The sequence below is a fragment of the Mustelus asterias genome, unplaced genomic scaffold (genome assembly GCF_964213995.1).
Source record: "Mustelus asterias unplaced genomic scaffold, sMusAst1.hap1.1 HAP1_SCAFFOLD_1667, whole genome shotgun sequence".
NCBI classification, from domain to species: Eukaryota; Metazoa; Chordata; class Chondrichthyes; order Carcharhiniformes; family Triakidae; genus Mustelus; species Mustelus asterias.
This window is the reverse complement of record NW_027591612.1, coordinates 1-60000: the sequence shown is the minus strand read 5'-3', so window position 1 is coordinate 60000 and position 60000 is coordinate 1. Positions and strand designations below refer to the sequence as shown.

The window sequence follows — 60000 nt, the reverse complement described above, 5'->3', positions numbered from 1 at the left end:
GAAGGGCCTGTTCCTGTGCTGTAATGGGCCGAAGGTCCTGTTCCTGTGCTGTAATGGGCCGAACGGCCTGTTCCTGTGCTGTAATGGGCTGAAGGGCCTGTTCCTGTGCTGTAATGGGCCGAAGGGCCTGTTCCTGTGCTGTAATGGGCCGAACGGCCTGTACCTCTGCTGTAATGGGCCGAAGGGCCTATTCCTGTGCTGTAATGGGCTGAAGGGCCTGTTCCTGTGCTGTAATGGGCCGAAGAGCCTGTTCCTGTGCTGTAATGGGCTGAAGGGCCTGTTCCTGTGCTTTAATGGGCCGAAGGGCCTGTCCGTGCTGTAATGGGCCGAAGGACCTGTTCCTGTGCTGTAATGGGCCGAAGAGCCTGTTCCTGTGCTGTAATGGGCCGAAGAGCCTGTTCCTGTGCTGTAATGGGCTGAAGGGCCTGTTCCTGTGCTGTAATGGGCCGAAGAGCCTGTTCCTGTGCTGTAATGGGCTGAAGGGCCTGTTCCTGTGCTGTAATGGGCTGAAGGGCCTGTTTCTGTGCTGTAATGGGCCAAAGGGCCTGTCCGTGCTGTAATGGGCCGAAGGGACTGTCCGTGCTGTAATGGGCCGAAGGGCCTGTCCATGCTGTAATGGGCCGAAGGACCTGTTCCTGTGCTGTAATGGGCCGAAGGACCTGTTCCTGTGCTGTAATGGGCCGAAGGGCCTGTTCCTGTGCTGTAATGGGCCGAAGGTCCTGTTCCTGTGCTGTAATGGGCCGAACGGCCTGTTCCTGTGCTGTAATGGGCTGAAGGGCCTGTTCCTGTGCTGTAATGGGTCGAAGGGCCTGTTCCTGTGCTGTAATGGGCCGAACGGCCTGTTCCTGTGCTGTAATGGGCCAAAGGTCCTGTTCCTGTGCTGTAATGGGCCGAACGGCCTGTTCCTGTGCTGTAATGGGCCAAAGGGCCTGTTCCTGTGCTGTAATGGGCCGAAGGGCCTGTTCCTGTGCTGTAATGGGCCGAAGAGCCTGTTCCTGTGCTGTAATGGGCCGAAGAGCCTGTTCCTGTGCTGTAATGGGCCGAAGAGCCTGTTCCTGTGCTGTAATGGGCCGAAGGGCCTGTTCCTGTGCTGTAATGGGCTGAAGGGCCTGTTCCTGTGCTGTAATGGGCCGAAGAGCCTGTTCCTGTGCTGTAATGGGCCGAAGAGCCTGTTCCTGTGCTGTAATGGGCCGAAGGGCCTGTTCCTGTGCTGTAATGGGCCGAAGAGCCTGTTCCTGTGCTGTAATGGGCTGAAGGGCCTGTTCCTGTGCTTTAATGGGCCGAAGGGCCTGTCCGTGCTGTAATGGGCCGAAGGACCTGTTCCTGTGCTGTAATGGGCCGAAGAGCCTGTTCCTGTGCTGTAATGGGCCGAAGAGCCTGTTCCTGTGCTGTAATGGGCTGAAGGGCCTGTTCCTGTGCTGTAATGGGCCGAAGAGCCTGTTCCTGTGCTGTAATGGGCTGAAGGGCCTGTTCCTGTGCTGTAATGGGCTGAAGGGCCTGTTTCTGTGCTGTAATGGGCCAAAGGGCCTGTCCGTGCTGTAATGGGCCGAAGGGCCTGTCCGTGCTGTAATGGGCCGAAGGGCCTGTCCATGCTGTAATGGGCCGAAGGACCTGTTCCTGTGCTGTAATGGGCCGAAGGACCTGTTCCTGTGCTGTAATGGGCCGAAGGGCCTGTTCCTGTGCTGTAATGGGCCGAAGGTCCTGTTCCTGTGCTGTAATGGGCCGAACGGCCTGTTCCTGTGCTGTAATGGGCTGAAGGGCCTGTTCCTGTGCTGTAATGGGCCGAAGGGCCTGTTCCTGTGCTGTAATGGGCCGAACGGCCTGTACCTCTGCTGTAATGGGCTGAAGGGCCTATTCCTGTGCTGTAATGGGCTGAAGGGCCTGTTCCTGTGCTGTAATGGGCCGAAGAGCCTGTTTCTGTGCTGTAATGGGCCGAAGGGCCTGTCCGTGCTGTAATGGGCCGAAGGGCCTGTTCCTGTGCTGTAATGGGCCGAAGGACCTGTTCCTGTGCTGTAATGGGCCGAAGGGCCTGTTCCTGTGCTGTAATGGGCCGAAGGGGCTGTTCCTGTGCTGTAATGGGCCGAAGAGCCTGTTTCTGTGCTGTAATGGGCCGAAGGGCCTGTCCGTGCTGTAATGGGCCGAAGGACCTGTTCCTGTGCTGTAATGGGCTGAAGAGCCTGTTCCTGTGCTGTAATGGGCCGAAGGGGCTGTTCCTGTGCTGTAATGGGCTGAAGAGCCTGTTCCTGTGCTGTAATGGGCTGAAGGGCCTGTTCCTGTGCTGTAATGGGCCGAAGAGCCTGTTTCTGTGCTGTAATGGGCCGAAGGGCCTGTCCGTGCTGTAATGGGCCGAAGGACCTGTTCCTGTGCTGTAATGGGCCGAAGAGCCTGTTCCTGTGCTTTAATGGGCCGAAGGGCCTGTCCGTGCTGTAATGGGCCGAAGGACCTGTTCCTGTGCTGTAATGGGCCGAAGGGCCTGTTCCTGTGCTTTAATGGGCCGAAGGGCCTGTCCCTGTGCTGTAATGGGCCGAAGGGCCTGTTCCTGTGCTGTAATGGGCCGAAGGGCCTGTTCCTGTGCTGTAATGGGCCGAAGAGCCTGTTCCTGTGCTGTAATGGGCCGAAGGGCCTGTTCCTGTGCTGTAATGGGCCGAAGAGCCTGTTCCTGTGCTGTAATGGGCTGAAGGTCCTGTTCCTGTGCTGTAATGGGCTGAAGGTCCTGTTCCTGTGCTGTAATGGGCTGAAGGGCCTGTTCCTGAGCTGTAATGGGCCGAAGGGCCTGTTCCTGTGCTGTAATGGGCCGCAGAGCCTGTTCCTGTGCTGTAATGGGCCGAAGGGCCTGTCCCTGTGCTGTAATGGGCCGAAGGGCCTGTTCCTGTGCTGTAATGGGCCGCAGAGCCTGTTCCTGTGCTGTAATGGGCCGAAGGGCCTGTTCCTGTGCTGTAATGGGCTGAAGGTCCTGTTCCTGTGCTGTAATGGGCCGAACGGCCTGTACCTCTGCTGTAATGGGCCGAAGGGCCTGTCCGTGTTGTAATGGGCCGAGGGGCCTGTCCGTGCTGTAATGGGCTGAAGGGCCTGTTCCTGTGCTGTAATGGGCCGAAGGGCCTGTTCCTGTGCTGTAATGGGCCGAACGGCCTGTACCTCTGCTGTAATGGGCTGAAGGGCCTATTCCTGTGCTGTAATGGGCTGAAGGGCCTGTTCCTGTGCTGTAATGGGCCGAAGGGCCTGTCCCTGTGCTGTAATGGGCTGAAGGGCCTATTCCTGTGCTGTAATGGGCTGAAGGGCCTGTTCCTGTGCTGTAATGGGCCGAAGAGCCTGTTCCTGTGCTGTAATGGGCCGCAGAGCCTGTTCCTGTGCTGTAATGGGCCGAAGAGCCTGTTCCTGTGCTGTAATGGGCCGAAGGGCCTGTCCGTGTTGTAATGGGCCGAAGGGCCTGTCCGTGTTGTAATGGGCCAAGGGGCCTGTTCCTGTGCTGCAGTTATAACCCTATAGTTATGCCCCCTTGTAATAGCTCCATCCACCCGAGGGAATAGTCTTTGAACGTTCACTCTATCTATCCCCTTCATCATTTTATAAACCTCTATTAAGTCTCCCCTCAGCCTCCTCCGCTCCAGAGAGAACAGCCCGAGCTCCCTCAACCTTTCCTCATAAGACCTACCCTCCAAACCAGGCAGCATCCTGGTAAATCTCCTCTGCACTCTTTCCAGCGCTTCCACATCCTTCTTATAGTGAGGTGACCAGAACTGCACACAATATTCCAAATGTGGTCTCACCAAGGTCCTGTACAGTTGCAGCATACCCCCACGGCTCTTAAACTCCAACCCCCTGTTAATAAAAGCTAACACACTATAGGCCTTCTTCACAGCTCTATCCACTTGAGTGGCAACCTTTAGAGATCTGTGGATATGAACCCCAAAATCTCTCTGTTCCTCCACAGTCTTCAGAACCCTACCTTTGACCCTGTAATCCATATTTAAATTAGTCCTACCAAAATGAATCACCTCGCATTTATCAGGGTTAAACTCCATTTGCCATTTTTCAGCCCAGCTTTGCATCCTATCTATGTCTCTTTGCAGCCTACAACAGCCCTCCACCTCATCCACTACTCCACCAATCTTGGTGTCATCAGCAAATTTACTGATCCACCCTTCAGCCCCCTCCTCTAAGTCATTAATAAAAATCACAAAGAGCAGAGGACCAAGCACTGATCCCTGTGGCACTCCGCTAGCAACCTGCCTCCAATCCGAAAATTTTCCATCCACCACCACCCTCTGCCTTCGGTCAGATAGCCAATTACCTATCCAATCGGCCAACTTTCCCTCTATCCCACACCTCCTTACTTTCATCATAAGCCGACCATGGGGGACCTTATCAAACGCCTTACTAAAATCCATGTATATGACATCAACTGCCCTACCTTCAGCAACACACTTAGTTATCTCCTCAAAAAATTCTGTCAAATTTGTGAGGCACGACTTGCCCTTCACGAATCCGTGCTGACTATCCCGGATTAATCCGCATCTTTCTCAATGGTCGTTAATCCCATCCCTAAGGACCTTTTCCATCAATTTACCAACCACCGAAGTCAGACTAACCGGTCTATAATTACCAGGGTCATTTCTATTCCCTTTCTTAAACAGAGGAACAACAGTCGCCATTCTCCAGTCCTCTGGCACCATCCCCGTGGACAGCGAGGACCCAAAGATCAAAGCCAAAGGCTCTGCAATCTCATCCCTTGCCTCCCAAGGAATCCTAGGATATATTTCATCAGGCCCAGGGGACTTATCGACCTTCAGTTTATTCAAACTGCCAAGACATCCTCCTTCCGAACATCTATTTCCTCCAGCCTATTAGCCTGTAACACCTTCTCTTCCTCAAAAACATGGCCCCTCTCCTTGGTGAACACTGAAGAAAAGTATTCATTCATCACCTCGCCTATCTCGACTGACTCCATACACAAGTTCCCACTACTGTCCTTGACCGGCCCTAACCTCACCCTGGTCATTCTTTTATTCCTCACATAAGAGTAAAAAGCCTTGGGGTTTTCCTTGATCCGACCCGCCAAGGACTTCTCATGTCCCCTCCTAGCTCTCCGAAGCCCCTTTTTCAGCTCATTCCTTGCTAACGTGTAACCCTCAATCGAGCCATCTGAACCTTGTTTCCTCATCCCTCCATAAGCTTCCCTCTTCCTTTTCACAAGACATTCCACCTCTTTTGTGAACCATGGTTCCCTCACTCAGCCATTTCCTCCCTGCCTGACAGGGACATACCTATCAAGGACACCCAGTATTTGTTCCTTGAAAAAGTTCCACTTTTCATTAGTGCCTTTCCCTGACAGTTTCTGTTCCCATCTTATGCCCCCTAATTCTTGCCTAATCGCATCATAATTACCTCTCCCCCAATTATAAACCTTGCCCTGCCGTCCGGCCCTATCCCTCTCCATTGCAACCCCCACACCTATCCATAATCTGCTTAGCAATTTCTTCCTCCACATCTCTATTACTATTTGGGGGCCAATAACAAAAGACACCGAATTGTGGTCACTATCTCCAAAGTGCTCTCCCACAACCAAATCTAACACTTGGCCCGGTTAATTTCCCAGTACCAAATCCAATTTGGCCTCACCTCTTATCGGCCTATCCACATATTGTGTCAGGAAACCCTCCTGCACACACTGCACAAAAACTGCCCCATCCAAACTATTTGACCTACAAAGGTTCCAATCAATATTTGGAAAGTTAAAGTCCCCCATGACAACTACCCTGTGACCCCCACACATATCCATAATCTGCTTAGCAATTTCTTCCCCCACATCTCTATTACTATTTGGGGGCCTATAGTAAACTCCTAACAATGTGACCGCTCCTTTCCTATTTCTAACCTCAGCCCATGTTACCTCAGTAGGCAGATCCCCCTCGAAGTGCCTTTCCGCAGCCGTTAAACTATCCTTGATTAACAATGCCACTCCTCCACTTCTTTTACCAGCTTCCCTACACTTAGTGAAACATCAATACCCCGGAACGTCCAACAACCATTCCTGTCCTTGTTCTACCCACGTCTCCGTAATGGCCACAACATCGTAGTCCCAAGTACCAATCCACGCCCCAAGTTCATCTACCTTGTTCCGGATGCTCCTTGCATTGAAGTAGACACACTTCAACCCACCTTCCTGTCTGCCGGTACACTCCTGCGACCTTGATATCCTCCTCAGTACCTCACTACACTCAACACTGGCTTCTGGACTCCGGCTCCTTTTCCCATCCCCCTGACAAATTAGTTTAAACCCCCCCGAAGAGCCGCAGCAAACTTCCCTCCCAGGATATTCTCCCTTTTCCTGCCAGATTGTGGGATGTGGGTGGAACCAGTATTTATCCAATTTCCCACACCGAGTAGCTTTTTATCCATGTCTATGGCTAGTAATTCCCGGGACAGGTTGCTCATCCGTCTCCCAGGGGGCTTCAGGCCACACCAGAGTGACTAACCAGGAGTCTCTCCCACTCCTCCAGCCAGCCCTTGGTATATTTAGAAGGATTTTACAGGTCGATATTCAGCCTGTTTGGCCACATGATGAAGGTGCCTTGCTTGGCCATCGGCTCCTGGGGTGGGAATTGAACCCACAGCCTCTGTCTCCGAGGCAGGGACACTAACCCACTAACCAGTGACCTCCCAGCGTTTATTACCTGACTGCCCTTCAACTGCTTGGACATTTTCAGAGTCAACCACGGTGACACAGTGGTTAGCGCTGCTGCCTCACAGCGCCAGGGACCCGGGTTCTATTCCCGGGGGCACGGTGACACAGTGGTTAGCGCTGCTGCCTCACAGCGCCAGGGACCCGGGTTCCATTCCCGGGGGCACGGTGACACAGTGGTTAGCGCTGCTGCCTCACAGCGCCAGGGACCCGGGTTCCATTCCCGGGGGCACGGTGACACAGTGGTTAGCGCTGCTGCCTCACAGAGCCAGGGACCCGGGTTCCATTCCCGGGGACACGGTGACACAGTGGTTAGCGCTGCTGCCCCACAGCACCAGGGACCCGGGTTCGATTCCCGGGGGCACGGTGACACAGTGGTTAGCGCTGCTGCCTCACAGCGCCAGGGACCCGGGTTCGATTCCCGGGGGCACGGTGACACAGTGGTTAGCGCTGCTGCCTCACAGCGCCAGGGACCCGGGTTCGATTCCCGGGGGCACGGTGACACAGTGGTTAGCACTGCTGCCTCACAGCGCCAGGGACCCGGGTTCGATTCCCGGGGGCACGGTGACACAGTGGTTAGCACTGCTGCCTCACAGCGCCAGGGACCCGGGTTCGATTCCCGGGGGCACGGTGACACAGTGGTTAGCGCTGCTGCCTCACAGCGCCAGGGACCCGGGTTCGATTCCCGGGGGCACGGTGACACAGTGGTTAGCACTGCTGCCTCACAGCACCAGTGGCTTGGGTTAAATTCTGGCCTTGTGTGACTGTCTGCGTGGAGTTTGCACGTTCTCCTCGTGTCTGCGTGGGTTTCCTCCGGGTGCTCCGGTTTCCTCCCACACTCCAAAGATGTGCAGGTTAGGGTGCATTGGCCATGCTAAATTCTCCCTCGGTGTACCTGAACAGGCGCCGGAGCGTGACGACTGGGGGATTTTAACAGTAACTTCATTGCAGTGTTAATGTAAGCCTATTTGTGACACTAATAAGTTAATTAAATTAAACAGACTGGATTTTGCATCAATCGACAATTGCTGTTCTCTTGTGCAGTGCGAGGTTTCGAACCCGGTACCCCAGAGCTTGACACTGGGTCTCTGAACTACTAGCCCAGTGACAGCTACACACCATTGCCTTCAGAGAGCAATGCCACGCATCCTGGAGGGCGAGGGAGGGGTCACCAGCCATTTGGATGGTCTGATGATACATCAGTAACATCCATCTCCATCGAGAGAGGATCTAACCTTCATCCCCCTTGACATTCAATGGAATTCCATCCCTGAATCCGCCACTGTCAACATCCTGGGGGTCACCATCACTGAATCCCCCCCACTATCAACATCCTGGGGGTTACCATTGACCAGAAACTGAGCTGGACCCAGCCGTATAAATACTGTGGCTCCCAGAGCAGGTCAGAGGCTGGGAATCCTGTGGAGAGTAACTCACCTCCTGACTCCCCAAAGCCTGTCCACCATCTACAAGGCACAAGTCGGGAGTGTGATGGAATACTCCCCACTCGCCTGGATGGGTGAAGCTCCAACAACACTCGAGAAGCTCAACACCATCCAGGACAAAGCAGCCCCGCTCGATCGACACGCGAACCACAAACACTCACTCCCTCCACCACCGACGCACAGTGACAGCCGTGTGTACCGTCTACAAGATCCACTGCAGCAACTCACCAAGGCTCCTTAGGCAGCACCTTCCAAACCCACCACCTCTACCATCTAGAAGGACAAGGGCAGCAGATACCTGGGAACACCCCCACCTGGAGGCTCCCCTCCGAGTCACTCACTATCCCACACACACTGACTCTCACTGGGGTACGGGTCCCACACACACTGACTCTCACTGGGGTACGGGTCCCACACACACTGACTCTCACTGGGGTACGGGTCCCACACACACTGACTCTCACTGGGATACGGGTCCCCCACACACTGACTCTCACTGGGGTACGGGTTCCACACACACTGACTCTCACTGGGGTACGGGTCCCACACACACTGACTCTCACTGGGGTACGGGTCCCACACACACTGACTCTCACTGGGGTACGGGTCCCACACACACTGACTCTCACTGGGGTACGGGTTCCACACACACTGACTCTCACTGGGGTACGGGTCCCACACACACTGACTCTCACTGGGGTACGGGTTCCACACACACTGACTCTCACTGGGGTATGGGTCCCACACACACTGACTCACACTGGGGTACGGGTTCCACACACACTGACTCTCACTGGGGTACGGGTCTCACACACACTGACTCTCACTGGGGTACAGGTCCCACACACACTGACTCTCACTGGGGTATGGGTCCCACACACACTGACTCTGGGGTACGGGTTCCACACACACTGACTCTCACTGGGGTACGGGTTCCACACACACTGACTCTCACTGGGGTACGGGTCCCACACACACTGACTCTCACTGGGGTACGGGTCCCACACACACTGACTCTCACTGGGGTACGGGTTCCACACACACTGACTCTCACTGGGGTACGGGTTCCACACACACTGACTCACACTGGGGTACGGGTTCCACACACACTGACTCTCACTGGGGTACAGGTCCCACACACACTGACTCTCACTGGGGTATGGGTCTCACACACACTGACTCTCACTGGGGTACGGGTTCCACACACACTGACTCTCACTGGGGTACGGGTTCCACACACACTGACTCTCCCTGGGGTACAGGTCCCACACACACTGACTCTCACTGGGGTATGGGTCCCACACACACTGACTCTGGGGTACGGGTTCCACACACACTGACTCTCACTGGGGTACGGGTCCCACACACACTGACTCTCACTGGGGTACGGGTTCCACACACACTGACTCTCCCTGGGGTACAGGTCCCACACACACTGACTCTCACTGGGGTATGGGTCCCACACACACTGACTCTGGGGTACGGGTTCCACACACACTGACTCTCACTGGGGTACGGGTCCCACACACACTGACTCTCACTGGGGTACGGGTTCCACACACACTGACTCTCACTGGGGTACGGGTTCCACACACACTGACTCTCACTGGGGTACGGGTCCCACACACACTGACTCTCACTGGGGTAAGGGTTCCACACACACTGACTCTCACTGGGGTACGGGTTTCACACACACTGACTCTCACTGGGGTACGGGTTCCACACACACTGACTCTCACTGGGGTACGGGTCCCACACACACTGACTCTCACTGGGGTTCGGGTTCCACACACACTGACTCTCACTGGGGTACGGGTTTCACACACACTGACTCTCACTGGGGTACGGGTCCCACACACACTGACTCTCACTGGGATACGGGTCCCACACACACTGACTCTCACTGGGGTACGGGGCCCACACACACTGACTCTCCCTGGGGTACAGGTTCCACACACACTGACTCTCACTGGGGTACGGGTCCCACACACACTGACTCTCACTGGGGTACGGGTTCCACACACACTGACTCTCACTGGGGTACGGGTTCCCACACACACTGACTCTCACTGGGGTACGGGTCCCACACACACTGACTCTCACTGGGGTACAGGTTCCACACACACTGACTCTCACTGGGGTACGGGTCCCACACACACTGACTCTCACTGGCGTACGGGTCCCACACACACTGACTCTCACTGCGGTACGGGTCCCACACACACTGACTCTCACTGGGGTACGGGTCCCACTCACACTGACTCTCACTGGGGTACGGGTTCCACACACACTGACTCTCACTGGGGTACGGGTTCCACACACACTGACTCTCACTGGGGTACGGGTTCCACACACACTGACTCTCACTGGGGTACGGGTTCCACACACACTGACTCACACTGGGGTACGGGTTCCACACACACTGACTCTCAGTGGGGTACAGGTCCCACACGCACTGACTCTCACTGGGGTATGGGTCTCACACACACTGACTCTCACTGGGGTACGGGTTCCACACACACTGACTCTCACTGGGGTACGGGTTCCACACACACTGACTCTCCCTGGGGTACAGGTCCCACACACACTGACTCTCACTGGGGTATGGGTCCCACACACACTGACTCTGGGGTACGGGTTCCACACACACTGACTCTCACTGGGGTACGGGTTCCACACACACTGACTCTCACTGGGGTACGGGTCCCACACACACTGACTCTCACTGGGGTACGGGTTCCACACACACTGACTCTCACTGGGGTACGGGTTCCACACACACTGACTCTCACTGGGGTACGGGTCCCACACACACTGACTCTCACTGGGGTAAGGGTTCCACACACACTGACTCTCACTGGGGTACGGGTTTCACACACACTGACTCTCACTGGGGTACGGGTTCCACACACACTGACTCTCACTGGGGTACGGGTCCCACACACACTGACTCTCACTGGGGTACGGGTTCCACACACACTGACTCTCACTGGGGTACGGGTTTCACACACACTGACTCTCACTGGGGTATGGGTCCCACACACACTGACTCTCACTGGGATACGGGTCTCACACACACTGACTCTCACTGGGGTACGGGTCCCACACACACTGACTCTCACTGGGGTACAGTTCCCACACACACTGACTCTCCCTGGGGTACAGGTTCCACACACACTGACTCTCACTGGGGTACGGGTCCCACACACACTGACTCTCACTGGGGTACGGGTTCCACACACACTGACTCTCACTGGGGTACAGGTTCCCACACACACTGACTCTCACTGGGATACGGGTCCCACACACACTGACTCTCACTGGGGTACAGGTTCCACACACACTGACTCTCACTGGGGTACAGGTTCCACACACACTGACTCTCACTGGGGTACGGGTCCCACACACACTGACTCTCACTGGGGTACGGGTCCCACACACACTGACTCTCACTGGGGTACGGGTTCCACACACACTGACTCTCACTGGGGTACGGGTTCCACACACACTGACTCTCACTGGGGTACGGGTCCCACACACACTGACTCTCACTCGGGTATGGGTCCCACACACACTGACTCTCACTGGGGTACGGGTCCCACACACACTGACTCTCACTGGGGTACGGGTTCCACACACACTGACTCTCCCTGGGGTACAGGTCCCACACACACTGACTCTCACTGGGGTATGGGTCCCACACACACTGACTCTGGGGTACGGGTTCCACACACACTGACTCTCACTGGGGTACGGGTCCCACACACACTGACTCTCACTGGGGTACGGGTTCCACACACACTGACTCTCACTGGGGTACGGGTTCGACACACACTGACTCTCACTGGGGTACGGGTCCCACACACACTGACTCTCACTGGGGTAAGGGTTCCACACACACTGACTCTCACTGGGGTACGGGTTTCACACACACTGACTCTCACTGGGGTACGGGTTCCACACACACTGACTCTCACTGGGGTACGGGTCCCACACACACTGACTCTCACTGGGGTTCGGGTTCCACACACACTGACTCTCACTGGGGTACGGGTTTCACACACACTGACTCTCACTGGGGTACGGGTCCCACACACACTGACTCTCACTGGGATACGGGTCCCACACACACTGACTCTCACTGGGGTACGGGGCCCACACACACTGACTCTCCCTGGGGTACAGGTTCCACACACACTGACTCTCACTGGGGTACGGGTCCCACACACACTGACTCTCACTGGGGTACGGGTTCCACACACACTGACTCTCACTGGGGTACGGGTTCCCACACACACTGACTCTCACTGGGGTACGGGTCCCACACACACTGACTCTCACTGGGGTACAGGTTCCACACACACTGACTCTCACTGGGGTACGGGTCCCACACACACTGACTCTCACTGGCGTACGGGTCCCACACACACTGACTCTCACTGCGGTACGGGTCCCACACACACTGACTCTCACTGGGGTACGGGTCCCACTCACACTGACTCTCACTGGGGTACGGGTTCCACACACACTGACTCTCACTGGGGTACGGGTTCCACACACACTGACTCTCACTGGGGTACGGGTTCCACACACACTGACTCTCACTGGGGTACGGGTTCCACACACACTGACTCACACTGGGGTACGGGTTCCACACACACTGACTCTCAGTGGGGTACAGGTCCCACACGCACTGACTCTCACTGGGGTATGGGTCTCACACACACTGACTCTCACTGGGGTACGGGTTCCACACACACTGACTCTCACTGGGGTACGGGTTCCACACACACTGACTCTCCCTGGGGTACAGGTCCCACACACACTGACTCTCACTGGGGTATGGGTCCCACACACACTGACTCTGGGGTACGGGTTCCACACACACTGACTCTCACTGGGGTACGGGTTCCACACACACTGACTCTCACTGGGGTACGGGTCCCACACACACTGACTCTCACTGGGGTACGGGTTCCACACACACTGACTCTCACTGGGGTACGGGTTCCACACACACTGACTCTCACTGGGGTACGGGTCCCACACACACTGACTCTCACTGGGGTAAGGGTTCCACACACACTGACTCTCACTGGGGTACGGGTTTCACACACACTGACTCTCACTGGGGTACGGGTTCCACACACACTGACTCTCACTGGGGTACGGGTCCCACACACACTGACTCTCACTGGGGTACGGGTTCCACACACACTGACTCTCACTGGGGTACGGGTTTCACACACACTGACTCTCACTGGGGTATGGGTCCCACACACACTGACTCTCACTGGGATACGGGTCTCACACACACTGACTCTCACTGGGGTACGGGTCCCACACACACTGACTCTCACTGGGGTACAGTTCCCACACACACTGACTCTCCCTGGGGTACAGGTTCCACACACACTGACTCTCACTGGGGTACGGGTCCCACACACACTGACTCTCACTGGGGTACGGGTTCCACACACACTGACTCTCACTGGGGTACAGGTTCCCACACACACTGACTCTCACTGGGATACGGGTCCCACACACACTGACTCTCACTGGGGTACAGGTTCCACACACACTGACTCTCACTGGGGTACAGGTTCCACACACACTGACTCTCACTGGGGTACGGGTCCCACACACACTGACTCTCACTGGGGTACGGGTCCCACACACACTGACTCTCACTGGGGTACGGGTTCCACACACACTGACTCTCACTGGGGTACGGGTTCCACACACACTGACTCTCACTGGGGTACGGGTCCCACACACACTGACTCTCACTCGGGTATGGGTCCCACACACACTGACACTCACTGGGGTACGGGTCCCACACACACTGACTCTCACTGGTCTGCAGTCAGTCCGGGTCCAGCTGGAATCCTGGTTCCAGCTATTGATTCCCACAGCAGAGTGGGGGAACAGGTTACTCCAGATTGTGAGATTGGGAGAGTCTGTGTCGGTCTTTAGGAGATGCTGTATATACAGCAGGAATCAGGTGAAACAGGTGAGTGTCACCGACTGGCTGTGGGATAGTGAAGGAGTCAGTGTGTGAGAGAGAGGGTGAGTACTCAGTCTGAGCCTCTCTGTAATCACATTCTGGGGTTTGTGAATGTATTCGTGTTTTGGAGGCTGAGTTTTTTATTTTAACTGAATGGTAAAAGGTGAGGTTTTGGATGTTCAGGTGGTCTGGTGTCTGAGTTTGATTCATATCAAATTGTGGAGATGGGAATGAGTGCACAGTGAGCTGGGGAGAGAGTTTGCTAATTGTAACTACATTCTGCATTCCCTCCTTTCCTTCTCTATGAACGGTATGCTTTGTCTGTATAGCGCACTGTCTGCTAATTCGTGTGACAAATCAAAAATCCAGGTAATACTGTGTGTGTGACATATCTCTCTGTCCCTCCATCTGACTGAGCTGTTTGACTGTCCCCCTGTGTGTGTGTCTCTCTCTGTCCCCCTGTGTGTCTCTCTCTGTCCCCCTGTGTGTCTCTCTCTGGGTGTTGTGTAGATTGGGGTCCAGTTGAACCCTGGGGCTGGGGGTGAGTGAGAGGCTGTTTGCTTTGCTGTCTCTGGGCAGGTGTGAAAGGAACATTATTGATTTTTGGAGCAGTGAGTGTGGGAAGTGTTTAAAATTGAGGTGTGAATGTGGGCCGGGGGTCAGTTGATTTCCCCCGGGGGGGTTGGGGGGCTCTGGGCAGTGTGTGTGGGTGGTTTAATTTGAAGGAATGTGGAATTTTCTGGGGTTTTGGGTGTGGTTCTCACACACCTGACTGAGTAACTAATCCACCTGTAACATCACCAACTGCATTGCCCTGGCACCTGTCCCACCACCTCCCTCTCAGCCAATCTAGGACTTTGGCAGTGACCTTGCTGTTGTAATGCAGGAAATTTGGCAGCCAATTTGTGCACAGCAAGATCCCACAAACAGTGATGTGATGATGACTCAGATCATCCAGGGTTTCTTCACTGTTGGGTTGAGGGGTAAATATTGGGAGTGGAGCAGTACCCCCCCCCACCCCCCTACCTCCCTGAGGTTACAGAGATAGAGAGGGGTGTAGGGGGCTGGAGGAGGTTACAGTGGGGAGGGGCGTAGGGGCTGGAGGAGGTTACAGAGATAGAGAGGGAGTGCAGGGGCTGGAGGAGGTTGCAGAGATAGAGAGGGAGTGCAGGGGCTGGAGGAGGTTGCAGAGATAGAGAGGGGCGTAGGGGCTGGAGGAGGTTACAGAGATGGGGAGGGGGTGCAGGGGCTGGAGGCGGTTACAGAGATGGGGAGGGGGCGTAGGGGCTGGAGGAGGTTACAGAGATAGAGAGGGGCGTAGGGGCTGGAGGAGGTTGCAGAGATAGGGAGGGGCGTAGGGCTGGAGGAGGTTACAGAGATAGCGAGGGGCGTAGGGGCTGGAGGCGGTTACAGAGATAGAGAGGGGCGTAGGGGCTGGAGGAGGTTACAGAGATGGGGAGGGGGTGCAGGGGCTGGAGGAGGTTATAGAGATGGAGAGGGGGTGTAGGGGCGGGAGGGGGTGCAGGGGCTGGAGAATGAGAGTCGCTCACCCGGGTATGGGTTGAGGTGAATGTTGTTGATGTATCTCATCCCGGTCTCTGTTGCAGTGCGACACTCTGTGTGGAAAATTGAACGGGCAAGATGGGGGAAAGCACTGCCTCACCGGCTGTCAAAGTGATCCTGATCTTCGGCAAGTTTATCCTCATGGTAGGTGTGTGAGCGTGCATGAGACGCCTCTCTCTCTCTGCTCGCCGTCTCTGTATGGTTTTATTATGCAGGGCCCTGCGGTCAGTGATAGTCCATAAGGAGCAGAATGAGGCCACTCGGCCCATCGAGTCTGCTCCGCCATTCAAACATGGCTGATATTTTTCTCATCCCCATTCTCCTGCCTTTTCCCCATAACCCTGATCCCCTTATTAATCAAGAACCTATCTATCTCTGTCTTAAAGACACTCAATGACCCGGCCTCCACAGCCTTCTGCGGCAAAGAGTTCCACAGATTCACCACTCTCTGGCTGAAGAAATTCCTCATCTCTGTTTTAAAGGATCGTCCCTTTAGCCTGAGGTTGTGCCTCTGGTTCCAGTTTTTCCTACTGGTGGAAACATCCTCTCCACGTCCACTCTATCCAGGCCTCGTCCTGACATCACTGACCTTTGAGCTGACAGGAGTTGTGTGTGTGTGTGTGCGTGTGCGTGTGTGTGTGTGCGTCTGTCACTGGGTGGGGTGCACACACCTACCTCTGGCCTGGGATGCACTGGAATGTAGTTCACCTGTTTGGAATGTCACCCAGCTGGTTCTGGCAGCCTCTGACTCCGCGCGGGATGGTCTGCCCAGCCCTGCCCAGCCCTGCCCGGTACACGCTGCTCAAACACTCTCTTTGTTTAGTGTCTGAGTGGGTGCCACTCTCCCTCCCTCTCTCTCTCTCTCGGGGTGGAGATGGCGAGCGAGCTCGGGTTACCAGCCCTCCAGGGTTTGCCCACGGCCCCTGCAGCAAGCGGAGATGCCACCCTGTCCCAGAGACATCCAGGTGTCAATAACATTGTTTATCTCACTGTCCGTGAGATATGGGAATACCCAAATTGGCCACTTGCCATCGCCCAGTTGGGGTTCGAGTCCCTTTTTCCAATGGGTGTAGAGAGGCAATGTGTTACGAGGATGTTTGACTGACTTAATGGTCATCGGAGAATCCCTACGGTGCAGAAGGAGGCCCATCAAATCTGTACCAACTCTCTGACAGATCACCTTACCCAGGCCCTAGCCCTGTAACTCCACACATTTCCCACGGCCAATCCACCTAACCTGCACAGCTTTGGACTATGGGAGGAAACCCACACAGACACGGGGAGAACGTGCAAACTCCGCACAGTGATGATAGCCCCAGGAATGAATTTAATCACAGTTGGTGACTCCACTGATAAAGAACAAAGAACAGTACAGCACAGGAAACAGGCCCTTCGGCCCTCCAAGCCTGTGCCGCTCCTTGGTCCAACTAGACCAATCGTTTGTATCCCTCCATTCCCAGGCAAATAAGATCTTGATAATGGAAATCTGGGACTGTCTCAATTGGGTTGGGCAATCTTCATGTTCAAAGTTACCGGTGAACATTTGCAGATTGAGATTTTTTTCAGGGGGGGGGTTACAGAATCACGTCGGTCCAGTAGAATTAAGATGAGCCATAATCTCATTAAAATGTGTAACAGGCTGAATGGGGCCTCCTCCTGTTCCTGTGTAACAGGCTCGAGGGGCTGAATGGCCTCCTGTTCCTGTGTAACAGGCTCGAGGGGCTGAATGGGGCCTCCTCCTGTTCCTGTGTAACAGGCTCGAGGGGCTGAATGGCCTCCTCCTGTTCCTGTGTAACAGGCTCGAGGGGCTGAATGGCCTCCTCCTGTTCCTGTGGAACAGGCTCGAGGGGCTGAATGGCCTCCTCCTGTTCCTGTGTAACAGGCTCGAGGGGCTGAATGGCCTCCTCCTGTTCCTGTGTAACAGGCTCGAGGGGCTGAATGGCCTCCTCCTGTTCCTGTGTAACAGGCTCGAGGGGCTGAATGGGGCCTCCTCCTGTTCCTGTGTAACAGGCTCGAGGGGCTGAATGGCCTCCTCCTGTTCCTGTGTAACAGGCTCAAGGGGCTGAATGGGGCCTCCTCCTGTTCCTGTGTAACAGGCTCGAGGGGCTGAATGGCCTCCTCCTGTTCCTGTGTAACAGGCTCGAGGGGCTGAATGGCCTCCTCCTGTTCCTGTGTAACAGGCTCGAGGGGCTGAATGGGGCCTCCTCCTGTTCCTGTGTAACAGGCTCGAGGGGCTGAATGGCCTCCTCCTGTTCCTGTGTAACAGGCTCGAGGGGCTGAATGGGGCCTCCTCCTGTTCCTGTGTAACAGGCTCGAGGGGCTGAATGGCCTCCTCCTGTTCCTGTGTAACAGGCTCGAGGGGCTGAATGGCCTCCTGTTCCTGTGTAACAGGCTCAAGGGGCTGAATGGGGCCTCCTCCTGTTCCTGTGTAACAGGCTCGAGGGGCTGAATGGCCTCCTCCTGTTCCTGTGTAACAGGCTCGAGGGGCTGAATGGCCTCCTCCTGTTCCTGTGGAACAGGCTCGAGGGGCTGAATGGCCTCCTCCTGTTCCTGTGTAACAGGCTCGAGGGGCTGAATGGCCTCCTCCTGTTCCTGTGTAACAGGCTCGAGGGGCTGAATGGCCTCCTCCTGTTCCTGTGTAACAGGCTCGAGGGGCTGAATGGCCTCCTCCTGTTCCTGTGTAACAGGCTCGAGGGGCTGAATGGCCTCCTCCTGTTCCTGTGTAACAGGCTCGAGGGGCTGAATGGGGCCTCCTCCTGTTCCTGTGTAACAGGCTCGAGGGGCTGAATGGTCTCCTCCTGTTCCTGTGTAACAGGCTGGAGGGGCTGAATGGTCTCCTCCTGTTCCTGTGTAACAGACTCGAGGGGCTGAATGGCCTCCTCCTGTTCCTGTGTAACAGGCTCGAGGGGCTGAATGGCCTCCTCCTGTCCCTGTGTAACAGGCTCGAGGGGCTGAATGGGGCCTCCTCCTGTTCCTGTGTAACAGGCTCGAGGGGCTGAATGGTCTCCTCCTGTTCCTGTGTAACAGGCTCGAGGGGCTGAATGGGGCCTCCTCCTGTTCCTGTGTAACAGGCTCGAGGGCTGAATGGCCTCCTCCTGTTCCTGTGTAACAGGCTCGAGGGGCTGAATGGGGCCTCCTCCTGTCCCTGTGTAACAGGCTCGAGGGGCTGAATGGGGCCTCCTCCTGTTCCTGTGTAACAGGCTCGAGGGGCTGAATGGGGCCTCCTCCTGTTCCTGTGTAACAGGCTCGAGGGGCTGAATGGGGCCTCCTCCTGTTCCTGTGTAACAGGCTCGAGGGGCTGAATGGGGCCTCCTCCTGTTCCTGTGTAACAGGCTCGAGGGGCTGAATGGGGCCTCCTCCTGTTCCTGTGTAACAGACTCGAGGGGCTGAATGGGGCCTCCTCCTGTTCCTGTGTAACAGGCTCGAGGGGCTGAATGGGGCCTCCTCCTGTTCCTGTGTAACAGGCTCGAGGGGCTGAATGGTCTCCTCCTGTTCCTGTGTAACAGGCTCGAGGGGCTGAATGGTCTCCTCCTGTTCCTGTGTAACAGGCTCGAGGGGCTGAATGGTCTCCTCCTGTTCCTGTGTAACAGGCTCGAGGGGCTGAATGGGGCCTCCTCCTGTTCCTGTGTAACAGACTCGAGGGGCTGAATGGGGCCTCCTCCTGTTCCTGTGTAACAGGCTCGAGGGGCTGAATGGCCTCCTCCTGTTCCTGTGTAACAGACTCGAGGGGCTGAATGGGGCCTCCTCCTGTTCCTGTGTAACAGACTCGAGGGGCTGAATGGCCTCCTCCTGTTCCTGTGTAACAGGCTCGAGGGGCTGAATGGGGCCTCCTCCTGTTCCTGTGTAACAGGCTCGAGGGGCTGAATGGCCTCCTCCTGTTCCTGTGTAACAGGCTCGAGGGGCTGAATGGCCTCCTCCTGTTCCTGTGTAACAGGCTCGAGGGGCTGAATGGGGCCTCCTCCTGTTCCTGTGTAACAGACTCGAGGGGCTGAATGGCCTCCTCCTGTTCCTGTGTAACAGACTCGAGGGGCTGAATGGGGCCTCCTCCTGTTCCTGTGTAACAGACTCGAGGGGCTGAATGGCCTCCTCCTGTTCCTGTGTAACAGACTCGAGGGGCTGAATGGGGCCTCCTCCTGTTCCTGTGTAACAGGCTCGAGGGGCTGAATGGGGCCTCCTCCTGTTCCTGTGTAACAGGCTCGAGGGGCTGAATGGCCTCCTCCTGTTCCTGTGTAACAGGCTCGAGGGGCTGAATGGCCTCCTCCTGTTCCTGTGTAACAGGCTCGAGGGGCTGAATGGGGCCTCCTCCTGTTCCTGTGTAACAGGCTCGAGGGGCTGAATGGCCTCCTCCTGTTCCTGTGTAACAGGCTCGAGGGGCTGAATGGCCTCCTCCTGTTCCTGTGTAACAGGCTCGAGGGGCTGAATGGCCTCCTCCTGTTCCTGTGTAACAGGCTCGAGGGGCTGAATGGGGCTTCCTCCTGTTCCTGTGTAACAGACTCGAGGGGCTGAATGGCCTCCTCCTGTTCCTGTGTAACAGACTCGAGGGGCTGAATGGGGCCTCCTCCTGTTCCTGTGTAACAGGCTCGAGGGGCTGAATGGCCTCCTCCTGTTCCTGTGTAACAGACTCGAGGGGCTGAATGGGGCCTCCTCCTGTTCCTGTGTAACAGGCTCAAGGGGCTGAATGGGGCCTCCTCCTGTTCCTGTGTAACAGACTCGAGGGGCTGAATGGCCTCCTCCTGTTCCCGTGTAACAGACTCGAGGGGCTGAATGGGGCCTCCTCCTGTTCCTGTGTAACAGGCTCGAGGGGCTGAATGGGGCCTCCTCCTGTTCCTGTGTAACAGGCTCGAGGGGCTGAATGGCCTCCTCCTGTTCCTGTGTAACAGGCTCGAGGGGCTGAATGGCCTCCTCCTGTTCCTGTGTAACAGGCTCGAGGGGCTGAATGGGGCCTCCTCCTGTTCCTGTGTAACAGACTCGAGGGGCTGAATGGCCTCCTCCTGTTCCTGTGTAACAGGCTCAAGGGGCTGAATGGGGCCTCCTCCTGTTCCTGTGTAACAGACTCGAGGGGCTGAATGGCCTCCTCCTGTTCCTGTGTAACAGACTCGAGGGGCTGAATGGGGCCTCCTCCTGTTCCTGTGTAACAGACTCGAGGGGCTGAATGGCCTCCTCCTGTTCCTGTGTAACAGACTCGAGGGGCTGAATGGGGCCTCCTCCTGTTCCTGTGTAACAGACCCGAGGGGCTGAATGGCCTCCTCCTGTTCCTGTGTAACAGGCTCAAGGGGCTGAATGGGGCCTCCTCCATTTCCTGTGTAACAGGCTCGAGGGGCTGAATGGGGCCTCCTCCTGTTCCTGTGTAACAGGCTCGAGGGGCTGAATGGCCTCCTCCTGTTCCTGTGTAACAGGCTCGAGGGGCTGAATGGGGCCTCCTCCTGTTCCTGTGTAACAGGCTCAAGGGGCTGAATGGGGCCTCCTCCTGTTCCTGTGTAACAGACTCGAGGGGCTGAATGGCCTCCTCCTGTTCCCGTGTAACAGACTCGAGGGGCTGAATGGGGCCTCCTCCTGTTCCTGTGTAACAGGCTCGAGGGGCTGAATGGGGCCTCCTCCTGTTCCTGTGTAACAGGCTCAAGGGGCTGAATGGCCTCCTCCTGTTCCTGTGTAACAGGCTCGAGGGGCTGAATGGCCTCCTCCTGTTCCTGTGTAACAGGCTCGAGGGGCTGAATGGGGCCTCCTCCTGTTCCTGTGTAACAGGCTCGAGGGGCTGAATGGCCTCCGCCTGTTCCTGTGTAACAGGCTCGAGGGGCTGAATGGGGCTTCCTCCTGTTCCTGTGTAACAGACTCGAGGGGCTGAATGGCCTCCTCCTGTTCCTGTGTAACAGACTCGAGGGGCTGAATGGGGCCTCCTCCTGTTCCTGTGTAACAGGCTCGAGGGGCTGAATGGCCTCCTCCTGTTCCTGTGTAACAGACTCGAGGGGCTGAATGGGGCCTCCTCCTGTTCCTGTGTAACAGGCTCAAGGGGCTGAATGGGGCCTCCTCCTGTTCCTGTGTAACAGGCTCGAGGGGCTGAATGGGGCCTCCTCCTGTTCCTGTGTAACAGACTCGAGGGGCTGAATGGCCTCCTCCTGTTCCTGTGTAACAGGCTCAAGGGGCTGAATGGGGCCTCCTCCTGTTCCTGTGTAACAGACTCGAGGGGCTGAATGGCCTCCTCCTGTTCCTGTGTAACAGGCTCGAGGGGCTGAATGGCCTCCTCCTGTTCCTGTGTAACAGGCTCGAGGGGCTGAATGGGGCCTCCTCCTGTTCCTGTGTAACAGACTCGAGGGGCTGAATGGCCTCCTCCTGTTCCTGTGTAACAGGCTCAAGGGGCTGAATGGGGCCTCCTCCTGTTCCTGTGTAACAGACTCGAGGGGCTGAATGGCCTCCTCCTGTTCCTGTGTAACAGACTCGAGGGGCTGAATGGGGCCTCCTCCTGTTCCTGTGTAACAGGCTCAAGGGGCTGAATGGGGCCTCCTCCTGTTCCTGTGTAACAGACTCGAGGGGCTGAATGGGGCCTCCTCCTGTTCCTGTGTAACAGGCTCAAGGGGCTGAATGGCCTCCTCCTGTTCCTGTGTAACAGACTCGAGGGGCTGAATGGCCTCCTCCTGTTCCTGTGTAACAGACTCGAGGGGCTGAATGGGGCCTCCTCCTGTTCCTGTGTAACAGGCTCGAGGGGCTGAATGGCCTCCTCCTGTTCCTGTGTAACAGACTCGAGGGGCTGAATGGGGCCTCCTCCTGTTCCTGTGTAACAGGCTCGAGGGGCTGAATGGCCTCCTCCTGTTCCTGTGTAACAGGCTCGAGGGGCTGAATGGGGCCTCCTCCTGTTCCTGTGTAACAGGCTCAAGGGGCTGAATGGGGCCTCCTCCTGTTCCTGTGTAACAGACTCGAGGGGCTGAATGGCCTCCTCCTGTTCCCGTGTAACAGACTCGAGGGGCTGAATGGGGCCTCCTCCTGTTCCTGTGTAACAGGCTCGAGGGGCTGAATGGGGCCTCCTCCTGTTCCTGTGTAACAGGCTCGAGGGGCTGAATGGCCTCCTCCTGTTCCTGTGTAACAGGCTCGAGGGGCTGAATGGCCTCCTCCTGTTCCTGTGGAACAGGCTCGAGGGGCTGAATGGCCTCCTCCTGTTCCCGTGTAACAGACTCGAGGGGCTGAATGGGGCCTCCTCCTGTTCCTGTGTAACAGGTTCGAGGGGCTGAATGGCCTCCTCCTGTTCCTGTGTAACAGGCTCGAGGGGCTGAATGGCCTCCTCCTGTTCCTGTGTAACAGGCTCGAGGGGCTGAATGGGGCCTCCTCCTGTTCCTGTGTAACAGACTCGAGGGGCTGAATGGCCTCCTCCTGTTCCTGTGTAACAGGCTCAAGGGGCTGAATGGGGCCTCCTCCTGTTCCTGTGTAACAGACTCGAGGGGCTGAATGGCCTCCTCCTGTTCCTGTGTAACAGACTCGAGGGTCTGAATGGGGCCTCCTCCTGTTCCTGTGTAACAGACTCGAGGGGCTGAATGGCCTCCTCCTGTTCCTGTGTAACAGACTCGAGGGGCTGAATGGGGCCTCCTCCTGTTCCTGTGTAACAGACTCGAGGGGCTGAATGGCCTCCTCCTGTTCCTGTGTAACAGGCTCGAGGGGCTGAATGGGGCCTCCTCCTGTTCCTGTGTAACAGGCTCGAGGGGCTGAATGGGGCCTCCTCCTGTTCCTGTGTAACAGGCTCGAGGGGCTGAATGGCCTCCTCCTGTTCCTGTGTAACAGGCTCAAGGGGCTGAATGGGGCCTCCTCCTGTTCCTGTGTAACAGGCTCAAGGGGCTGAATGGCCTCCTCCTGTTCCTGTGTAACAGACTCGAGGGGCTGAATGGCCTCCTCCTGTTCCTGTGTAACAGACTCGAGGGGCTGAATGGGGCCTCCTCCTGTTCCTGTGTAACAGGCTCGAGGGGCTGAATGGCCTCCTCCTGTTCCTGTGTAACAGACTCGAGGGGCTGAATGGGGCCTCCTCCTGTTCCTGTGTAACAGGCTCGAGGGGCTGAATGGCCTCCTCCTGTTCCTGTGTAACAGGCTCGAGGGGCTGAATGGGGCCTCCTCCTGTTCCTGTGTAACAGGCTCGAGGGGCTGAATGGCCTCCTCCTGTTCCTGTGTAACAGGCTCGAGGGGCTGAATGGGGCTTCCTCCTGTTCCTGTGTAACAGACTCGAGGGGCTGAATGGCCTCCTCCTGTTCCTGTGTAACAGACTCGAGGGGCTGAATGGGGCCTCCTCCTGTTCCTGTGTAACAGGCTCGAGGGGCTGAATGGCCTCCTCCTGTTCCTGTGTAACAGGCTCGAGGGGCTGAATGGGGCTTCCTCCTGTTCCTGTGTAACAGACTCGAGGGGCTGAATGGCCTCCTCCTGTTCCTGTGTAACAGGCTCGAGGGGCTGAATGGGGCCTCCTCCTGTTCCTGTGTAACAGGCTCGAGGGGCTGAATGGGGCCTCCTCCTGTTCCTGTGTAACAGGCTCGAGGGGCTGAATGGCCTCCTCCTGTTCCTGTGTAACAGGCTCAAGGGGCTGAATGGGGCCTCCTCCTGTTCCTGTGTAACAGGCTCAAGGGGCTGAATGGCCTCCTCCTGTTCCTGTGTAACAGACTCGAGGGGCTGAATGGCCTCCTCCTGTTCCTGTGTAACAGACTCGAGGGGCTGAATGGGGCCTCCTCCTGTTCCTGTGTAACAGGCTCGAGGGGCTGAATGGCCTCCTCCTGTTCCTGTGTAACAGACTCGAGGGGCTGAATGGGGCCTCCTCCTGTTCCTGTGTAACAGGCTCGAGGGGCTGAATGGCCTCCTCCTGTTCCTGTGTAACAGGCTCGAGGGGCTGAATGGGGCCTCCTCCTGTTCCTGTGTAACAGGCTCAAGGGGCTGAATGGGGCCTCCTCCTGTTCCTGTGTAACAGACTCGAGGGGCTGAATGGCCTCCTCCTGTTCCCGTGTAACAGACTCGAGGGGCTGAATGGGGCCTCCTCCTGTTCCTGTGTAACAGGCTCGAGGGGCTGAATGGGGCCTCCTCCTGTTCCTGTGTAACAGGCTCGAGGGGCTGAATGGCCTCCTCCTGTTCCTGTGTAACAGGCTCGAGGGGCTGAATGGCCTCCTGTTCCTGTGTAACAGGCTCGAGGGGCTGAATGGGGCCTCCTCCTGTTCCTGTGTAACAGGCTCGAGGGGCTGAATGGCCTCCTCCTGTTCCTGTGTAACAGGCTCGAGGGGCTGAATGGCCTCCTCCTGTTCCTGTGGAACAGGCTCGAGGGGCTGAATGGCCTCCTCCTGTTCCCGTGTAACAGACTCGAGGGGCTGAATGGGGCCTCCTCCTGTTCCTGTGTAACAGGTTCGAGGGGCTGAATGGCCTCCTCCTGTTCCTGTGTAACAGGCTCGAGGGGCTGAATGGCCTCCTCCTGTTCCTGTGTAACAGACTCGAGGGGCTGAATGGGCCTCCTCCTGTTCCTGTGGTACACAGGCTCAAGGGCTGAATGGGGCCTCCTCCTGTTCCTTTGTAACAGACTCGAGGGGCTGAATGGCCTCCTCCTGTTCCTGTGTAAACAGTACTCGAGGGGCTGTATGGGGCCCATCCTCCTGTTTCCTGTTGTAAACAGAACTCGCGGGGCTTCCTCCTGTTCCTGTGTAACAGACTCGAGGGGCTGAATGGCCTCCTCCTGTTCCTGTGTAACAGACTCGAGGGGCTGAATGGGGCCTCCTCCTGTTCCTGTGTAACAGACTCGAGGGGCTGAATGGCCTCCTCCTGTTCCTGTGTAACAGGCTCAAGGGGCTGAATGGGGCCTCCTCCTGTTCCTGTGTAACAGGCTCGAGGGGCTGAATGGGGCCTCCTCCTGTTCCTGTGTAACAGGCTCAAGGGGCTGAATGGGGCCTCCTCCTGTTCCTGTGTAACAGACTCGAGGGGCTGAATGGCCTCCTCCTGTTCCCGTGTAACAGACTCGAGGGGCTGAATGGGGCCTCCTCCTGTTCCTGTGTAACAGGCTCGAGGGGCTGAATGGGCCTCCTCCTGTTCCTGTGTAACAGGCTCGAGGGGCTGAATGGCCTCCTCCTGTTCCTGTGTAACAGGCTCGAGGGGCTGAATGGGGCCTCCTCCTGTTCCTGTGTAACAGGCTCGAGGGGCTGAATGGCCTCCTCCTGTTCCTGTGTAACAGGCTCGAGGGGCTGAATGGGGCTTCCTCCTGTTCCTGTGTAACAGACTCGAGGGGCTGAATGGCCTCCTCCTGTTCCTGTGTAACAGACTCGAGGGGCTGAATGGGCCTCCTCCTGTTCCTGTGTAACAGACCTGAGGGGCTGAATGGCCTCCTCCTGTTCCTGTGTAACAGGCTCGAGGGGCTGAATGGGGCCTCCCTCCTGTTCCTGTGTAACAGGCTCGAGGGGCTGAATGGGGCCTCCTCCTGTTCCTGTGTAACAGGCTCGAGGGGCTGAATGGCCTCCTCCTGTTCCTGTGTAACAGGCTCAAGGGGCTGAATGGGGCCTCCTCCTGTTCCTGTGTAACAGGCTCAAGGGGCTGAATGGCCTCCTCCTGTTCCTGTGTAACAGACTCGAGGGGCTGAATGGCCTCCTCCTGTTCCTGTGTAACAGACTCGAGGGGCTGAATGGGGCCTCCTCCTGTTCCTGTGTAACAGGCTCGAGGGGCTGAATGGCCTCCTCCTGTTCCTGTGTAACAGACTCGAGGGGCTGAATGGGGCCTCCTCCTGTCCTGTGTAACAGGCTCGAGGGCTGAATGGCCTCCTCCTGTTCCTGTGTAACAGGCTCGAGGGGCTGAATGGGGCCTCCTCCTGTTCCTGTGTAACAGGCTCGAGGGGCTGAATGGCCTCCTCCTGTTCCTGTGTAACAGGCTCGAGGGCTGAATGGGGCTTCCTCCTGTTCCTGTGTAACAGACTCGAGGGGCTGAATGGCCTCCTCCTGTTCCTGTGTAACAGACTCGAGGGGCTGAATGGGGCCTCCTCCTGTTCCTGTGTAACAGGCTCGAGGGGCTGAATGGCCTCCTCCTGTTCCTGTGTAACAGACTCGAGGGGCTGAATGGGGCCTCCTCCTGTTCCTGTGTAACAGGCTCGAGGGGGCTGAATGGGGCCTCCTCCTGTTCCTGTGTAACAGGCTCGAGGGGCTGAATGGCCTCCTCCTGTTCCTGTGTAACAGGCTCGAGGGGCTGAATGGGGCCTCCTCCTGTTCCTGTGTAACAGACTCGAGGGGCTGAATGGCCTCCTCCTGTTCCTGGGTAACAGGCTCAAGGGGCTGAATGGGGCCTCCTCCTGTTCCTGTGTAACAGACCTCGAGGGGCTGAATGGCCTCCTCCTGTTCCTGTGTAACAGACACGAGGGGCTGAATGGGGCCTCCTCCCCTGTTCCTGTGTAACAGGCTCAAGGGGCTGAATGGGGCCTCCTCCTGTTCCTGTGTAACAGACTCGAGGGGCTGAATGGCCTCCTCCTGTTCCTGTGTAACAGACTCGAGGGGCTGAATGGGGCCTCCCTCCCTGTTCCTGTGTAACAGGCTCAAGGGGCTGAATGGCCTCCTCCTGTTCCTGTGTAACAGACTCGAGGGGCTGAATGGCCTCCTCCTGTTCCTGTGTAACAGACTCGAGGGGCTGAATGGGGCCTCCTCCTGTTCCTGTGTAACAGGCTCGAGGGGCTGAATGGCCTCCTCCTGTTCCTGTGTAACATACTCGAGGGGCTGAATGGCCTCCTCCTGTTCCTGTGTAACAGACTCGAGGGGCTGAATGGGGCCTCCTCCTGTTCCTGTGTAACAGGCTCGAGGGGCTGAATGGGGCCTCCTCCTGTTCCTGTGTAACAGGCTCGAGGGGCTGAATGGCCTCCTCCTGTTCCTGTGTAACAGGCTCGAGGGGCTGAATGGCCTCCTCCTGTTCCTGTGTAACAGGCTCGAGGGGCTGAATGGGGCCTCCTCCTGTTCCTGTGTAACAGGCTCGAGGGGCTGAATGGGGCCTCCTCCTGTTCCTGTGTAACAGGCTCGAGGGGCTGAATGGCCTCCTCCTGTTCCTGTGTAACAGGCTCGAGGGGCTGAATGGCCTCCTCCTGTTCCTGTGTAACAGGGCCCCCTTTTGAAAGTTCCTGTTGAATCAGCTTCCAGCGCCCTTTCAGGCAGCGCCTTCCAGATCACAACAACTCGCTGTGTGTCCAAAATAAAATTCCCCTCATCTCCCCCCCCCCTCTGGTTCTTTCCCCGATTCTCTTCACTCCGTGTCCCCTCCGGTTACCGAGCCTCCTGTCACTGGAAACACTTTCTCCTCATTCACTCCATCCAAACCCCCCCCTCCCCCTCGTGATTCTGAACGCCTCGATTCAATCTCCCCCCGAACCCTCTCCGCTCCGAGGGGAACGGCCCCAGCTTCTCCCAGTCTCTCCGCCTGAGCTGAAGCCCCCTCATCCCCGGGAATGTTCCGGTAACTCTCCCTGTCCCCGCCTCTGCTCCGAGGGGAGTGATCCCAGGGTTGGTAACGTTGAGTTGATGGTTTGAGTTGGGGTGTCTCCTCCTATCGGTTTGGGTTTAATTGTGTCTGTTTTCCCCCCCCCCCACCCCCAGCTGGCCTCCATCGCCCTGTTCGCTGAGACTATCTGGGTGGCGACAGACCAGTTCCGGATTTATCCGGTGTTGGGAGCCTCGGGGAAGGATGACGTCTTTGCCGGAGCCTGGATCGCCATCTTTGCCGGATTCGCCTTCTTCTGTCTGTCCGTCTTTGGGATCCTGGCAGTCCTGAGTGAGAGTCGGACAATGGTCATCACCGTGAGTACCGGGGGGGGGTCCATCACCGTGATTACCAGGGGGGGTCATCACCGTGAGTACCGGGGGGGTCCATCACCGTGAGTACCGGGGGGGGGACGGGGGGGGTCCATCACCGTGAGTACGGGGGGGGGGTCCATCACCGTGAGTACCGGGGGGGGGACGGGGGGGGTCATCACCGTGAGTACGGGGGGGGACGGGGGGGGTCATCACCGTGAGTACGGGGGGGGGGGTCCATCACCGTGAGTACGAGGGGGGGACGGGGGGGGTCATCACCGTGAGTACGGGGGGGGGGGGGGGTCCATCACCGTGAGGACGGGGGGGTCCATCACCGTGAGTACGGGGGGGGGTCCATCACCGTGAGGACGGGGGGGGGGGGACGGGGGGGGGTCCATCACCGTGAGTACGAGGGGGGGACGGGGGGGGTCCATCACCGTGAGGACGGGGGGGGTCCATCACCGTGAGTACGAGGGGGGGACGGTGGGGGGTCCATCACCGTGAGGACGGGGGGGGGTCCATCACCGTGAGTACGGGGGGGGGTCCATCACCGTGAGTACGAGGGGGGGACGGGGGGGAGTCCATCACCGTGAGGACGGGGGGGGTCCATCACCGTGAGGACGAGGGGGGGACGGGGGGGGTCCATCACCGTGAGTACGAGGGGGGGACGGGGGGGGGTCCATCACAGTGAGTACGAGGGGGGGACGGGGGGGGGTCCATCACCGTGAGTACGAGGGGGGCGGGGGGGGGTCCATCACCGTGAGTACGAGGGGGGGACGGGGGGGGGTCCATCACCGTGAGGACGAGGGGGGCGGGGGGGGTCCATCACCGTGAGGACGGGGGGGGTCATCACCGTGAGTACGGGGGGGGACGGGGGGGGTCATCACCGTGAGTACGGGGGGGGGGGGGGGTCCATCACCGTGAGTACGAGGGGGGGACGGGGGGGGTCATCACCGTGAGTACGGGGGGGGGGGGGTTCCATCACCGTGAGGACGGGGGGGTCCATCACCGTGAGTACGGGGGGGGGACGGGGGGGGGGTCCATCACCGTGAGGACGGGGGGGGGGGACGGGGGGGGGGTCCATCACCGTGAGTACGAGGGGGGGACGGGGGGGGTCCATCACCGTGAGGACGGGGGGGGTCCATCACCGTGAGTACGAGGGGGGGACGGTGGGGGGTCCATCACCGTGAGGACGGGGGGGGGTCCATCACCGTGAGTACGAGGGGGGGACGGGGGGGGGTCCATCACCGTGAGTACGAGGGGGGGACGGGGGGGAGTCCATCACCGTGAGGACGGGGGGGGTCCATCACCGTGAGGACGAGGGGGGGACGGGGGGGGTCCATCACCGTGAGTACGAGGGGGGGACGGGGGGGGGTCCATCACAGTGAGTACGAGGGGGGGACGGGGGGGGGTCCATCACCGTGAGTACGAGGGGGGCGGGGGGGGGTCCATCACCGTGAGTACGAGGGGGGGACGGGGGGGGGTCCATCACCGTGAGTACGAGGGGGGGACGGGGGGGGGTCCATCACCGTGAGGACGAGGGGGGCGGGGGGGGTCCATCACCGTGAGGACGGGGGGGGTCCATCACCGTGAGTACGAGGGGGGGACGGGGGGGGTCCATCACCGTGAGTAGAGGGGGGGACGGGGGGGGGTCCATCACCGTGAGTACGAGGGGGGGACGGGGGGGGTCCATCACCGTGAGTACGAGGGGGGGACGGGGGGGTCCATCACCGTGAGTAGAGGGGGGCGGGGGGGGGGTCATCACCGTGAGTACGAGGGGGGGACGGGGGGGGTCCATCACCGTGAGTACGAGGGGGGGACGGGGGGGTCCATCACCGTGAGTAGAGGGGGGCGGGGGGGGGTCCATCACCGTGAGTACGAGGGGGGGATGGGGGGGGGTCCATCACCATGAGTAGAGGGGGGCGGGGGGGGTCCATCACCGTGAGTACGAGGGGGGGACGGGGGGGGGTCCATCACCGTGAGTAGAGGGGGGCGGGGGGGGTCCATCACCGTGAGTACGAGGGGGGGACGGGGGGGGGTCCATCACCATGAGTGCGGAGGGGGCGGGAGGGGGGGTCATCGCTGTGAGTGCGGGATGGGGAGGAGTGGGGTGGAGGGGTCAGAGTTCACACTGCAGACCGGGTGACATGCCCCCTTCCCCACATTGGGAATTGTGGTTAAGGACGGGAGGGAGGGTGAGGCAGGAATTACGATGCCCCCTGCAGTTCAGAGTATAGGAATGAGGTAGAGAATCTGGTGAACTGATGCAGCAACAATAATCTCTCCCTCAATGTCAACAAAACGAAGGAGATTGTCACCGACTTCAGGAAGTGTAAAGGAGAACATGCTCCTGTCTACATCACTGGGACGCAGTAGAAAGGGTCGAGAGCTTCAGGTTTTTAGGTGTCCAGATCACCAACAACCTGTCCTGGTCCCCCCCATGCCGACACTATCGTTAAGAAAGCCCCACCAACGCCTCTACTTTCTCAGAAGACTAAGGAAATTTGGCATGTCAGCTACGACTCTCACCAACTTTTACAGATGCTCCATAGAAAGCATTCTTTCTGGTTGTATCACAGCTTGGTCTGGGCTCCTGCTCTGCCCAAGACTGCAAGGAACGACAAAAGGTTGTGAATGTAGCCCAACCCATCACACAAACCAGCCTCCCATCCATTGACTCTGTCTACACTTCCTGCTGCCTCGGAAAAGCAGCCGGCATAATTAAGGACCCCACGCACCCCGGACATTCTCTCTTCCACCTTCTTCTGTCAGGAAAAAGATACAAAAGTCTGAGGTCACGTACCAACCGACTCAAGAACAGCTTCTTCCCTGCTGCTGTCAGACTTTTGAACAGACCGACCTTGCATTAAGTTGATCTTTCTCTACACTCTACACCGAGGGACCTGGGTTCGATTCCCGGCTCGGGTCTCTGTCTGTGTGGAGTTTGCACATTCTCCTCGTGTCTGCGTGGGTTTCCTCCGGGTGCTCCGGTTTCCTCCCACAGTCCAAAGATGTGCGGGTGAGGTTGATTGGCCAGGTTAAATTGCCCTTAGTGTCCTGAGATGCGTAGATTAGAGGGATTAGTGGGTAAATGTGTAGGGATAGGACCTGGGTGGGATTGTGGTCGGTGCAGACTCGATGGGCCGAATGGCCTCTTTCTGTGCTGTAGGGTTTCTATTCTATATTCTATTCTAGCTATGACTGTAATGCTACATTCTGCACTCTCTCCTTTCCTTCTCTATGAACGGTATGCTTTGTCTGTATAGCGCGCAAGAAACAATACTTCTCACTTTGTCCCAATACACGTGACAATAAATCAAATCATTCCAATATCGCTGGGTGGGAGGGAGGCAGCAAATAGATTCTGGGGGTTATTGATGGGGTGGAGAGATCCCGGTGGGTGTTGGGATGTGGAGATCCCGGTGGGTATTGGGATGTGGAGATCCCGGTGGGTGTTGGGATGTGGAGATCCCGGTGGGTATTGGGATGTGGAGATCCCGGTGGGTATTGGGATGTGGAGATCCCGGTGGGTGTTGGGATGTGGAGATCCCGGTGGGTATTGGGATGTGGAGATCCCGGTGGGTGTTGGGATGTGGAGACCCCGGTGGGTGTTGTGTTAACGGAGTCTCTCTCTCTCTCTCTGCAGTACCTAGTATTGATGGTTATTGTGTATATCTTCGAGACGGCTTCATGTATAACAGCCATCACCCACCGAGATTACGTAAGTACCCAACACTCGCTCAGGAAGCAGCATCAGACTGGCACCTCACCGGCTTGTACACAGCGCTCCCGGCGTTCCCGGGTTACAGAGCGACACTTGGTTCAGGATGAGGGTCACTGGACAGATCCAGCATTTGCTCCCCATTACAGCACAGTTACCGCTGCCTCTCAGTGCCAGGGACCCGGGTTCCATTCCCGGGGGCACGGTGACACAGTGGTTAGCGCTGCTGCCTCACAGCACCAGGGACCCGGGTTCGATTCCCGGGGGCACGGTGACACAGTGGTTACCGCTGCTGCCTCACAGCGCCAGGGACCCGGGTTCCATTCCCGGGGGCACGGTGACACAGTGGTTAGCGCTGCTGCCTCACAGCGCCAGGGACCCGGGTTCGATTCCCGGGGGCACGGTGACACAGTGGTTAGCGCTGCTGCCTCACAGCGCCAGGGACCCGGGTTCGATTCCCGGGGGCACGGTGACACAGTGGTTAGCGCTGCTGCCTCACAGCTCCAGGGACCCGGGTTCCATTCCTGGCTTGGGTCACTGTCTGTGCGGAGTCTGCACGTTCTCCCCGTGTCTGCGTGGGTCTCCTCCCACAGTCCAAAGACGTGCTGGTTAGGTGGATTGGCCATGATAAATTAGTGTCGGGGGACCAGCTGGGGTAAATGCATGGGGTTATGGGGGTAGGGCCTGGGTGGGATTGTGGTTGGTGCAGACTTGATGGGCCGAATGGCCTCCTTCTGCACTGAAGGATTCTGTCTATATCCCTAATTGCCCCTTGGGAAGGGGGTGGGTGAGCCGCCATCTTGAACCCGCTGCAGTCCCCGTGTGGTGTAGGTCCACCCACTGTGCTGTTAGGGAGGGAGTTCCTGGATTTTGACCCCAGCGACAGTGAAGGAACGGCCGATATATTTCCAAGTCGGGATGGTGAGTGACTCGGAGGGGAACCTCCAGGTGGGGGTGTTCCCAGGTATCTGCTGCCCTTGTCCTTCTAGATGGTAGAGGTGGTGGGTTTGGAAGGTGCTGCCTAAGGAGCCTTGGTGAGTTGCTGCGGTGCATCTTGTAGATGGTACACACAGCTGTCACTGTGCGTCGGTGGGGGAGGGAGTGAGTGTTTCTGGTTAGCGTGTCATAGAACATAGAACAATACAGCACAGGAACAGGCCGTTCGGCCCACAATGCTGTACTGAACATGACGCCAAATTAAACTATTCCCTTCCTCCTGCCCTTGCTCCCTATCCCTCTGTTCCTCGCATATTCCTGTCCTTCTCTAAACACCCCTATCGTATCCGCCTCCACCACCACCCCCGGCAGCGCGTTCCGGACACCAACCACTCTCTGTGTAAAAAACCTGCCCCTCACATCTCCTCTGAACTTTTCCCCTCTCACCTCAAGCCCGTGCCCCCGAGTATTCGACATTTCAACTCCTGGGGGAAAGATTCTGATTGTCAACCCTATCTACACCCCTCAGAATTTTATATTCTTCTATCCGGTCCCCCCTCAGCCTCCGCCGCTCCAGAGAAAACAACCCGAGTTTGTCCAGCCTCTCCTTATCACCCAGACCCTCTAATCCAGGCAGCATCCGGGTAAACCTCTCCTCCACCCTCTCCAAAGCCTCCCCATCCTTCCTGTAATGTGGTGACCAGAACTGAACACAATTCTCTCGGTGCGGCCTAACAAAGGTTTTATAAAGCTGCAGCATTGATTTGAGGACATTTTTGTAGTGTTGTCCGAGAGGGGATTGGGGAGATGATGGAAGTGATGTGTTGGTATCTGAAGGTGGGTTGTGGGAGTGAGGGGATTGTGTGGTCCTGTAGCGAGGGTGGGGGGTGGTGTGTCTCGGGCTGTTGGGAGTCTTGTGGAAACTGCTTCTCGGTGAACCCATCTCTCCTGCCTCACAGCTGACCTCCAACCCCAGGTTTGTGAAGAAGCAGATGCTACAGTTCTACGGGGACACTTCCTCAAATGCCGGCCGCGATCTCACCGTGATGTGGAACCGGGTGATGCCACAGGTAAGAACCTGTTACACAGGAACAGGAGGAGGCCATTCAGCCCCTCGAGCCTGTTACACAGGAACAGGAGGAGGCCATTCAGCCCCTCGAGTCTGTTACACAGGAACAGGAGGAGGCCCCATTCAGCCCCTCGAGGCTGTTACACAGGAACAGGAGGAGGCCCCATTCAGCCCCTCGAGCCTGTTACACGGGAACAGGAGGAGGCCACTCAGCCCCTCGAGCCTGTTACACAGGAACAGGAGGAGACCATTCAGCCCCTCGAGCCTGTTACACAGGAACAGGAGGAGGCCATTCAGCCCCTCGAGCCTGTTACACAGGAACAGGAGGAGGCCCCATTCAGCCCCTCGAGCCTGTTACACGGGAACAGGAGGAGGCCACTCAGCCCCTCGAGCCTGTTACACAGGAACAGGAGGAGGCCATTCAGCCCCTCGAGCCTGTTACACAGGAACAGGAGGAGGCCCCATTCAGCCCCTCGAGCCTGTTACACAGGAACAGGAGGAGGCCATTCAGCCCCTCGAGCCAGATGGGCTGGGATGACCTTCCCCGAGTACTCCATGAGTCGGATTTCCTTGTTCCTCAATCTTGGGATTGCGGTGTCCGGTCGGCCTGGCCCGGCGGTGGCAATCGGGTGGACAGTTTCCCTCCCCCTTCACACTGAGCAGGGACGTGGAAAGTTGCTCATTTAGTTGTCGTCTCTGTCTCTCCAGGAGGAATGCTGTGGATCGACGGGGCCTATGGACTGGATCGAGTATACCTCCTTCTTCAGGAGTAGTTTCAATGAGTCCACCGCTCCCTGGCCATTCCAGTGCTGCAAGAGAGATCCAAACTCGGAAATCGCTAACCGGGAGGGATGTATAATTGGTCATCGGGACTTCCTTTACCAGAAGGTGACTGTCCAGCTTGAGGACACAGTCCAGTGTGAATACATCCCGCAGTGTGCCCCATACCCCCGCTCTGCCTTCACAAGCCCCTCATTCACCAACTGCCCCCTCCCCAGGATCAGACAACACACTCCCCCTCAAAAATTCCCTTCCCCTCATTACAATGCGCTCGCTCTATCCCCTCCCCCAGACTGGACTTACGACTCTCACCAACCTTTACAGATGCACCATAGAAAGCATTCTTTCTGGTTGTATCACAGCTTGGTATGGCTCCTGCTCTGCCCAAGACCACAAGAAACTACAAAACATCGTGAATGTAGCCCAATCCATCACGCAAACCAGCCTCCCATCCATTGACTCTGTCTACACTTCCCGCTGCCTCGGAAAAGCAGCCAGCATAATTAAGGACCCCACGCACCCCGGACATTCTCTCTTCCACCTTCTTCCGTCGGGAAAAAGATACAAAAGTCTGAAGTCACGTACCAACTGACTCAAGAACAGCTTCTTCCCTGCTGCTGTCAGACTTTTGAATGGACCTACCTCGCATTAAGTTGATCTTTCTCTACACCCTAGCTATGACTGTAACACATTCTGCACTCTCTCGTTTCCTTCTCTATGAATGGTATGCTTTGTCGGTATAGCGCGCAAGAAACAATCCTTTTCACTATGTTAATACATGTGACAATAATAAATGAAATATTGTGACGCGCTCTCACCTCTCCACACCCTCTCTCACCTGCGGATGTTTTTTGAGTGAAGTCTAATGTGAAATATTTATGTCTCCTCCTCCAGGGTTGTTTTGATTATTTCAGCTCTGCAATCAACAGTTATGCCTGGGGTGTGGCCTGGTTTGGGTTCGCTATTCTGATGTGGACGGTAGGTTCTGGAACCAGTGACATTAAGTTTTACCCTTTGGCATTGTGTGATGAGGGAGCGCCTGCGGCGCGGGGGAGCGCCTGCGGCGCGGGGGAGCGTCTGCGGCGCGGGGGAGCGCCTGCGGCGCGGGGGAGCGCCTGCGGCGCGGGGGAGCGCCTGCGGCGCGGGGGAGCGCCTGCGGCGCGGGGGAGCGCCTGCGGCGCGGGGGAGCGCCTGCGGCGCGGGGGAGCGCCTGCGGCGCGGGGGAGTGTCTGCGGCGCGGGGGAGCGTCTGCGGCGCGGGGGAGCGCCTGCGGCGCGGGGGAGCGCCTGCGGCGCGGGGGAGCGCCTGCGGCGCGGGGGAGCGCCTGCGGCGCGGGGGAGCGTCTGCGGCGCGGGGGAGTGTCTGCGGCGCGGGGGAGCGTCTGCGGCGCGGGGGAGTGTCTGCGGCGCGGGGGAGCGCCTGCGGCGCGGGGGAGTGTCTGCGGCGCGGCGGGGGCGCGCCTGCGGCGCGGGGGAGCGCCTGCGGCGCGGGGGAGCGTCTGCGGCGCGGGGGAGCGCCTGCGGCGCGGCGGGGGAGCGCCTGCGGCGCGGCGGGGGAGCGCCTGCGGCGCGGCGGGGGAGCGCCTGCGGCGCGGCGGGGGAGCGCCTGCGGCGCGGCGGGGGAGCGCCTGCGGCGCGGCGGGGGAGCGCCTGCGGCGCGGCGGAGCGCCTGCGGCGCGGGGGAGCGCCTGCGGCGCGGGGGAGCGCCTGCGGCGCGGGGGAGCGCCTGCGGCGCGGGGGAGCGCCTGCGGCGCGGGGGAGCGCCTGCGCTGAACGGTATCCTCCAACCCCGGAACATAGGACTGGAATTGGGAAATCCCCCCCCACACGGGGCCCCTGCTCCAGTGTCCAAACCTCCATTCTAGTCGTTTGTGTTGCATTTGTGGAATTATTTTTTGGGTCAGTGACGCTGTCACTTTCTCCAGCTTTGGAAGACATTTTTGAGACCTTGTATAGGCTTTTTTGACGCAGGTGTTGCCATAAAGATTGGTATCCAAAGATGTGCAGGTTAGGGTGGATTGGCCACGCTCGATGTGTGGGGTTACAGGGATAAGATGGGGGAGGGGGCCTGGGTGAGATATTGTCAGAGAGTTGGTGCAGACCCGATGGGCCAAATGGCCTCTTCCTGTGCAGTAGGGATTCTGTTAGTTGAAGAGGACAGAGTGGCAGCAGGAAAAATGGAATCTTAGACACGTGGTGACTTTTATATTTGGGGCGAAGATGGAGAGACATTTAAAGGAACCATTCTGAAAGGGGGTTCCGGAGTGGGTTCCTAAATTATAGAAGGTGGCAGGATCGGCAGAGAGAGCAGTTACATGAAGTGAACAGCATTCGAGACTTTATTAGCCGGGACAGAGGGTGCAAGAGCAAGGAGGTTCTGAAAGTCCATATAAAACACCTGGGAGAGGTTGGGAAAGTTCTCCAGGGAGGATAAAGTGGAGAGGGAGGTCGGATCAAGATGTTCAAAATCGCAAGGAGATGTGGGACAGAATAGTGGGAGAGAAATCGTTCCTGTTGGTGACGGGATCGGGGAACACCGATCGAAGGTGTTTGGCAGTAGCAGTGGAGAGGGATTTGATATAATGGACAATACAAGTTAACCCCTATTTTGCCCCATTCTCCTTTTACCCCCCCCCCCCCCCCCCCCCCCCGGGCTTTGCTATGATAATTCGCTCCCTGGTGTTACATTTGAGACACATTTCTGGGGCCCAGTTCAATGGGTTTGGGATGAAACCAGGTTAATGGGACTCTGTTTACAGACAGAGCGTTGATTCTGAGGTGTGAAGTAACTTTGTTCTCTCTCTCTCTCCTAGTTTGTGCTTCTGTTGTTAACCATGTATTATCTGACCACCCTGTGAAATCTCAGCTCGCCCCCCCCAGAGACACACCAACCAATGAGAGACGTGTACATACAAGGAAAGTGATGTCACCACCCGCTTCGATGCTTCAAGAAACGAATGTGATTGTGTGTTTGTGTAATTCTCTTCCAATCCTCCATCGTTCCTGTTAATCCAATCCAGGCCCTCTGTCTTCAGCCCTATGTTCAGTTATGTAATAAACTAACTGTCCATTGGCCAATGTATTGTACTGTCCACATCCCAACACGCAGATACAGAACCTGGAATGATATCCTTCCCAAATCCCATTTTCCCCTCGATCCTCGCGCTCCCGAATGGCAGCTGCAGAGACCTCTTTCCAGTGCTATAGGCAGCAACGGTTTCTAACCACCCGGACACCTCCAGCGAAACTGGATTCTGAAACCATACAGGCTCCAGACTTTGGGAGTTGGGACCTCTTTTCTACCCGGTGGCCCAGTGGTTAGCACTGCTGCCTCAGCGCCAGGGAGCCCGGTTCCCGGCTTGGGTCACTGTCTGTCCGTGCGGAGTCTGCACGTTCTCCCCATGTCTGCGTGGGTTTCCTCAGGGTGGTCCAGTTTCCTCCCACAGTGCTGGTTAGGTGGATTGGCCATGCTAAATTCTCCCTCAGTGTACCCGAACAGGTGCTGGAGTGTGGAGACGAGGGGAATTTCACAGGAACTTCATTGCAGTGTTAATGTACGCCTACTTGTGACAATATTAAATAAACTTAGACTTTAAACTTTATACTTTCCTCGGGTTTGCCTCGCTGTAAACCTGATTTGAGGGGAGGGCATTTCCTCCTCTTCCCCACTGCCCCTGATTTTAAAAATGACCTGTTTCCAATCCCCTGGGTCGAACATTTCTCCCCCTCTCCTGCTCACCCAGCCCTGTGGACGGGGTGAGGTTGGCATTGCCCTGATGGCACAGGGATCTCAGAGACACAAACAAATCGACAGCATTCGGGGGAGAGGGGGGGTGGGGGTGGGAAGGGGAAGGGGTGGGAAGGGGAGAGAGGAGGGGGGGGGGGAAGGGGAGGGCGGGGTTCCCTGCGGCTCCAGGGTGGGGTTGGATTAAAGAGCAGAGTTGGACTTGATGTGATTGGATATTAATTGTTCAGTGTGGATGGATCAATGGTCTTGAAATTTGTCTTTGAACTTTGACCGGTTTGAAAGGGTGCTGGGTAATTGTGTAGTTGACTCCGCAGTATGAAGGGACTGGGGAAGAGGGAGGGTAGTGTGTCGGTATCTGTGACTCGATGAATACCCCACTTTGCGAATGTATTCTGTTGGAAACTAGTTTTGCTTGCTGAACTCTGGGATATTGTAGTGAAATACTGCTTGTATATTTTATATAACCATTAAAAACCTTTTCCACACCAACTGCTGGTCTCAAGTAAGTCTTTCTCTCGAGTGGGAGCCACGCTGGGGTAAGGGGGGGCGGAATGTGTCTCCAGTAAATAAACTGAAGGTCGATAAGTCCCCTGGGCCTGATGAAATGTATCCTAGGATTCTTTGGGAGGCAAGGGATGAGATTGCAGAGCCTTTGGCGTTGATCTTTGGGTCCTCGCTGTCCACGGGGATGGTGCCAGAGGACTGGAGAATGGCGAATGTTGTTCCTCTGTTTAAGAAAGGGAATAGAAATGACCCTGGTAATTATAGACCGGTTAGTCTTACTTCGGTGGTTGGTAAATTGATGGAAAGGGTCCTTAGGGATGGGATTTACGACCATTTAGAAAGATGCGGATTAATCCGAGATAGTCAGCACGGATTCGTGAAGGGCAAGTCGTGCCTCACAAATTTGATAGAATTTTTTGAGGAGGTAACTAAGTGTGTTGATGAAGGTAGGGCAGTTGATGTCATATACATGGATTTTAGTAAGGCGTTTGATAAGGTCCCCCATGGTCGGCTTATGATGAAAGTGAGGAGGTGTGGGATAGAGGGAAAGTTGGCCGATTGGATAGGTAACTGGCTGTCTGACCGAAGACAGAGGGTGGTGGTCGATGGAAAATTTTCGGATTGGAGGCAGGTTGCTAGCGGTGTGCCGCAGGGATCAGTGCTTGGTCCTCTGCTCTTTGTGATTTTTATTAATGACTTAGAGGAGGGGGCTGAAGGGTGGATCAGTAAATTTGCTGATGACACCAAGATTGGTGGAGTAGTGGATGAGGTGGAGGGCTGTTGTAGGCTGCAAAGAGACATAGATAGGATGCAAAGCTGGGCTGAAAAATGGCAAATGGAGTTTAACCCTGATAAATGTGAGGTGATTCATTTTGGTAGGACTAATTTAAATGTGGATTACAGGGTCAAAGGTAGGGTTCTGAAGACTGTGGAGGAACAGAGAGATCTTGGGGTCCATATCCACAGATCTCTAAAGGTTGCCAGTCAAGTGGATAGAGCTGTGAAGAAGGCCTATAGTGTGTTAGCTTTTATTAACAGGGGGTTGGAGTTTAAGAGCCGTGGGGTTAAGCTGCAACTGTACAGGACCTTGGTGAGACCACATTTGGAATATTGTGTGCAGTTCTGGTCACCTCACTATAGGAAGGATGTGGAAGCGCTGGAAGGAGTGCAGAGGAGATTTACCAGGATGCTGCCTGGTTTGGAGGGTAGGTCATATGAGGAAAGGTTGAGGGAGCTAGGGCTGTTCTCTCTGGAGCGGAGGAGGCTGAGGGGAGACTTAATAGAGGTGTATAAAATGATGAAGGGGATAGATAGAGTGAACGTTCAAAGACTATTTCCTCGGGTGGATGGAGCTATTACAAGGGGGCATAACTATAGGGTTCATGGTGGGAGATATAGGAAGGATATCAGAGTTAGGTTCTTTACGCAGAGAGTGGTTGGGGTGTGGAATGGACTGCCTGCAGTGATAGTGGAGTCAGACACTTTAGAAACATTTAAGCGGTTATTGGATAGGCACATGGAGCACACCAGGATGATAGGGAGTGGGATAGCTTGATCTTGGTTTCAGATAAAGCTCGGCACAACATCGTGGGCCGAAGGGCCTGTTCTGTGCTGTACTGTTCTATGTTCTATGTTCTAAGTATGGAACCCGATCCACTGGGAGTCACCGCTTGGTATCCCAGGAGTCATGAGATCGAGTTTCTTCACTCGCAGAGGGCAAGGCCAGTGTTTATCATCCAACAACACAACCATCAATGTGGATGAAGTAGAAAGGGTCAAGAGCATCAAGTTTTTCGGTGTCCAGATCACCAACAACCTGTCCTGGTCCCCCCACGCCGACACTATAGTTAAGAAAGCCCCACCAACGCCTCTACTTTCTCAGGAGACTAAGGAAATTTGGCGTGTCAGTTACGACTCTCTCCAACTTTTACAGATGCTCCATGGAAAGCATTCTTTCTGGTTGTACCACAGCTTGGTATGGCTCCTGCTCTGCCCAAGACCGCAAGGAATGACAAAAGGTTGTGAATGTGGCCCAATCCATCACGCAAACCAGCCTCCCATCCATTGACTCTGTCTACACTTCCCGCTGCCTCGGGAAAAGCAGCCAGCATAATTAAGGACCCCACGTACCCCGGACATTCTCTCTTCCACCTTCTTCCTTTGGGAAAAAGATACAAAAGTCTGAGGTCACGCACCAATCGGTTTCCTCCCACAGTCCATAGATGTGTGGGTTACGTGGATTGGCCAGGGTAAATTGCCCCTTGGTGTCATGGGAACTAGCTGGGGTAAATGCATGGGGTTATGGGGATAGGGCCTGGGTGGGATTGTGGTTGGTGCAGACTCGATGGGCCAAATGGCTCCTCCTTCACTGTAGGGATTCTATGACCTCTATGATTGTGTGAGAGAGAAACGGGGCGAAGGTTTTATGTTTGGATGTCTCCATGTCTTGTTTGTCTATTCAGTGAGTTCCACAAGGGCCAGTCTGGGTAAAGTTGGCAGCTTTCCTTCCCAGATGTATGGTTCCCTCCAGTTCCAGCTGCTGGTTTTCCTCTGGAACATCTGGCTGTGTTGTCCCTCGGGTAAAGGGACTGCGAGAGAGGGCTGACCCTCTAGTGTCCCTCGCTGGGCTAAATCCCAATCCTGCGCAGTCACAGAACCCTCCCTCCTCTCTTGGAAGTGATGGAACTCTGGGATGTTGGAAAAGTAATCTGCCTCTGGGACCCATGCTCAACTTTCATTCCAACTCCCATCAACAGAGACAGAGATTAATCCCAGTGAGCCAATGGGACACCGTTCTCTCTCTCCCTCTCGCAGGGAGCAGGAACTGTGCTTCCTCTGGGTGATGCCCTGGTCAGACCCCACCCGGGGTCAGTGTGAACAGTTCTGAGCCCCCGCCACACCTCGGGCAGCGAAACACTGACCCTCGGAGGGAGCGCGGCATCGATTTACCAGAAGGAGACCAGCGCTGCGAGGGTTTATTCACGAGGCGAGATTTAAGAGAAACAAGACTGGTATTCCCTGGAATTTAGAAGGTTAACGGAGGGAGAGAGATTTGATTGCAGTTTTCGGGATATTAAGGAGGGATAGATAGGGGTCGAGAGAGAGATTGCCACGGATTGGGGGGAGTCTCTGACCAGCGGCGGGGGGGGAGTCTCTGACCGGGGGGGGGAGAGTCTCTGACCAGCGGCGGGGGGGGGGAGTCTCTGACCAGCGGCGGGGGGGGGAGTCTCTGACCAGCGGCGGGGGGGAGCCTCTGACCGGGGGGGGGGGAGTCTCTGACCAGCGGCGGGGGGGGAGTCTCTGACCAGCGGCGGGGGGGGAGTCTCTGACCAGCGGCGGGGGGGGAGTCTCTGACCAGCGGCGGGGGGGGAGTCTCTGACCGGGGGGCAGAGAAAAGTGAGAGGCGGCCTTTTCGGGAGTGAAATATCGGTGTCACAAATAGGCTTACATTAACACTGCAATGAAGTTACTGTGAAAATCCCCCAGTCGCCACGCCCCGGCGCCTGTTTGGGTACGCTGAGGGAAAATGTAGCATAGCCAATCCACCTAACCAGCACTGTGGGAGGAAACTGGACCACCCGGAGGAAACCCACGCAGACACGGGGAGAACGTGCAGACTCCACACCCACAGTGACCCGAGCCAGGAATGGAACCCGGGTCCCTGGCGCTGTGAGGCAGCAGCGCTAACCACTGTGTCACCGTGCCCCCGGGAATCGAACCCGGGTCCCTGGCGCTGTGAGGCAGCAGCGCTAACCACTGTGTCACTGTGCCCCCGGGAATCGAACCCGGGTCCCTGGTGCTGTGAGGCAGCAGCGCTAACCACTGTGTCACCGTGCCCCCAGGAATCGAACCCGGGTCCCTGGCGCTGTGAGGCAGCAGCGCTAACCCTCCGTGCCACCGTGCCCCCGGGAATCGAACCCGGGTCCCTGGCACTGTGAGGCAGCAGCGCTAACCACTGTGTCACCGTGCCCCCGGGAATCGAACCCGGGTCCCTGGCGCTGTGAGGCAGCAGCGCTAACCACTGTGTCACCGTGTCCCCGGGAATCGAACCCGGGTCCCTGGCGCTGTGAGGCAGCAGCGCTAACCACTGTGTCACCGTGCCCCCGGGAATCGAACCCGGGTCCCTGGCGCTGTGAGACAGCAGCGCTAACCACTGTGTCACCGTGCCCCCGGGAATCGAACCCGGGTCCCTGGCGCTGTGAGGCGGCAGCGCTAACCACTGTGCCACAGGGAGAAGGTTGGAACTCAAAAGTATGAAGTTGGAGGATTGGGAGATGTTCTGAATACAGCAAAGAAGGACAAAGAGATTGATTAAGAGGGAAACACAGAGTATGAGAGTAACAGAAAAGTCGTCTGGAAAAGGATTAGTGAAGTCAAATGTAGGTTCCCTTGTTACCTTCCAAAATTCTGGAACATTCCTGGCAGATTGGAGAGTGCCCAATATAACTCCGCTATCTAAAAATGGAGGAAAGGTGAAAACCGGGAATTATAGGCCGGTTAGCCGGACATCAGTGATCAGGAAAATGTTAGAGTCTATTATAAAGGATGTGATAACAGGACACTTAGAAAATATCAAAGTCAACCTGGATTTATGAGGGAAATCTTGTTTGACAAACCTACAGAAGATTGTAAAGGATGTAACGAGCAGGATGGATAAAGGAGAACCTGCAGATGCGATGTATTTGGATTGTCAGAAAGCTTTTTGATAAAGTCCCACAAGAGGTTAGTGTGTAAAATTAAAGCACACGGGATTGGAGCTGATATATTGAGAATTGGTAAGCAGATGGGAACCAGACGAGTCGGAATAAATGGGTCTTTTTCAACGTCGTCTACCTGATACGCTGCAAGAAAGGATGTCCCGAGGCATGGTACATTGGGGAAACCATGCAGACGCTACGACAACGGATGAATGAACACCGCTCGACAATCACCAGGCAAGACTGTTCTCTTCCTGTCGGGGAGCACTTCAGCGGTCACGGGCATTCAGCCTTGGATCTTCAGGTAAGCGTTCTCCAAGGCGGCCTTCACGACACACGACAGCGCAGAGTCGCTGAGCAGAAACTGATAGCCAAGTTCCGCACACATGAGGACGGTCTAAACCGGGATGTTGGATTTATGTCACATTATCAGTAACCCCCACAGCTTGCCTCCTGGACTTGCAGAATTTCACTGGCTGTTCTGTCTGGAGACAATACACATCTCTTTAACCTGTGTTGAATGCTCCCTCCACCCACATTGTCTGTGCATTTAAGACCTGGCTGGATGTAGAGATTTGCATTCTAATCAGTATTCTGTAATTTGATTTCTGTGTCTGTGCACTGTTTGAGAACAGAGACCACTCCATCTGACGAAGGAGCATTGCTCCGAAAGCTTATGGTATTTGCTACCAAATAAACCTGTTGGACTTTAACCTGGTGTTGTGAGACTTCTTACTGTGCTTACCCCAGTCCAACGCCGGCATCTCCACATCTTTTTCTAAGAGCCAGATAGTGACGAGCAGGTGCCACAGGAATTAGTGTTTGGGCCCGAGCTATGAACAATATACATCATTCACTTGAATGAGGGAACTAAATGTAATATTCCCAAGTTTGCTGCTAGGACGGAACTTGCCGGGAATGGGAGTGGTGAGGAGGATGTTAAGAGAATTCGAGATGATTTAGACAAACTGAATGAGTGGCAAGTACAGTATAGCGTGGGTAAATGTGCAGTTATCCACTTCAGACAGAGAAACAGAAGGGCACAGTAGCTCTGTAACCTCCTCCAGACCCTACACCCCCTCCCTATCACTGTAACCTTCTCCAGCCCCGACATCCCCTCCCTATCTCTGTAACCTCCTCCAGCCCCTACACCCCCTCCCTATCTCTGTAACCTCCTCCAGCCCCTACACCCCTCCCTATCTCTGTAACCTCTTCCAGCCCCTACACCCCTCCCTATCTCTGTAACCTCCTCCAGCCCCTACACCACCCCTATCTCTGTAACCTCCTCCAGCCCCTACACCCCCTCCCTATCTCTGTAACCTCCTACACCCCTCCCTATCTCCGTAACCTCCTCCAGCCCCTACACCCCTCCCTATCTCTGTAACCTCCTCCAGCCCCTACATCCCCTCCCTATCTCTGTAACCTCCTCCAGCCCCTACACCCCTCCCTATCTCTGTAACCTCCTCCAGCCCCTACACCCCCCCTATCTCTGTAACCTCCTCCAGCCCCTACACCCCCTCCCTATCTCTGTAACCTCCTACACCCCTCCCTATCTCCGTAACCTCCTCCAGCCCCTACACCCCTCCCTCTCTCTGAAACCTCCTCCAGCCCCTACACCCCTCCCTATCTCCGTAACCTCCTCCAGCTCCTACACCCCCTCCCTATCTCTGTAACCTCCTCCACCCCTACACCCCCTCCCTATCTCTGTAACCTCCTCCACTCCTACACCCCTCCCTGTCTCTGTAATCCCCTCCAGCCCTACACCCCCTCCCTATCTCTGTAATCTCCTCCAGCCCCTCCCTATCTCTGTAACCTCCTCCAGCCCCTACACCCCTCCCTATCTCTGTAACCTCCTCCAGCCCCTACACCCCCTCCCTATCTCTGTAACCTCCTCCAGCCCCTACACCCCTCCCTATCTCTGTAACCTCCTCCAGCCCTTACACCCCCTCCAGCCCTTACACCCCTTCCCTATCTCTGTAATCACCTCCAGCCCCTACACCCCTCAATATCTCTGTAACCTCCTCCAGCCCCTACGCCCCTCCCTATCTCTGTAACCTCCTCCAGCCCCTACACGCCTCCCTTTCTCCGTAACCTCCTCCAGCCCTTACACCCCCTCCCTATCTCTGTAACCTCCTCCAGCCCCTGCACCCCCTCCGTATCTCTGTAACCTCCTCCAGCACCTACACCCCTCCCTATCTCTGTAACCTCCTCCAGCCCCTATACTCCTCCCTATCTCTGTAACCTCCTCCAGCCCCTACACCCCTCCCTATCTCTGTAACCTCCTCCAGCCCCCTACACCCCTCCCTATCTCTGTAACCTCCTCCAGCCCCTACACCCCTCCCTATCTCTGTAACCTCCTCCAGCCCCTACACCCCTCCCTATCTCTGTAACCTCCTCCAGCCCCTACACCCCTCCCTATCTCTGTAACCTCCTCCAGCCCCTACACCCCTCCCTATCTCTGTAACCTCCTCCAGCCCCTACACCCCTCCCTATCTCTGTAACCTCCTACAGCCCCCTACACCCCTCCCTATCTCTGTAACCTCCTCCAGCCCCTACACCCCTCCCTATCTCTGTAACCTCCTCCAGCCCCTACACCCCTCCCTATCTCTGTAACCTCCTCCAGCCCCTACACCCCTACCTATCTCTGTAACCTCCTCCAGCCCCTACACCCCTCGCTATCTCTGTAACCTCCTCCAGCCCCTACACCCCTCCCTATCTCTGTAACCTCCTCCAGCCCCTACACCCCTCCCTATCTCTGTAACCTCCTCCAGCCCCTACACCCCTCCCTATCTCTGTAACCTCCTCCAGCCCCTACACCCCTCCCTATCTCTGTAACCTCCTCCAGCCCCTACACCCCTCCCTATCTCTGTAACCTCCTCCAGCCCCTACACCCCTCCCTATCTCTGTAACCTCCTCCAGCCCCTACACCCCTCCCTATCTCTGTAACCTCCTCCAGCCCCTACACCCCTCCCTATCTCTGTAACCTCCTACAGCCCCCTACACCCCTCCCTATCTCTGTAACCTCCTCCAGCCCCTACACGCCTCCCTTTCTCCGTAACCTCCTCCAGCCCTTACACCCCTCCCTATCTCTGTAACCTCCTCCAGCCCGACACCCCTCCCTATCTCTGTAACCTCCTCCAGCCCCTGCACCCCCTCCGTATCTCTGTAACCTCCTCCAGCCCCTACACCCCTCCCTATCTCTGTAACCTCCTCCAGCCCCTATACTCCTCCCTATCTCTGTAACCTCCTCCAGCCCCTACACCCCTCCCTATCTCTGTAACCTCCTCCAGCCCCCTACACCCCTCCCTATCTCTGTAACCTCCTCCAGCCCCCTACACCCCTCCCTATCTCTGTAACCTCCTCCAGCCCCTACACCCCTCCCTATCTCTGTAACCTCCTCCAGCCCCTACACCCCTCCCTATCTCTGTAACCTCCTCCAGCCCCTACACCCCTCCCTATCTCTGTAACCTCCTCCAGCCCCTACACCCCTCCCTATCTCTGTAACCTCCTACAGCCCCCTACACCCCTCCCTATCTCTGTAACCTCCTCCAGCCCTACACCCCTCCCTATCTCTGTAAACCTCCTCCAGCCCCTACACCCCTCCCTATCTCTGTAACCTCCTCCAGCCCCTACACCCCTCCCTATCTCTGTAACCTCCTCCAGCCCCTACACCCCCTCCCTATCTCTGTAACCTCCTCCAGCCCCTACACCCCCTCGCTATCTCTATAACCTCCTCCAGCCCCTACACCCCTCCCTATCTCTGTAACCTCCTCCAGCCCCTACACCCCTCCCTATCTCTGTAACCTCCTCCAGCCCCTACACCCCTCCCTATCTCTGTAACCTCCTCCAGCCCCTACACCCCTCCCTATCTCTGTAACCTCCTCCAGCCCCTACACCCTCCCTTATCTCTGTAACCTCCTCCAGCCCCTACACCCCTCCCTATCTCTGTAACCTCCTACAGCCCCCTACACCCCTCCCTATCTCTGTAACCTCCTCCAGCCCCTACACCCCTCCCTATCTCTGTAACCTCCTCCAGCCCCTACACCCCTCCCTATCTCTGTAACCTCCTCCAGCCCCTACACCCCTCCCTATCTCTGTAACCTCCTCCAGCCCCTACACCCCTCCCCTATCTCTGTAACCTCCTCCAGCCCCTACACCCCTCCCTATCCCTGTAACCTCCTCCAGCCCCTACACCCCTCCCTATCTCTGTAACCTCCTCCAGCCCCTACACCCCTCCCTATCTCTGTAACCTCCTCCAGCCCCTACACCCTCCCTATCTCTGTAACCTCCTCCAGCCCCTACACCCCTCCCTATCTCTGTAACCTCCTACAGCCCCCTACACCCCTCCCTATCTCTGTAACCTCCTCCAGCCCCTACACCCCTCCCTATCTCTGTAACCTCCTCCAGCCCCTACACCCCTCCCTATCTCTGTAACCTCCTCCAGCCCCTACACCCCTCCCTATCTCTGTAACCTCCTCCAGCCCCTACACCCCTCCCTATCTCTGTAACCTCCTCCAGCCCCTACACCCCTCCCTATCTCTGTAACCTCCTCCAGCCCCTACACCCCTCCCTATCTCTGTAACCTCCTCCAGCCCCTACACCCCTCCCTATCTCTGTAACCTCCTACAGCCCCTACACCCCTCCCTATCCCTGTAACCTCCTCCAGCCCCTACAACCTGGGGTAGCACGGTGGTTAGCGCTGCTGCCTCACAGCGCCAGGGACTCGGGTTCCATTCCCGGCTCGGGTCACTGCCTGTGTGGAATCTGCACGTTCTCCCCGTGTCTGTGGGTTTCCTCCGGGTGCTCCGGTTTCCTCCCACACTCCGAAAGATGTGCGGGTTAGGTGGATTGGCCGTGCTAAATTGCCCCATTGTGTCAGGGGGACTAGCTAGGGTAAATGCATGGGGTTCTGGGGATAGGGTCTGGGTGGGATTGTAGTCGGTGCAGACTCGATGGGCTGAATGGCCTCCTTCTGCATTGTAGGGATTCTATGATCTAACTCCCCACCACCCCCGAGTTTTTTGCGCTTCTCCAATTCCGGCCTCTCGAGCATCCCCCGATTCCATCGCCCCGCCATTGGCGGCCGTGCCTTCAGCTGCCCGGGGGGGGGGGACCCTCAGCTCTGGAATTCCCCTCCCTAAACCTCTCCGCCTCTCTCTCATTATCCTCTCTCTCTCTCTCTTTCTGTCTTTCTCTCTCTCTGTCTCTCTCTCTGTCTGTCTCTCTCTCTCTCTCTCTGTCTCTGTCTCACTCTCTCTCTGTCTCTCTCTCTCTCTCTCTCTCACTCTCTCTCTCTCTCTCTCTCTCTCTGTCTCTCTCTCTCTCTGTCTCTCTCTCTCTCTCTTTCTCTCTCTCTCTCTCTCTCTGTCTCTCTCTCTGTCTCTCTCTCTGTCTCTGTCTCTCTCTGTGTCTCTCTCTCTGTCTCTGTCTCTCTCTGTGTCTCTCTCTGTCTCTCTCTCTCTCTGTCTCTCTCTCTGTCTCTCTCTCTGTCTCTGTCTCTCTCTGTGTCTCTCTCTGTCTCTCTCTCTCTCTGTCTCTCTCTCTCTCTTTTTCTCTCTCTGTCTCTCCCCAGCTTCCTAAACTGGGGGGGGGGGGGGGATTTTGCGTTGCTGCCCCCTCTCTTGGTCTAGACCCCAGCCAGAAGCAGCATCGCCCTGTGAATAGGGCAGTGTTTACAACAACAAAACCTCAGTCAGACAGACAGAGCTGACAAAACTCCTAGGGACTGAAGATGCCTCCTGCTCTTGTGAGACACGGAGAGAGAAACCAGTTCCACCAGTTTCACTGGTCCCAAAACAAACACTGGAGTGAGTCAGCAACTCAACCCTCATCCCCCACCCTCTCTCTGATGTCAGACACAGCTCCTCAACCTCACCCCCTACCCCAGTGAGAGTCAGTGTGTGTGGAACCCGTACCCCAGTGAGAGTCAGTGTGTGTGGGACCCGTACCCCAGTGAGAGTCAGTGTGTGTGGGACCCGTACCCCAGTGAGAGTCAGTGTGTGTGGAACCCGTACCCCAGTGAGAGTCAGTGTGTGTGGGACCCGTACCCCAGTGAGAGTCAGTGTGTGTGGGACCCGTACCCCAGTGAGAGTCAGTGTGTGTGGGACCCGTACCCCAGTGAGAGTCAGTGTGTGTGGGACCCGTACCCCAGTGAGAGTCAGTGTGTGTGGGACCCGTACCCCAGTGAGAGTCAGTGTGTGTGGGACCCGTACCCCAGTGAGAGTCAGTGTGTGTGGGACCCGTACCCCAGTGAGAGTCAGTGTGTGTGGGACCCCTACCCCAGTCAGAGTCAGTGTGTGTGGAACCCGTACCCCAGTGAGAGTCAGTGTGTGTGGGACCCGTACCCCAGTGAGAGTCAGTGTGTGTGGAACCCGTACCCCAGTGAGAGTCAGTGTGTGTGGAACCCGTACCCCAGTGAGAGTCAGGGTGTGTGGGACCCGTACCCCAGTGAGAGTCAGTGTGTGTGGGACCCGTACCCCAGTGAGAGTCAGTGTGTGTGGGACCCCTACCCCAGTGAGAGTCAGTGTGTGTGGAACCCCTACCCCAGTGAGAGTCAGTGTGTGTGGGACCCCTACCCCAGTGAGAGTCAGTGTGTGTGGAATCCGTACCCCAGTGAGAGTCAGTGTGTGAGGGACCCGTACCCCAGTGAGAGTCAGTGTGTGTGGAACCCATACCCCAGTGAGAGTCAGTGTGTGTGGAATCCATACCCCAGTGAGAGTCAGTGTGTGTGGAACCCGTACCCCAGTGAGAGTCAGTGTGTGTGGAACCCGTACCCCAGTGAGAGTCAGTGTGTGTGGAACCCGTACCCCAGTGAGAGTCAGTGTGTGTGGGACCCGTACCCCAGTGAGAGTCAGTGTGTGTGGAACCCGTACCCCAGTGAGAGTCAGGGTGTGTGGGACCCGTACCCCAGTGAGAGTCAGTGTGTGTGGGACCCGTACCCCAGTGAGAGTCAGTGTGTGTGGGACCCGTACCCCAGTGAGAATCAGTGTGTGTGGGACCCATACCCCAGTGAGAGTCAGTGTGTGTGGGACCCGTACCCCAGTGAGAGTCAGTGTGTGTGGGACCCCTACCCCAGTCAGAGTCAGTGTGTGTGGAACCCGTACCCCAGTGAGAGTCAGTGTGTGTGGGACCCGTACCTTACCACACACCCCGTGTACAGCACGGGGTTAGATACAGAGTAAAGCTCCCTCTACACTGTCCCCATCAAACACTCCCAGGACAGGTACAGCACGGGGTTAGATACAGAGTAAAGCTCCCTCTACACTGTCCCCCATCAAACACTCCCAGGACAGGTACAGCACGGGGTTAGATACAGAGTAAAGCTCCCTCTACACTGTCCCCATCAAACACTCCCAGGACAGGTACAGCACGGGGTTAGATACAGAGTAAAGCTCCCTCTACACTGTCCCCATCAAACACTCCCAGGACAGGTACAGCATGGGGTTAGATACAGAGTAAAGCTCCCTCTACACTGTCCCCCATCAAACACTCCCAGGACAGGTACAGCACGGGGTTAGATACAGAGTAAAGCTCCCTCTACACTGTCCCCCATCAAACACTCCCAGGACAGGTACAGCACGGGGTTAGATACAGAGTAAAGCTCCCTCTACACTGTCCCCCATCAAACACTCCCAGGACAGGTACAGCACGGGGTTAGATACAGAGTAAAGCTCCCTCTACACTGTCCCCCATCAAACACTCCCAGGACAGGTACAGCACGGGGTTAGATACAGAGTAAAGCTCCCTCTACACTGTCCCCATCAAACACTCCCAGGACAGGTACAGCACGGGGTTAGATACAGAGTAAAGCTCCCTCTACACTGTCCCCATCACACATTCCCAGGACAGGTACAGCACGGGGTTAGATACAGAGTAAAGCTCCCTCTACACTGTCCCCATCAAACACTCCCAGGACAGGTACAGCACGGGGTTAGATACAGAGTAAAGCTCCCTCTACACTGTCCCCATCACACATTCCCAGGACAGGTACAGCACGGGGTTAGATACAGAGTAAAGCTCCCTCTACACTGTCCCCATCAAACACTCCCAGGACAGGTACAGCACGGGGTTAGATACAGAGTAAAGCTCCCTCTACACTGTCCCCATCACACATTCCCAGGACAGGTACAGCACGGGGTTAGATACAGAGTAAAGCTCCCTCTACACTGTCCCCATCAAACACTCCCAGGACAGGTACAGCACGGGGTTAGATACAGAGTAAAGCTCCCTCTACACTGTCCCCATCAAACACTCCCAGGACAGGTACAGCACGGGGTTAGATACAGAGTAAAGCTCCCTCTACACTGTCCCCATCAAACACTCCCAGGACAGGTACAGCACGGGGTTAGATACAGAGTAAAGCTCCCTCTACACTGTCCCCATCAAACACTCCCAGGACAGGTACAGCACGGGGTTAGATACAGAGTAAAGCTCCCTCTACACTGTCCCCCATCAAACACTCCCAGGACAGGTACAGCACGGGGTTAGATACAGAGTAAAGCTCCCTCTACACTGTCCCCCATCAAACACTCCCAGGACAGGTACAGCACGGGGTTAGATACAGAGTAAAGCTCCCTCTACACTGTCCCCCATCAAACACTCCCAGGACAGGTACAGCACGGGGTTAGATACAGAGTAAAGCTCCCTCTACACTGTCCCCCATCAAACACTCCCAGGACAGGTACAGCACGGGGTTAGATACAGAGTAAAGCTCCCTCTACACTGTCCCCATCAAACACTCCCAGGACAGGTACAGCACGGGGTTAGATACAGAGTAAAGCTCCCTCTACACTGTCCCCATCACACATTCCCAGGACAGGTACAGCACGGGGTTAGATACAGAGTAAAGCTCCCTCTACACTGTCCCCATCAAACACTCCCAGGACAGGTACAGCACGGGGTTAGATACAGAGTAAAGCTCCCTCTACACTGTCCCCATCACACATTCCCAGGACAGGTACAGCACGGGGTTAGATACAGAGTAAAGCTCCCTCTACACTGTCCCCATCAAACACTCCCAGGACAGGTACAGCACGGGGTTAGATACAGAGTAAAGCTCCCTCTACACTGTCCCCATCACACATTCCCAGGACAGGTACAGCACGGGGTTAGATACAGAGTAAAGCTCCCTCTACACTGTCCCCATCAAACACTCCCAGGACAGGTACAGCACGGGGTTAGATACAGAGTAAAGCTCCCTCTACACTGTCCCCCATCAAACACTCCCAGGACAGGGACAACACGGGGTTAGATACAGAGTAAAGCTCCCTCTACACTGTCCCCATCAAACACTCCCAGGACAGGTACAGCACGGGGTTAGATACAGAGTAAAGCTCCCTCTACACTGTCCCCATCAAACACTCCCAGGACAGGGACAACACGGGGTTAGATACAGAGTAAAGCTCCCTCTACACTGTCCCCATCAAACACTCCCAGGACAGGTACAGCATGGGGTTAGATACAGAGTAAAGCTCCCTCTACACTGTCCCATCAAACACTCCCAGGACAGGGACAACACAGGGTTAGATACAGAGTAAAGCTCCCTCTACACTGTCCCCATCAAACACTCCCAGGACAGGTACAGCACGGGGTGAGATACAGAGTAAAGCTCCCTCTACACTGTCCCCCATCAAACACTCCCAGGACAGGTACAGCACGGGGTTAGATACAGAGTAAAGCTCCCTCTACACTGTCCCCCATCAAACACTCCCAGGACAGGTACAGCACGGGGTTAGATACAGAGTAAAGCTCCCTCTACCCTGTCCCCATCAAACACTCCCAGGACAGGTACAGCACAGGGTTAGATACAGAGTAAAGCTCCCTCTACACTGTCCCCATCAAACACTCCCAGGACAGGTACAGCACGGGGTGAGATACAGAGTAAAGCTCCCTCTACACTGTCCCCCATCAGACACTCCCAGGACAGGTACAGCACGGGGTTAGATACAGAGTAAAGCTCCCTCTACACTGTCCCCATCAAACACTCCCAGGACAGGGACAGCACGGGGTTAGATACAGAGTAAAGCTCCCTCTACACTGTCCCCCATCAAACACTCCCAGGACAGGTACAGCACGGGGTTAGATACAGAGTAAAGCTCCCTCTACACTGTCCCCATCAAACACTCCCAGGACAGGTACAGCACGGTGTTAGATACAGAGTAAAGCTCCCTCTCCACTGTCCCCATCAAACACTCCCAGGACAGGTACAGCACGGGGTTAGATACAGAGGGTTTTAATGAAGCGTTTGAATGGGGTTGGAGCCAGGGTTTGACACACGAACCCACTCCTGTCACGGTGGGAGTTGAGCAGACGAGAGTTGGACTGACTGAGTTTCCACGTTGAGAGTTCTCCGCTGCCGATTCTCTTGGGGTTTGTCCAGGCGGATTTGGGTGAGTTTGTGTCAGAGTTCCGTGCAGTCACTGCCAATGCTCCGAGTCTCCCCCTGATCCCCGCCATCTCGCAACACTCACCCGCCACCCGCGACCCTGCCCCCCCCCCCCCCATCCTTCTCCAGCAATGCCGCAGATAACCGAGCAGAAGCAGAATGTCCAGCCCCGCTGGTCAAAGGTCATCCTCCGACCTTTCCCCTCTCGCTCCCAGCGAAAAGCTTCCATCGTTGCCGGTGGACATTGCCTGGGTGCCTCTCTGTTGCGGTTGTCACTGGCTCCGGGGGCCTGGCCAGTGTGGGAAGGGGTCGGCGGACGGCGGGGTGGAGAGGTCGGGGGAGGGGGGAGTGGCAGGGGGCATTTCCAGAGGGTTCAGTCTGGTCGTACTAGGCCGAGGCATCTCGATCTCAGTGTCAGGACAGTGTCAGTGGGGGGAGGGGGTGCCTGGGACCCGAGGGGGGCTGGAGTCATGTTGGGGGGGGCGGGGGGGGGGCGGTCATGGTGAGGGTGTGGGGAGGATGGGTGAATTGAGGGGAGAGGAGAGGGGAGGAGGGAGAGAGATCTGTGACTGAGGGAATATCTCTCCGAGCCCCCCCTCCCCCCCCCCCTTCTCCTCAACGCCCCCCCCCCCGCCCCCGGTCCTGATGGGTCAGTGTTGGGTTTTACCCCCACATGGCCACATCAGCAGAAGCTGCGTTCAGGCCTGTCCACCCGCCCCGGCCTGTGGGGAGCTCCCTCCGAGTGTCGGTGCGTCCACCCACGCCCCAGCTGGTAGAGGGGAGGGCCGGGTGGCCCGGGGGGCTGGTTGCCATAGCGACTGGGGACCAGCACAGTGCCGTGCCGACCCGGGAAGCCATGGAGGGCAGTGTGGGGGTGGGGTGGGGGCTGGGAGGGGCCGGGGTGGCGGGGACCCTTCCCCGAGCCGCGCCTCTCCCCCGGAGGGTCAGCAGTGCGGCCCTCTGGCCTGACCTCTGACCTGACCGCTGGCCCCGCCTGGTAGGTAACCATCACCTCTCGGTAGTGGTGCGGGGTCAGGGTGGAGGGGAACTGCCCCCCCCACTCGGGGCTGGGGGCGTACGGGTTCTGGATGGGCTCCTGCGGGTAGGCGGGACCCCGGGGGTGGGCTCCGGTGTGCAGGGTACAGGACCAGGCCGCAGGTCGCAGAGCGCGGACCAAGGCTGGATGGACGGTGCGGGAATGGGCAGCCATTGGGCACCGGGGACCGCCGGGTCTGTGGCCTGCTCCCTCGGAGGGAGCCCAGCCCCGGGGGGAGGCCCTGGATTGGGAGCGGGACAGGGGCTCAGAGCCGGGACCCCTCCCGGAGCCCACCGCCCCAGCGTCACCGGGGTCTGACCGACTGCGGGGGTGAGCCATCTGTGTACCCCTGCCATCCTCCCGGGGGAACCCCGCTATCTGGTCCCTGTGCCGATAGGGCAAGGGGCAGCCCAGGGCGTGGGAGGGGGGAGAGGCGGGCCGCGGGATCCTGCTGTGCTGGCGGGGGGCGGCGGGGTTCTCCCTCCAGTCGGGCAGCCCTGGCAGGTTAACGTAGGTAGGCTCGGGGGCATGGTTCCCCGCGACCGGGCAGGGGGAGGGGGCGGGGGGATCGGGGCAGGCTGGGTGAACCCCTGGGCCCAGGCAGGTGGAGGAAGGGGGACGGTGACACTCTGACCCCGCTCGGCAGACCCTCCCCCGCACCGGGCAGGGGTTAGGGTGGTAACCCGAGGGGTGGGGTACACTGCCTGCTCGAAGCAGCGGGGGGGCCTCGGGGGGGAGGGGCTGGCTGGGTATGATGGGGTGCCCATAACCCCCCTTCGGCTGAGGGGGTTCCCAACGCAGGAGGATGGGGGGAGAGACCCTCAGGTCAAGCCAGGACTGCCCAGGGTCAGCTCCAATCTCGGCGTACAGCTCATTCTCAGCCTCCACGCTGGCAGTCCCCTTCCCGTGGGGGTCCCGCGCTGAAGCCCAGCCGAGCATTCCCAGCGGGAAGGAGCCTGGAGTCTCAGAATGCTGTCCCGAGGCGGGAACCTGGGATGGGAGCAGTGGGGAAAGGGGACAGGAAGGGAGACTGGCGAGAGAACGCGACTTGGGGAGGGTCCCAGGGGCGCAGGCGGCAGGGTTGGGCTGAGGCGGTTGTAGAGGCGGGGGAGGGGGCCGAGGGGGTGGAGGGGGCAAACAGGGGAAGGCAGCCACGGACTGGCAGCGGAGTACAGGCCTGGGTGGGTAACCCTGCGGCGGGCTGGGGGTCCCACTCTTAGAGGACAAGGTGGTCCCTGGGGGAGAGTGGGGCTGGAGGCGAGGGGACGGGGGGACTGGGTGAGGGGTGTGGGAGGATGGAGGCGGTTCTGGGAGTGTGTGGGTGGAATCGCCGATACTACAGTGGGAGATGGGACCACGCAGGGACTGGGTGAGTTTGACAGGGCCGTCACGGTAAAGATCCCTCGGGATGAATGGCGAGACCGAAACTCGATTCTGAAAAAACAGAGAAAGACAGAGGGTAAAAAACCCCAAATATACCCTCCCCTCACAACCAATCACAGCAAGGAATACTGTACTGTCATAGGGTCAGTGCTGAGGGAGTGCTGCACTGTCAGAGGGTCAGTGCTGAGGGAGTGCCGCACTGTCAGAGGGTCAGTGCTGAGTGAGTGCCGCACTGTCAGAGGGTCAGTACTGAGGGAGTGCCGCAATGTCAGAGGGTCAGTGCTGAGGGAGTGCCGCACTGTCAGAGGGTCAGTACTGAGGGAGTGCCGCACTGTCAGAGGGTCAGTACTGAGTGAGTGCCGCACTGTCAGAGGGTCAGTGCTGAGGGAGTGCCGCACTGTCAGAGGGTCAGTGCTGAGTGAGTGCCGCACTGTCAGAGGGTCAGTGCTAAGGGAGTGCCGCACTGTCAGAGGGTCAGTACTGAGGGAGTGCCGCACTGTCAGAGGGTCAGTACTGAGGGAGTGCCGCACTGTCAGAGGGTCAGTACTGAGTGAGTGCCGCACTGTCAGAGGGTCAGTGCTGAGGGAGTGCCGCACTGTCAGAGGGTCAGTACTGAGGGAGTGCCGCACTGTCAGAGGGTCAGTACTGAGGGAGTGCCGCACTGTCAGAGGGTCAGTGCTGAGGGAGTGCCGCACTGTCAGAGGGTCAGTGCTGAGGGAGTGCCGCACTGTCAGAGGGTCAGTACTGAGGGAGTGCCGCACTGTCAGAGGGTCAGTGCTGAGGGAGTGCCACACTGTCAGAGGGTCAGTACTGAGGGAGTGCCGCACTGTCAGAGGGTCAGTGCTGAGGGAGTGCCGCACTGTCAGAGGGTCAGTGCTGAGGGAGTGCCGCACTGTCAGAGGGTCAGTGCTGAGGGAGTGCTGCAGTGTCAGAGGGTCAGTACTGAGGGAGCGCCGCACTGTCAGAGGGTCAGTACTGAGGGAGTGCTGCACTGTCAGAGGGTCAGTACTGAGGGAGTGCTGCAGTGTCAGAGGGTCAGTGCTGAGGGAGTGCCGCACTGTCAGAGGGTCAGTACTGAGGGAGTGCTGCAGTGTCAGAGGGTCAGTACTGAGGGAGCGCCGCACTGTCAGAGGGTCAGTACTGAGGGAGTGCTGCACTGTCAGAGGGTCAGTACTGAGGGAGTGCTGCAGTGTCAGAGGGTCAGTGCTGAGGGAGTGCCGCACTGTCAGAGGGTCAGTACTGAGGGAGTGCCGCACTGTCAGAGGGTCAGTGCTGAGGGAGTGCCGCACTGTCAGAGGGTCAGTGCTGAGGGAGTGCCGCACTGTCAGAGGGTCAGTACTGAGGGAGTGCTGCACTGTCAGAGGGTCAGTGCTGAGGGAGTGCTGCACTGTCAGAGGGTCAGTGCTGAGGGAGTGCCGCACTGTCAGAGGGTCAGTACTGAGGGAGTGCTGCACTGTCAGAGGGTCAGTACTGAGGGAGTGCCGCACTGTCAGAGGGTCAGTGCTGAGGGAGTGCCGCACTGTCAGAGGGTCAGTACTGAGGGAGTGCCGCACTGTCAGAGGGTCAGTACTGAGGGAGTGCCGCACTGTCAGAGGGTCAGTACTGAGGGAGTGCCGCACTGTCAGAGGGTCAGTACTGAGGGAGTGCCGCACTGTCAGAGGGTCAGTACTGAGGGAGTGCCGCACTGTCAGAGGGTCAGTACTGAGGGAGTGCTGCACTGTCAGAGGGTCAGTGCTGAGGGAGTGCCGCACTGTCAGAGGGTCAGTACTGAGGGAGTGCCGCACTGTCAGAGGGTCAGTACTGAGGGAGTGCCGCACTGTCAGAGGGTCAGTGCTGAGGGAGTGCCGCACTGTCAGAGGGTCAGTACTGAGGGAGTGCCGCACTGTCAGAGGGTCAGTACTGAGGGAGTGCTGCAGTGTCTGCGTGCTGGCTGATGTTACCTGAGCAGTGAGGTGATCACTCCGATACTCGTGCTGGATATTGGTTTGTGGTGGGGAGTGGTCCCGGGGCGATCCTTTCCTCAGCGGGTCCACTGTTGAGTAGAGGGGGCTGCTGTCATCCTCGTGCTCAGTCTCGGGGCTCCCTGCATCCTCCTCGGGGGAAGACAGAAGCTGCCGACTTTCCTGCCACTCTCTCACACTCTGAGCCTGGGCCATCAGGGTGAGTGCCATCAAGCGAGCCGCATTCTTGGGTGGAGGGGGAGGGGGGAGGTGTCTCATTCCAGAGACACAAAGTGAGGCCATCGACTGATAATAAACCGGAGACTGATCTGTCAACAGAGATAAAATATTCAGTTCAACATCCTTAGGGTCCCCATCACTGAATCCCCCACTATCAACATCCATGAGGGTCACCATCACTGAATCCCCCACTATCAACATCCTGGGGGTCCCCATCACTGAATCCCCCACTATCAACATCCTGGGGGTTACCATCACTGAAACCCCCACTATCAACATCCTGGGGGTTACCATCACTGAATCCCCCCACTATCAACATCCTGGGGGTCACCATCACTGAATCCCCACTATCAACATCCTGGGGGTCACCATCACTGAATCCCCCACTATCAACATCCTGGGGGTCACCATCACTGAATCCCCCACTATCAACATCCTGGGGGTTACCATCACTGAATCCCCCACTGTCAACTCCCTGGGGGTCACCATCACTGAATCCCCCCACTATCAACATCCTGGGGGTCACCATCACTGAAACCCCACTATCAACATCCTGGGGGTCACCATCACTGAATCCCCCCCACTATCAACACCCTGGGGGTTACCATTGACCAGAAACTGAGCTGGACCCAGCCGTATAAATACTGTGGCTCCCAGAGCAGGTCAGAGGCTGGGAATCCTGCGGAGAGTAACTCACCTCCTGACTCCCCCAAAGCCTGTCCACCATCTACAAGGCACAAGTCGGGAGTGTGATGGAACACTCCCCACTCGCCTGGATGGGTGCGGCTCCAACAACACTCGAGAAGCCCGAAACCACCCAGGACAAAGCAGCCCCACTCGATCGACACGCTAACCACCAACACTCACTCCCTCCCCCACCGACGCACAGTGACAGCCGTGTGTACCATCTACAAGATGCAGCGACTCACCAAGGCTCCTTAGGCAGCACCTTCCAAACCCACCACCTCCACCATCTAGAAGGACAAGGGCAGCAGATACCTGGGAACACCCCCACCTGGAGGTTCCCCTCCGAGTCACTCACCATCCCGACTTGGAAATATATCGGCCGTTCCTTCACTGTCGCTGGGGTCAAAATCCAGGAAACTCCCTCCCTAAC

At 57.2% G+C, this 60000-nt stretch overlaps 2 protein-coding genes across 5 annotated transcripts; one reads left to right on the top strand and one right to left on the bottom strand.

Annotated features, from left to right (window-relative positions):
- The first annotated feature begins 14108 nt into the window (after nucleotides 1–14108).
- upk1a (uroplakin 1a) lies at nucleotides 14109–39186 on the top strand. 4 transcript variants are annotated; one of them, XM_078206627.1, is made up of 8 exons: nucleotides 14109–14140; nucleotides 15742–15841; nucleotides 28252–28452; nucleotides 32093–32167; nucleotides 34063–34173; nucleotides 34881–35060; nucleotides 35847–35930; nucleotides 37765–39186. In XM_078206627.1, the coding sequence occupies exons 2-8, from the start codon at nucleotides 15776–15778 to the stop codon at nucleotides 37807–37809; spliced, it is 762 nt and encodes a 253-aa protein (XP_078062753.1). In that variant the 5' UTR covers nucleotides 14109–14140; nucleotides 15742–15775; the 3' UTR covers nucleotides 37810–39186. The 4 variants fall into 4 exon arrangements, with proteins under 4 accessions (XP_078062753.1, XP_078062750.1, XP_078062751.1 ...); XM_078206624.1 differs by having other exon boundaries at nucleotides 14117–14203; nucleotides 15750–15841; XM_078206625.1 differs by having other exon boundaries at nucleotides 14130–14196.
- Nucleotides 39187–49526: 10340 nt separating this feature from the next.
- LOC144488567 (uncharacterized) lies at nucleotides 49527–58972 on the bottom strand (the record flags this gene model as incomplete). Its single annotated transcript, XM_078206628.1, has 3 exons — nucleotides 49527–49554; nucleotides 55262–56754; nucleotides 58644–58972. Coding segments are annotated over 3 exons (1850 nt in total), but the record flags the coding sequence as incomplete, so codon positions are not given.
- Between the last annotated feature and the right edge of the window lie 1028 nt (nucleotides 58973–60000).

What these genes read in the sequence shown, in the direction of transcription:
- upk1a (XM_078206627.1), top strand. Translation starts at nt 15,776, where the DNA reads ATGGGGGAAAGCACTGCCTCACCGGCTGTCAAAGTGATCCTGATCTTC. An exon ending in GTCGGACAATGGTCATCACC is followed by an intron (nt 28,453 to 32,092) that starts GTGAGTACCGGG and finishes CTCTCTCTGCAG; the next exon opens with TACCTAGTATTGATGGTTAT. An exon ending in GGGACTTCCTTTACCAGAAG is followed by an intron (nt 35,061 to 35,846) that starts GTGACTGTCCAG and finishes CTCCTCCTCCAG; the next exon opens with GGTTGTTTTGATTATTTCAG.